The sequence below is a fragment of the Poecile atricapillus genome, chromosome 1 (genome assembly GCF_030490865.1).
Source record: "Poecile atricapillus isolate bPoeAtr1 chromosome 1, bPoeAtr1.hap1, whole genome shotgun sequence".
NCBI lineage: Eukaryota > Metazoa > Chordata > Aves > Passeriformes > Paridae > Poecile > Poecile atricapillus.
Window position 1 is genome coordinate 141,214,759 of NC_081249.1, and position 58,524 is coordinate 141,273,282.

Consider the following 58,524-nt stretch of genomic DNA (forward strand, 5'->3'; position numbering starts at 1 on the left):
AAGTCATTAACAATGTTACTAAAGGAAAATCGCATTCAGCCTTTGGGGGAAACTAAAGCTTGCACCGGGCAAACACATGATATTTTACGTCCACCTAAAAGATTAAGCTTTCATCATAAAAAGGAAAAGGCAAAGAAAATGAGAAAATAATATTTTCCCATTTAAAAAAAAAAAAAAGAAAAAGAAAAAGAAAAAAAAAGTAGTTTGAAATCTCTTATCAATGCAAATTGTACCCATGAAAACATTGTTTTCGGCTCAGTGGGGCTTTTTTGATGTATTTCTTCACCTTGGACACTTTCAGTGCTCATGGTTTTGATAAAGTAATTTGGCTGCTTTGAAACTACCCCACAGAATGGTCATTGTTGTCACTTGTATTAGTCCTTTTATTACTTGTACTAATGGAAGATGTAGAGACTGTACGATCACCCAAGTGCTAATCAAATGCAAAACACAAAAAAAAAGTGGTTGACTTAAACACACTGTGATTAAGCAGGAGACCCTGGCAGACTACAGGGTTCAGGAACAACAACAAAACAATAAAAGGTAGCCAGCCACTAAACAGCAGAATTAGCTTTACAATCATGACATTCAAAGCAATAATGAAAAGGTGGCTGCCTATTATTTACTTATAGCTTAGGTCTTAAAATATTTTTTTCCAGAAGCCCAGGCTTTCTGTAACATCTTAGCCAGAGGACAAGAAAGCAATATTTTTAAAATGAAAGCCAAGAAACCCATGTAATCAGAAGCTTTAAAGAAATTACCAAGTGTCATGATGGTAGGCAACACTGTAGTTCCCTACCACTTTTTTTCTTCAGATTCTGTTTTTGATGTAAAATTGAAGGCTCTTCCCCCCTTACATTCTTCAATGATATGGCTAAGTGCAGTATGTTGCCCTTTAAGTGAATGGTCTTTTTACAAAGCAATTTGATTATCTTCAATCATGCTATTATCAACAGCTGAGATTAAGAAAAAGAAAAAATAAAAAAATCAAAGGTCTACGATTATATCCAGTTTTCTTCTCCTTACAGACCAGAAGGTCTGGACAGTCTTTTTACTTTTTGTTTATTATTAGCTCCCAGTCACAATAACTTTTAGACTTTAATGCATCAAAACAACATGAAATGGTTTGGACTTCAACAGAACAAGCAACAAGTTACTCGGAATAAAATTTTTTTTATTTCTCTCCAAGACTTCAAAACCACATGAAAATATTTACTTGATGTAGATTAACTTAGTAACTTCAATTAAAATTTTGATTGCGAGTTAAATTTGATCTACATGTCTAACTTGGAAGAGAGAATCCTGAGATTTATAGATCATGTTCTCATGATGTAGAGCCTGTAACATAATATGCCAGTGCAGCAGTGAATGGCGGAGGCTCTGCATGGGAAAATCTGCTGGAACTACTTGCTTTGGAGCTCTCTGCTCTGGCCAAGCATTTGTGTTGACTTATTTTACAAAATATCCTGCTAAGGATAACATCAGCCAGTGGGGAACTGTTGCACAGATTGTCTGTAACATACCCTGTTAGTGTTTCTGGGAGAGCAGCACTCCTGCCCTCCCAATAAAACGAAACAGTAATAAATGATGTGTGCAGGAGGCATTCCATATGGCTGCCTTAAAGCTGGACTGGAAGAGCTGCCTGACAAGAGCCATCCTCTCGTAATGCAGAGAACATCATGAGAGCCTACCCCAGCCTTCCCAAGGGAAGCAGGGAGTAGCTGCAACTCCCGGGTAAGAAGAGTGGCTAAGAGTCCATGTACAGTCAGAGTCAACTGCAAGACTTGGGCTGAAGTGACAACAACCTCTCTCAAATAATGTCCCCTGCTCAGGAACTCTGCCTTCAGGTATTGCCACTGATAAACAACTGGTTATGGATGGACTTTCTAAGAAGTATTTACATCTAATCTATTCAGTATTATACCAGGAAATTAAATATAAAATTGCTGATGACAAAATTCACCGGTGACATCAAGATTAGCAAACGAGGGAAGAGAAGGAGTTATGCTATCTGATCTGAGAGCTTGATGTCAGAAACATAGGCCTATTCCCAGAAAGGGATTTTGCAGGCAGTGCCATGCATGGCACTGTGAGCGCAGGCCATTCCCAAGGAGTGATGGAACACCACAGCTCTGGAAAGGGTAAAAGGACAGTTTCATGGGGAACTTGTAGTGTCCTGACACGACAACATACTGTGGTGATCCTGAAAGCATGGCTGTAAAGATACTTGTATATAAATAAATACGTATATTTTTGGTTAAGTGGATCCTATCTTGCCAGGGCAGTTCAGACAGCAGTGTTTTAAAACGGATGTCGAAAAACTGAGTGGGGTTCACAGGAAAGGCAGGAAAACAATAAAAGGACTGATAAACATATCTTTTGTTGAGAGATTTAAAGAGAAAAATGCATTAACTAACTCAGAAGGAGATATTTTGAATTGACTAGATAACAGCATAGATAATATCTTCCCAGGAAGAAAATATCAAGAATGTATCTAAGCATAAAGAAAAGCATAAAAAGAACCACTGGCTAGAAGGTGGATGCTGCCAAATTCATACAGATAATCCAAGCCCATGTTTATAATGAGGAGAAGACAAAGGGAAAGACAAATTAATTATCTCTTGATTTCTGAAGATCAGAACTCAGTGTCTTTCTTAAAGACAACTTCATAGTTAAGCACAAGTTATTTGGCTCAAGCCAGGGTAGCTGCTTGTGATATACAGAAGTGCACATTCCTATGGACTGCCAAAACATGTGACTGGTGCCTAGAAACAAACCACTGAGTTCTGAAGTGCTTGTGAGCAGAGACATTCCTCGCTTTCCAGTCTTTGGGCCAGCTACAGAGAGACCATTTCATATGGAAAAGCAGTTCTGGTTATTCATTAAAAACATACCAGTCCAAATTCTCAGATCCTAGTGTTTGAAAAAGGCTTTGTATGTGCCTCCTCTAGTCCAAAAGATTTCAGGACTCTTCTTGGGCAAGTGATTTAATTTTGGTGTTTCTGGCTACAGTCTGACTGCTCACTCCTGCTGCCACCCCTGTAGCCTGAGGCATGAGCACCAATCTGGGTAAAAGGCTATCACATGCATGGACCAATACTACGATAACTAAGCAGCTTCGTCCTTTTTTTGGTGGATTATTTTTAACCCAGTTCAGCTTTCTTCTTCAGCTCATGGCCTATAAACAACCTTGTCAGCACAGCCAGGACTGGGTGGCCACGGCAGCACCCACCCACCACAGAGCAGGAAATCCTGACACCACTGCCTTGGAGGTGTAGATGCCAAGGCTGATTCCCTGGCTCATTGCTGCCAAGGGAAAGGTCTGGCTTTCCTTCTCTCCCCTGGCAGCATGGTCCCACCATCATCTTCTTTTGCTGATGTTGGCAATTGCTGGGTTAGGTGTGCAGCTCAGAGGGACAGCCCAAGGGACAGTGACTACTGGAGTGGCTCTAGCTACTCCTGTTGCATCATGGCATCACTACCATCAGACCATACCCTCAACTGCTTGCACAGGGCTACAGCATTCCCAGGAAGGGCTCCATACACTATTCTAAACCCCAGGCAGATTCATCCCTCCCTCCCCACTGTCCCTAACAGTGCCTTTTCCTGCTCCTTTGTTAGCACTAGAGCTGCTGTGGCCATGGCACAGGCAGGCTCAGCCCTTCAGGCAGTGGCACAACTGCCAAGCCTGGAGAAGAGAGCAAAGAGTAGAAGGTTGCACCCAGAAATTTCTTGTTTACCAGTTGAACACAGCAATATTCATCAGCCTCCTTGGAGAATTGTTCATAGGCTTAATCCAGTGAAACCCGTAACTTCAAGGAGAGCACTGCATTGCTAATTAATTCATATTCTTCTACCAATAGTAGTGGAAGACTCATATAGCATGATGAGGAAAAACACCCAGCACTGCTGGGTGAAGGTCATCACCGCTTCTATTGTACAGCAGAAATAAAAACACAAGCTGCAGCTCTGCACAGTTACTTGCTCTTCAAAGAGCTCTTCCCCCGTACCTCATTCAGAGCCTGTCCCACCCTGCTACAGTAATTTGTAACTATGGGCTTCTGGCCGAGTTTCCTTCTCAGTCATGTAATTTCCTTTTCTTTTGTGGGCCATTTTCAGATTTTCAAAGGGAAAAGTTTGTGTTCTGCTTCACTATCCAATAACCTATGAATGTGGAAAAGTCCCTGATTTTGGTGTGGCTTATTAACAGAATTTTTAAGGCTAAAAGATGTTTAACAGCTAGCGACACACTGACTGAGAGCATCAGCACAGTGGTCCTGCAAATTTAAATCTTTTCTGTGTACTGGAGAAATTTTGCCTGGGTAATAGCAGTAGGATTTTCCTTTCTGCTTGCAACTGATTGACCTTTCCTGGAGGAAGATGAAGTTGGGCCCCAAGGAACTAGTTTCTCAGAGCTTGGGAAGCAGATGCCTCTTGGTATTGATGTGGTTATGTATCATGTTGACAACCTTAAATGAGAGAATACTCAGTAATACAAGGCTGCTGTGTGCTATAGCTTGCAGAAGAACCCAAACACTTTTCTACCTTTCTAGGCACACTGTTGAAGACAGCCAGGTATCCCCCACCACCCCACCTCCAGCACAAGTCCTGACTTCCACCCTCTGTGCAGTATTGTGCCCGAGACACTGGGTGTTTTTAGATAAGCTCATTCCACAAAATACATCCAGACTCTTCAGGTGCAGGGGTCAGATTTTGCAGCTGACAGATGTACCTGCATGTTACCAGCATTTGGAGCTCTGAAGACCATTTAAGTGTGGTTTTTGACAAGCTTGATTCAGTTTTACCCACTTCAGCAAGCACTATTTTTTATACCATTAGCTAAAAGTTCAGTGTCAGTAGAAGAAACTTTTTGCCTGCAGGAGAATATCCAGCATTTCATGGAGGAACAGATTTGACAGTATAATACTGTAAAGTCAACACCTAATTAGAAAGTCACTCTGTCAACACCTAATCAGACAGTCATTCTGAACTGATGTTGTCATTTTTAAAGTTTTATTCTGAGAGCTTGTCAGACAGAGGAGAATTGCTATGGGTGGTGGAGTGGGGGCTCAATGTACTGATTAAAATAAATTAATCCTATGTCGTCTTAATAAGTGAGGAGGAAGTTTATTGAAGAAGGGAAGCCTTTCCAAGACCCAAATGTATCATTTTTACAGAGAGAGTACAAATTTGCACTTCCTTCCACAATTTGTTTCTAGATAGAAAAGATACAAAATCTTCTTCATGGGGATTTAATTTCCTGATGGGATGGGTTCACTTTGGCTGGACACCAGGTGTCCACCAGAGCGGTTCTGTCACTCCCCTCCTCAATCAAACAGTGGAGAGAAAATACAACTACTAAAAGCTTATGGGTTGAAATAAGACAAGGAAAGATGACTCACCAATTACCATCAAGGGGAAAACTGACCCAGCTTGGGAAAATTAGCATATTACCAATCAAATCAGAGAAGCACAATGGGAAATAAAAACTAAATATTAAAAAACCTTCTCCCACCCCTCCCTTCTTCTGGGCTGAATTTTACTCCTGAGTTCTCTAACTCCTCCCCTCCAGCCATGCAGGGGGACAGGGAATGGGGGCTGCAATCAGTTCATCACACATTTTCTCTTACACTTCTTCCTCCTTAGGGGGAGTACTCCTCACATTCTCCCCTTGCTCCTGTGTGTGTGGGGTCCCTCTCACAGGCTCCAGTTCTTCACAAACTGCTCTTGTGCAGGTGCCCTGCAGGGTCTCAAGTCAAGCAAACCTGCTCCAGTGTGGGTTCTTCTCTCCACACGTCTTGCCAGGAGCCTGTTTCCAGCGTGGGCTTCCCAAAGGGTCACAGCTTGATTTGAGCTCCAACCCGTTCTGGTGTGGGGTCCTTCAGACACAAAAGTAGTTATCTGCTACACCATGGACCACCTTGGGCTGAAGGGGCAAACCTTGCCTCACCCTGGTATTCTCCACAGGCTCCCAGGGAATCTCTGCTGCAGCACCTGGAGCACCTCCTCCCTTCCTTCTTCAGCTGAGCACGGTGTCTGGAGCGCTGTTTCTCTCATCTACTCTCACTCCTCTCTCTGGCTCCAATTGCTCTTGTAGTTTTTCCTTCCCTTTTTAAATGTGTTATCACAGGGGTGTTCCCACCTGATGGGCTTGGCCTTGGCTAGCAGCGAGTCTGGCTTGGATCTGGCTGGAGCTGTCAGACATAGGGGAAGTTTCTGGCAGCCTCTCACAGGGGACACCCCTGTAGCCTCCCCACTATCCAAACCTTGCCACACAAACCAAACACACCTGACTATTAAACATATAAATGCGACTGGCACACATTAAAACAAGGCAACTCCCTCTCAATAAATTAGCGTGCCTGTGTTTACAGGAAGACATAATAGCTGTTATTTATATTGCACTTACATATTTAATTTTCTTTACAATTAAAAGCTTTATGCCTCCCTTTGAGCCTCCTCTTGCAGCCTTTGACTACAATAGCTACAACTAAACTATTACTCCAAATTAGCCTGGCATTCAGTGTGCATTTATATTACTCACATGATTTTTATTGTTTTTTTAATTATTATTTTTCCTCTTGATTCTTTCATCAATCATATTTACAAACCCATTGTTGCGCTTACTGCCAGTTGAGTGTTCTCACACACTTCAGCACACAGACAGAAACTGCAAACTAGGGCAGTTCTATTAGGATCTCTAATATTTCTGAGGAGTCTGAAGGTGCTGACAGCTTATGGTCTTTCCAAGGCAAGTGCAAGTGCCTCAAAGTCCATCTATCTGCAATTACTGGAAGGGGTAAAATGACACCGCACGCTTTTCCTCTGAGAAGGAATCCTCTCCCCAGAGGTTAGAAATGGGGAACAAAAAGCAAACTACAGCTGGAGATCTGATGATTGATACTCATTTGAACTTACGAATAATTATTTGTGCCACACAGGCTGCTTTTGTGGAGAGAGCTTATTTTGAACCCAAGTTGATTACCTTCCTTGTTGTTTTGCCCGACAGTTTAAATTAAGTGGCACATCAAGACCTAACCCTGAAGTTCTGCCACCCCACAATGCTCAGCGAGACCAGTGGAAGCAGCTCAAGGATGGCAGAAGCAGGCCTCTATTTTGCTTGGGGTATATACTTTTTTACTTTTTGTCCTCAGTCAGTTTTTCTCTTCTTCACACCGACTTTCTATAATAGGCGCTTCAGGGTTGAGAGTATCAAGTGAGAATTTATTTCTCAGGACTGCAGAAAACGGTGTTTCTCAGGGCTACAGAAAAAGGGAAGTAGTTCCAAGAATCCAAGTTGGCACATTGTCACCACAGCCCTGTTTGCATACAAGTTCATTGTCAACCGAAGGAACTGGAAAATTATGGCTATTTATCCATTCCTCTCTTTACCCCCCGTTGTGCCTCTTTTGGCAAAGGAGCTGAAGAGTTTGCATTGTTTCAAATTTAATGCTCGCAGATGGTTTTATTTAGAATTTGTTTTATTGGTGAGACATGCTTCCTCTGTTTATTAAATTGTGCCTACTTTTTGTCATCCGTCATGTTGCCCGCAATTTCTGCACGGAGCTCGAGGGTAGGGTTTGCTGTTACTGTTGCTGTCGGGTGGGTTACTTTTTGTGGGGAGTACTCTGAAATATGATCGAGCTCCGAGGAAACACCACGGCTTCCCATTCGCTTTTTCCCGCGGAAGAGCATGAGGCTCCCGACGGGCGGGTACAGGCGAGGGCTGCTGCCGGGGGGACAGCCGCCCGCCCCGGGGCACCTCCGTCCCTGGCCCCGGCCGGCGGGGGAGCCCCGGGGCCCGGCCGGGGGTCACGTCTGGCCGCCGTGTCCCTGAGGCGGGCGGCCCCGAGGGCGCGGGCGGGCGGCCGGGTCCCGCTCGGCGGGGCGCCGCGGCGGCTGCCGGGCGGCGGCAGGTGGTGGCCGCGGCAGCGCCCGGGGGGAGCCCGGCGGCTCCGCCGGGACGGGCCCCCTGGGTCGGCGGCTCCCCCCGCGCGGTGCCCGCGGGCCGGCCGGGCGGGTTTTGTCCTCCAGGGCCCCCCCGAGCCCCCGGCCGGCCGCGGGCGCCGATCGCCGGCGGCTCCGCGCGGAACTCGCAGTCTCCGGAGCAGGAGGTGGGAACCGCGGGCGGTTTGGGCTTGCTCGGCTTCTTCTGCGTTTGCTTTTTAGTGGTTCGGGGTTTTTTTCGCCCCTTGCTGTATGCGGCTTTTGGTTTGTTTTTTTATTTTTTTTTTTCCCCTCCTCTTTTCCCACCGCGGGTATTTGGAAGGACAGCGGGAATGCCGCGGCCCCGGGAGAGCCTCAGCGGGCCGGGCCGGGCCGGGCGGCCCGGCGGCGCCTCCCCCCGGTTCGGGGGGTCCCCGGGCTCGGCCCCCGAACGCCCCTCTCTTCCGTTCTCCATGTCATTTCCTGTGCTAATAAGATGGTGGTCACGGCCGGGAGGGAGGGAGCCGCCGCTGCCGCCTCCGCCGAGCCCGGCCCGGCCCCGGGACCCGTCCTCGCCTGGGACTAGCCAGCGGGGCCGGCGGGGTGGGAGGGCGCAGCCAGCCGGGCTCCCCCCGCCCCTCCCGGGCGGAGCGGGCCCCCCGACGCCGAGGCGGGCTCCCCGCGCCCGCAGTGCCGAGGTGAGTCAGCCTCGCTGGTAGCCAAGGTGGCCACGAAAATGGCTGCGGAGCGCGGGGGGGTGGGGGGGAGGTGGGGGAGAACCCGTCCCAGCCCGGGGGGCAGGTCCGGCCAAGGGGGTGCCCGCGGCGGGCGGGGCGGCGGCGAAGACCCGCGGCCACAGGTATCGCCCCCTTCCCCGCCCGCCCCGCTTTTCCCCCCTCGGGGCGGGCTGCGCGGGGCCCGGCCCGTCCCCGCCGCTCCCGCCGCGCCGCTCCCGCCCGCGCCGCGGCTGCGCCCGCCCGGCCCCCCCGCCCCGCCCGCGGCCGCCTGCCCGGCCCGCGACTGACGCGGCCGGCGGCCAATGGGCGGCGGGGGCGGGCGGGCGCGCGCCACATTGGAACGCGGGGGCGGGGCCGCGCGGGGCGATCCCGGGCGGCGGCGGCACCCGCGGGACGCGGGATCCTGGGGAACACGGGGTCCTGGGGGACACGGCAACCCGCGGGACACGGGATCCCGGGGAACACGGGGTCCTGGGGGACACGGCAACCCGCGGGACACGGGATCCCGGGGAACACGGGGTCCTGGGGGACACGGCAACCCGCGGGACACGGGATCCCGGGGAACACGGGGTCCTGGGGGACACGGCAACCCGCGGGACACGGGGTCCCGGGGAACACGGGGTCCTGGGGGACACGGCAACCCGCGGGACACGGAATCCCGGGGAACACGGGGTCCTGGGGGACACGGGGTCCTGGGGGACACGGCAACGCGCGGGACACGGCATCCCGGGGGACACGGGGTCCTGGGGGACACGGCAACCCGCGGGACACGGCATCCCGGGGGACACGGCAACCCGCGGGACACGGGGTCCCGGGGAACACGGGGTCCTGGGGGAACACGGTCACCCCAGGGAATCCCAGGGAACACAGCACCCCGCGGGACAGGGGCACCTCGCCTGTGGCATCTCCCGTGTACGGCGCCAGGGCAGAGCTGCCTGTGTGCTGCTCAGCCGTGATGCTCTTAGCTGGTGCAGAAAAACTCCAGATGCACTTTCTTGGGCCTTCTTCCCTCTGTGTGTTTGGGTTGTTTTTTTAAGTTACAAAATTTCTCAAGTTTCTTTGCAAGTGGTCCTATATCGCTTATACTTCGGAGGGGAATGGAAGATGCCTCCAGAGTCTCCTTTCAGATCCCTGAAAAAAAAAAAGCTGACCTGTGGGCAAAACTTTTGGCTCAGTGTTGCTTCCTCTTTTTCCTGTGATTAATGCCTCTCATTAGTGGGAGGAGAACTGGCAGAACCAGCTTAAAAAATACCAGCCTAACTGTAAGATAGGATTGTTTTCCAGCACTGCAGGTGTGTGCAGCAGTTTGTTGAGCAGCAAAGGAGCCCCAGCCCGAAATATCCAGCAGCCCCTTGGATCCGGTCCTGCCGGCAAGTTTTAACTCCCTGTGAGACTGGCGGAGCACAGGCTTGATGCCTGGGTTGGGCTTCACATCCCCTAAATTTCCGTTTGTCTAATGACCAAGATTATAAGCAGTGAAAGTGGAAAGGGAAATGAGTCTCCTGACTTTCTAATGAATTGTGTTTAAACTCCACAGCAAGCAGCCTGATGAGGATGGTGTGCTTTTACTTTTCAAGTGCAAGCTGCAGTCAGAAACAAAAGTATTGAGATGATGAGTGTTTGCTTCTTGCAAGGGGTGCTTTTGGACCAAAGGTGCTCCTGCTCTAGAAGGAATAGTTTAGCACAGGGCTGAGTGTCTGAGTCTTGAAATACATGCAGCCTGCAAAGAGTTCAAGTGTTGGTGTGGCCAAGGACTGTGTTAGCAAAGGAGGGCTTGGCTGCTGGAACCACTCACCAGGGAGAATTTGAGGTAGCCATGGGAGATGCCGAAGTTTGTCCTGGCTCTTGCCTAAATGCTGAATTGACTGATCTCACTGCAGCATGGAGTAGCAGGACCAGGGCAGGTCATGGTTCCCTTCTGCCCAGGAGTCATGTCAAAGGCTGCTGCTCCTTCCAGCTCTTTGTGGAGCATGAAGCAGGTCCCGAAGCTCCTGACTCAGTGCTGGCTTTGGTGTGGGCTCTGGTTTTAGGGTACTAGCCTGTTGTTCCTCTAGCATCTTTGTGGACCATGCATGAAGCATGGTGCTTTCTGGCAGAGTTTATGGGGGATTCTCACTGGGACCCTTACTGGTGACTGATAGCAACTACTTGCACTTTTTTCACAAGGGGAAGATCATTATGAGGGTAATACCTGATTTTAAATAATGACGACAAAAGCAAGGGCTTTCACACTGGATTTTTTATGAACTGATGCAAGGTCCATCTTCGTGGGATGGGGGCAGCTTGTTGCTCGTATTCCTTGCTAGAAAGTGATGGAACTGCTTGAAATTGTAAGGGTTGAACATTGCACAAGGAGCCTGAAGCAGGAGGGCTCCTGCACTGCAGCAGGCTGGCTTTGCAGTGAGGGGAAGTTGCCACTCTGAGTCAGGAATCAAAGTGTGTATATTAATGAGAAATACAACAAACCCAGGCAAGAGAGGTATTTGGTCTTTTTATAGAGAATACCGTGTACACTTTATCCTTCTGGCTTTTTCATTTAATATTCTTTTTTTCTTTTCGTAACTTCTTTCTCGTGCTGGTTAATTCACAAGTGGCATTGTGGGGTTTTAAGTTGGTTTTTCTTTTTCCCCATGTCCATTTATGCAAGAGAAGTATATGCTGTTACCTAACTCTTTATTCTTAAAGATGCTGTTAGCAAGGTCTGTCCCTTGGTGCTACTAAACCATTTCCAGGGCTCTTAAAATGCTGGCTAATATTTATGACATTTTGGTGTATTTGAATATTTCAAATCATTACTGCCAATCTGGTGGTGTTACATGGATGTGAAAATTTGCATGGAGAAACTAAATGTAGTCTCAAAGACAAAATGGTTTGGGTTTTTTGTTGTTGTGTTTTTTTGGTTTTTTTTGTGTGTGGGTTTTTTTGTTTGTTTTTGTTTTTATAATGAAATAATAATACTCTAGGGTAACTTGGGAACCTTCAGAAGGAAGAAATAAGCTGCTAAAACTTGATCTGAAGGTACAAGGCTGGGTAGCAGTGAGAAGTAATGACTGTTTGTTGAGGGTTAGGAAAGGGAAGCTCCTGCTCTCCCTAGCAGACACCTGTCTTCTAGAACCAAGACACTGTTGTTCCCAGTGGACTAAGTGCAGGTGGGAGCTTCTGATGCCTCCTCTGCACTAGGAATAGGTGTATCTGAGACCTGTGGTTTTCCTAAGTGATGCCAAAACAAGCAAATATCACTTCTGTTCTTCAGTTTGCATTGTATCTTTCTGGCATTTTAGAGAAATCTGGAGTCAGCATCAGGGTTTGCTTGATGTATCCACTTGCATCAGTGCTGAGTTGTCTGATCTGTTCTCTCACGTGAGCACAGACCCTTCAGACCCTGGGGCTGAGAGCTGCTTGAGCCACAGGTGTAGCTGGTGAAGGGGAGTCAGCACAGGCAGAATCTGCTGGCACTGAGCAAGGGGCAGAATTCCTGCTGGCCTGCGACTGGGCTGCCCTGCTGGGGGATGCTGGCTTTGCTGATTCACGTTTCACCCCTTGTCATGCTTGTGGCTTTTCTCATTGTAAGCTCATCTGTACAGAGCTCCTGCCTGAGGCTCTCTTGTAGTGGGTGAAGTTTCTTGGACCAGAGCTCTTGTGCAGCTGCACACAGTTTTAGTTCCTCCTCTTGCACTGACCCCTCTGCGGTAGTGGAGTGAAGAAGGCTTTTATTTCACAGGGTTTTCTCTTCTCCCTGTGACCTCTTCTCTGCTACCAAAGGTGTTTTTAAATAAAGCCTCTAGAGAAATATTCCTTCTAAAGCTACACAGTAAAATGTGGCTTTTCAGGAATTCCTGCTAGTTAAACTTGTCTGTACAAGTGGATTCCAGTAGCAAGTCCTACCACCCTAAGAAAAGCAGAGGGCAAGGTGAGAGGTTCGTGTCGTCCTGTATGGCAGCTTCAGAAAGAAGATGAGGGAAAAGTGCTTTGGAAAGGGAAGGATTTTGCAGGCCAAAGAGCAATGGAAAACAGAGCGGTCCTGTGACATCTTTGAAAGGTAGAGGCAGCTCAGGTGGATGAAGAAACCTGGTGGGGAGGGCAACACAAGTATCCCATGCTGAAGAAGTTTTTCTTTTTAATGCCCACCACATGAGGGGCAATACTGATAGAAAAGACTGTGAGAATTGAGAGCAAAAAAACAGATGAAGGAGAAAATTTTGACTTGGCAACTAGAATCACATTTTCCATGTGGTTTTTTAGAAGTTTGGTTGCTGTCCTCTGCACATAGGCTTTGAAGTTCAGCTAGAGTTGAAGGTGGTACTAGCACAGGCATTTTTCCAACTTTCATCCCGAGCTCTTCACTTAAGTGCAAGAACTTACATTTCTGCGGAGACAGTCAAGCAATTAAAAATATTGACATTTAAACCTTTGCTCTTGTTTCTTGGTCATGGCTCCGTTTGTGGGAGCAGGATAACTTGTATCCTTCAGAGCTGTTGCTGAAGGGCTCTTCTGTCTGCAAGGCTGGGAGGCACTACTCTGGCAGTACTGGGGCTCAGAACAGTTCCTCTGCAGTCAGAAGGTAAAAACATTATAGCTGTAATTTAAGGTTTAAGCTGCAGAAACTGGCAGCCTCCAGCAGTCAATCAGTAATGCGTACTGCAGAACTCTTTCAGTGCAGTCCCTCACTCATGGACAGCCGTCAGTAAGGGGCCCATCAGAAGGGTCTGTCATAAGCCAAGTTGTCCAATTTGAGCATGCTCTGATAAATGGTTTCCTTTCTCTGCCTCCTTTCTTCTCTCTTCCTTAGGCTTTGGCTTTTCAGCAAGGCTAGTTTTCCTTCGCCTGTAGTGACTTGTCCTGGAGGAGGGACTGCTGTTCTACAGTCTTGGCATCAAGCCCTGCTGTGGCTGCCACTCCCAGCACCCACCTTGCTGCCTGTGCTGCTGGCAGCTGGGGCTGCCTTCTGCCCGTGGAAGCCTGGCTGTGGGTAGTGGGGGACATGTGTAAGGACACAGTGGTAACAGTTCATGGGAGGTGATGTGGGGGATTAACTTGCGTGGCAGCTCTAGGGTTGCTGTAATTAGCTCCCCTGAGAGCCGGCAGTGCTCCTGCCTTGCGCAGCGGGGAGCTGAGGCACTGAGCATCCTGTGCTGGTCCCCAAGCCAGGTCATCTCTGTGGGCTGCAGGGCATGGGCTCCAGGCACCTGACTATGGATCAGGGACACTCAGCTCCAGTGGTTCCCCACCTGACACCTTTCAGAGTGTTGAAGGCTGCTAATTGGAGCTGATAGTGGGCTATCAGTCATTTGCAGGCTGATAATCAATATGAAATATTTTCCAGTACATTCCCTTTTTAGTACAATGAAACTTTATTTTGAAAGTGTATTGTATAAATGCATCATTATATGCTGGGTGGAGTTAAAAGTAGCCCTTCAACTGCAGACTCTAAACTAAGTATTCACAGCATCTTTGAAAAATGTCGTGTCTGACCCAGTATGTTCCTCTTTATACTTTTCATTTGTAGAAACCTTGACTTCCAAATGTTTGTGTATATCAAGGGGATTTGCTGTTGTTTGGGTTTTTAAATTTCTTTTCTTCTGATGCTGCTTGAGTATTTAATGTGGTCTGCTGCTTTCTTTGACTTGGAGACTCCTTACTTGGAAGCACTTAGGAGAATGCTAAATATGCCACAGTTTGCAGAGTCCAGTCCTTTTATCAATTCAGGGGAAATTAACGAAAACACTTGGAAACTGACTGAAGGAAAAATCAATACTGATGACACAGAAGCATACTTTTAGAAGCAATAAAATATTTTCTGTAGTTGTCAAGTTTCACACCTAGGCTTGCCGGTTATCTTTTCCGAGATCAAATTAGTTCAATCAGCTTTTGAAGACTAGAAGCCTTTAAATTACTAGTTTTCTCTTCCCTTTGTGATTATAAAGACAACATTATTATGTATGGTATGTTTGTAAGTCGCTTTCTTCCTTGAAAATTCTACCTCAGGTAGTGAAGGGCTGCTGTGTGGGTGTAGAAGTGCCTAACTCTCAGCACAAAGTCCCACCAGCTAATGCTGCATTGCTGTTGCAAAGGTGGTACCTCCAGAACAGCAGATCCACTGATTGCATCTCCTGGATGCGCCGAGAGCATGGATGTGTTACCATTCTCTCTGCTGGGTTTTTTTTTTTAACCAGGTCTCATTCCTAGTCAGGTGTTGAGATGTTGCTTTTGAATTGTTCTGGGATAGTTGGTGAATGTTTGTAGTCCCTTAGTGACTTGTACACGTGAAGTCCCTCTGCTTTTTGGGCTGGAATTGAATCAGTTCTTAGGCTTTTTCCATGCTTCTGCTAATCAGTGTTTTAAAAATGTCCGTAGTGTAAAGGACCAGGTATTTCTGTGCAACACAGTACCTTTATATAGAAAACACACTTAAGGTTGAATGTATAGACCAGAAGTGCTTGGCCCCTGCTGGAAATTTTTTTCTAGTTAGCTGTGTTAAGATATACGGGGTCGGAGCACCCCTGTCTCTGTATGGAAGGGAATGTGCAGATCAAATTGTGGTGGTGGTGAATTCAGCACACGGATATCTGGTTTCTTGGCAGATCTGACACTGGGAGTATCTGGACTGCTGCCTGCCCCAAGGAAAAGGGGGTCGGTGTGACCCATGCTCAACCACTACTCATCCAGGCCATGTAACATGAGTCCCTAACCTGTAGACAGATTTACCAGCTCTGAATAATGTCTGTTGTGCTGTGAGATCTTATCTTCCTAATGGCCTGCAAGAGGGTACAGATGAGGAGAAATAAATACTGCTCTTGCTTTTGCTTCCTCTGCATTTTGTGGAACAGTTGATGTGTTCTCATCTTGCCTGCTGTGTTTGTTAGTGCTTTTAAAGGACTGAGCTAGTTTGTCAGAATTTTGGGAACAAGTGAAAGTAAGATCTGCTCTTACCTTCTCATTTTCTCCCACATACTCCTTCCCTTTTTGCTGAACAAGTAAAAAGAAAGGAGCTGCCTGCTGTGTCCTGAAGTCCAAGTAGAGTGAAACCACTGTAAAAAGCATAGAGGAGCTGTCCTGTACCATCCTTCCACAGAAACAGGCACCAACTAGATAAATGGTGCCAAAGCAGGATTTTAGCTTTATTTTACATCTGTCCTCATAGGTCCCAATGGCATAGGGATCCCCCTGCACCTGAAACTGCCTGCCTAGAGGTTTGGTTTTTCAAATTTTACGTTTGATTCCCGAAGCTTTTGAGTTGGGTGGTGGGAAGGGGCATTGTTCAATAACCAGGTGCCTCCTGGAAGTCCGAGGTCTCTTGGAGGAGTGGAAGTTTCTCATCAGCCTTTGGGATAAAGAATTTAACAGCAAATTTTTATTTTTTTTTTTCTTAAAAAAAAATCACTGGTATATGTAAGGGCAGACCAGCACTTGTTTCTTGCTGTGGAGTGTGTTGTTTTGTGCAGGAAAAGAGAGCTCTGGCAAAATGTACTGAGTTTTCCGAGTTGTTGGGGCAGTTTGGTTTTAGTGCGTAGCTCGGCCATGGCTCACAGATGTGTGTGCAAGTCTGTCCATCCATTTGGTCTTCTGACACCACTAAACATTCACCAGCAGAAGAAAAAGTCAGCATACTGCAGGTAATCTTCCTTTTTAAAGAGAGGAAAAGCTGGAACTTCTGGAAAAGTGTTGAGTGAAAGGCCGTCTTGTTAGAAGATGGATATGCTTTCAGAGGGCTAATTTTGACACTAAGGAAATGTATGTAGAGCTGATTGCTGGCTAGGTGCCAGTGACTGAAGGGCACCAGAGGCTGAAATGCCAGGCGGTGCTGGTAGTGCTGGCACTTCAGCCCATGATGGTTGGTTTGCATGAATTATCTATCTGCCTTCCAGCTAATTTTATCCTGTTGATTTTTCATGAATCATTTCCCATCTCTGTGGGTTAGAAATTAAAGTGGAAGTTTGCTAGCCAGAATAGCCACATCTGCTATTTAGAAACTAATGTCTGGGGTTTGTTTCCTGCCCACCCCCATGCTTTCCCTTCCCTTCCCTTTCCCTTTTTACCACCATCATTGTTGAAATACATGAATCACTAGTGTTGCTCACCCACAAAAATTTTTAGGCTGACCAGGCTGCACAGGTGCAGGGGTCTTCTGGGTGCATGTGACCTCAGTGTGGGCAGAGGGGGTGGCAGGGTCCCAGTGATGCTGGCAGGGCATCTTGAATTTCCTGCACGTGATTTATAAAACATTAAAGGCAGTCCAGTGTCTTTTCCCTCTCCTAACACCACAGAAGAGCAGGAGAGTGACAGTGGCCCAGCCTGTCGTGTGCCTACCAAACACTACCTCTCTCTGTCTTTTTTGTCTGTCCGTGAATGAGAGTAAAAGGTCATTTGGGCAGTAAATTCACATCTCTGCTTCCCTTTGTTGAGCTGTGTGCCCTTGACTGCCATTGCAGCTGACAGCAGGGCCAGCAGCAAGGGATGGGTAAGTTAATTATCTGAAGTTGATGCTACAAGTCGGGACCCAGGGACCCACATGGGAATTGCGTAGCGTGGGGTCCTGTTGGTGAGCAGTTTTGTTGGCAGCTGTGCTGAGGAAAAGACCACATCCCCTTTAAATATAGTGAGCACTAGATGAATGAAGAGGAGGTGTCCAGCTTGCTCATGTGAACTTTTAATCAGTCTTGGTGGATCACAGAAAATGCAGGAGACTGAATGAGTGATTGTGTTCGGACAGTTTTGAAAATTGCTAAGTGGATGGCCCAGGAAAATATATGCTGGGTAACATGACACCAATCCTGAGTAAATATAAAGTTACTCGTGCCTGAAAATTGGTGTCATGGAAAGTGTTTTGTACTTCTTAAAAAGGTCTGATTTTGTTCTTTGAGAAGCTTACTTTTGGTTTAAAGAGAGGGCTCTAAGTGTGATATATATTTACATCTAAAAGGCAGCTAACTCAGTGTGTGAGAACCCAATTAATATCCAATGCCAGAGAATATCAATAAAATAGATGTGGCTTAGGAAGTGAAGGTAGTGATTGATACAGAATCAGCATGGAATAAATAAACTGAAGTGACAGTATAAACAGTAAGGGGGATGAAGGATACTCTAAGCTAAAGGACGGTACTAGCACACTAATAAATCAACTGTTTGAGGATTAACTTTAAGATGAATGTAGAAAACATCTTTTCAGCATCAAAAGATCACGGTTCTGGCATTGCCACCTTAGACGAGGGGAGCATATAATCCAGCTATTTTAAGCTAGAGCTTGATCATTTTACAGAAGAGTCTCTGCAACGTGATATGTGGAGGCTGTGTTTTCAAAGAAGTAGACTTGATGACCCTTCTCTTCAGATAAGGGGAAGGGAGAAGCCTCTTCTGCTTGACACTTACTCAGTGATGCAGAAGACATGACTCATCACTGGCAAAATGTGTAGATGAAACATGTTTGGTGAATTGTAGCTGTTGATAGGCGCAGGACAGTGTAATGCAGTTTGTTTGGTGAATGAGGTTATTGAAGCCTCATTTTCACACAGACAAGTGTATATTTATGAACCTGGAAAGGCATGTCCTGAACGTGGTCTGTGAAGGGAGGCTGTGTGCTGAGCAGTCCCATGTGAGAACATGGGGGTCAGAATGGGCAGGCGGCTCTGGGGAGCTTTCTGTGCCAGGTCCTAGCTGGAAAAGACAGTCATGATTTTGGACACAAACAGGGTGGTAATGAATCAGGGTGAAGTGGTCATTTTGTGTCTGTAAACTTTTTATTTACTTCAGATTCAGTCTTACATCAGTGTGTCTTTCTAGTGCCAGCATCCTGAAGTAATACAGAGAAAACTGGAAGAGCTACACAGAAGAATGATACAAATTGTTGGAAAGCTGAGAAGATACTTCATGGGTACATATCCAGGGTTCTGCTATGTATGTGGTTTTATTCTGTGCTTATCAGTACTGCTATCCAAACACCTTTCAGTAGTGCCTTAAGGAAGAGGGCTAACAGCTGCCACTGTACTCTTATTCTATCCTTAGGGAGAAAAATGGTGAAATAACATCTAGTTTTAGTACTGGGGTTTTGTGTCTGTTTGTTTTAACTTTATAAATGTAGGTATATATTTATGTTGAAGCCAAAGGCAGAGAAGTGCAACTGGCAGTTCTGACCAAAGATGGTGAAGTTTATTACAGCTATTAACCTGGGAAGCAATTCTTTCCAGTTGCTTAAAGTAGTATCTTAGCATGCTGGGTATTTCAGCCTTTCCCACTAGATTCCAGAGCCCCTTGAAGGAACTGCTGCCTGGTGCCCAGAACTAAACAGAATCCCGTATGACTTGCCTGTTATGGGGATTAACAGTTGAGATGAACTCATGAAATACTGGTTTCTCTTCCTCTTGCTAGTCTCAGATGGAGGTTTTGTGCTGTTTGTAGGCTAAAAGGAAAGGAGTGGGATGTACACGGTGTCAGTCACATTGTCCTAATTCTCATTTCTACCTTTAAACTGTTACTCTGTGAGATCAGTGCAATTTTGCTGAGTACAGCAAAAAATGAGAAATTTCCATGTATTTTAAAAATGCAAGTCACTTATGTATTCTTTTAGTAAAGAAAGTAAGTACCTGCTTGGTTCTGTGGCATGTTGCACTATTTCAGAGGCTTTCAGGCTGTATGGGAGCTTTACATTGTCATCATCCTGCTTCTTTGAGTTCTTGTTCAGCACTTAACATGGAGAGGTTGAATTGAGTAATACCTGCTTTGCATAGGCTGTGCTGATCCATGACAGTGCATGGGCCAGCGCATGGATCCTTTTCCTACTCCCTGAGATCAATAAAGGGCAAATGCTCTGAGACCACAACAAAGAATTTTGTAACAAATCTTGTAAAGTTATCCGTATGTTTCATCTTCACTAGAAGCCATCATAAAACAAACTTTGGACTGGTTCAGGGGTTATTTCAGAGGTTTTCTGTCTTCTTCCCCCTCTGAAACGTGTCTGTCATGAAGCAGATCATGGAGGGTTTTGATGACATGTTTTGCCAGTGAACCATGTAAGAGTGACAGTGTGAACTCATCTCACATCCATTTGAGACTACAGGAGGAGTTCCAGGTTGGCAAACTGGAACTTCCCTGTTCCCAACTTGCCTGCAGTGACAATGGCAGTAGGAATTTGGTGTTGTGGCGCCCCGTCCTGTTTGTCATGTCAGTTGCTGGTCTTGGGCAAGTTAAAACCACTGGAAACTCTCAGCCCTCTCTTCTGTAAAACAGGTTTAAGTCTTGTGGTTTTGAAGCTCGCTGTCCAAGTTTCTTCAGAAAGCTGCAGAAAAACTGGTGATGTTTTCAGGTATCTTTCTTGTAGTCCTGACCTTCTTCAGTGTTTTCAGAATTTGAAACTCAGATAAAATATTTCATACTTCTGGTGAATTTATGGCTCCTGAGTGTAGTGGGGTAATTGACAATGAGTTAAACAAGTCCTGGTCACAGCCCATGGCTGCTCAAATCCTACATCATGCATGACATATAATTTTCACTTTAAATTAAGTTTGAATTTGTGAGTGCTTCAGCTCATTGCCCCTTGCTCTTTGGCCATCAGAGAAGAGCCCTGGCCTTGGAGCAGGCTGGGAAGCATGTCATGGGATTTTGCCCTGCAGCCACCAGCCTTTGCTGTGCCGGGACACTGATCCACTGCACCTCTGGATGGAAGACAGCCTCACCCACAAAAATGCTGTACTTTTGTGGGTAAAGTGCTGTGGCAACTGTCTAGGCAAAAGCAATTTTCCCAGTGGAGCATCAGCTTACATCTGACTGTGAACAGTGGTCCTCCTCTGAGCAAACTGGTTCTCCCTCTTACTTTGTGGGATCTTTGATCTTTCAGAGTTTGTGCTGGCTGTAAGCATGAGCCTGCATAGCCAGCTGGTACTTCATAAAGTGACCTGAAGTGGTTGGCATGGCCGAGGACCTCGGGAAGGGCATTCACCCCAGGGAGAACGGTCAGCCTGGGTCTTCCATGGCTGTATGGGACAGAGCTCAGAGCCTTGAATGCTTCGCTTTATTCCCTGTTCTCAGTTTGTCAGTAGCTGACTGTTCTGGATTACTATTTCTGGTAATAATATGCAAAAGCGTACGAACTCATGTCCATCTTTCACCATGGGCCTGCACTTTAAAATGTGGTGCAAGCTAAGCCCGATCTGCTTAAAAGAAGAGGGGATGACCTCCAGAAGGCCAGCAGTGAGAAACTGAGTGAAGGAGCTGTGTGCTGAAGAGGGGATGGATTCCTGTATGGCTGTTTCACATGAAAGAATGTCCCAGTCTGGGAAACCTGCCAGTAAAATGTAAAATTAAAGCTCTGTTTTGGAGGCTGATCCATGCAGATAAGAGCCCGTGACTGTTAACTAGTAACTACATGAGGGGCAGTGATAAAGGCAGCATACTTGAGGACAGGAATTCGCAGGTTTGTTCATGCTTAACCCCCTTTGGAGTTTTTTTTCCTGCATTAGAGATTAACAGCTCAGATGTTCTTGTGTTTTCTACTTCCCCGATTTTGAGCAATATGGCAAAGCCACTGGAGGTCTTAACGTGTCATGCAGAAATGTGACAAGTCCTTGCCTGCTTTGTAAAGGAAACAGGAGGGGTTATGTGAACCCAGGGATGATCCAGGGATGTCTACTGGGATTTGTAGCAGTCACACTGGTGTCCTGGGTTTGATGAATACCACGATGCACAGCTGCCTTTGCTCTCCAAAGCACTTGATGTGTGCAAACAGCACCTGGGTCATCACAGCGTCCCTCTCACCAAGGGACTGCCCTTGCTGACATGCTGCTAGGACACTGCAGTAGGCTGTGTCCCCACATTGGGAGGGCACAGGGACATGCACAGGTGAGGCCAGGAACCCCCTGGGAATACCCTCAGCAGTAACCAAGGAGCCTGCTGTGCTTATGCTTACATGGTGCTTCTCCACATCATCTGAAATCTTCAGAGGCTCTTCATATTTAGGTGCTAGAACAAACACAATTATAAAAACTGCCAAGAAAACCCCACAACAATGAAGTGGAGGGATTGGAAACTGCAGAATATGATCTAGACTCTTGTAGCTGTGGAAAGCTAAAGGAGGAGGAGAAATGGCAAGAAGGAGAAACTAATGAGCAGTGAAATTACAAAAAAATTAAACACCACTTCGAATACAACAGAAGCTAAGAGTCCTAAAAGCACAGTCATTAGCTGAGGTCTGGAATTGGAGAAATGTTATATGTTTCTTTCTTGGAAGAAAAGCTTGAAGGTGGTACCAGTTACAGCAGCAGTGTAATACTCTCTGTTGTAGCAGTAGCCTAGGAAATTAGCAAATAGCAGCTACTACAGCAGTACATTTTCAGGTTTGCTATTCTGGCTTACTTGCGTCCAGGGATTTTAAAAGGCCTGGCTGAGCGGCGCTCTCTGGGCTCTAAGTGCTAATTTAAAAATAATTAAAAAAAAAAAAAAACAACAAGCATGCATAATGAGTTAGACTTAAAATAATGTTGTCTGTTACTCATAAGTGAGCAGGCCAGTTTCAAGTTTAACTGGGCAAATTAAACTAGGCTACCCACAGTCTGATGTTCACTTCCAGTAAAATAATGTAATAGCTGATAGGGATCAGACTGGTCATGATTTTAGGGGGTAATAATTGCAATAGTCAGTCTGTACAGGTATTTTTTTTAGTCATTCTTTTCTAACATAGTATGATTTTCTGGTATTGCTTTAATTTTACTTGATAAAAGTAAACCTGTTGGTAAGTCTGGCACTTTTAATGCACTGAAGTTGTGCAACAAGTGATAGGAATAAATAGGTGGGGTGATTCAGAGTGTCACACACGCACTGTTGGAGTGAATCCAGAGGAGGCAGGGCTGTGAAGATGATCACAGGGCTAGAGCACCTCTCCTGTGAAGACAGGCTGAGAGAGTTGGGATTGTTCAGCCTGCAGAAGAGAAGGCTCCAGGGAGACCAGATTACTGCCTTTCAGTACTTGAAGGGAGCTTTTAAGAAAGCTGGGGACAGATTTTTTAGCTGGGCAATAGGACAAAGGGGAATGGCTTTAAACTGAAAGAGGGTAGGTTTAGATTAGATATTAGAAAAAAATTCTTTACTGTGAGGGTGGTGTGGCACTGGAACACAGAGAAGCTGTGGTTGCCCCATCCCTGGAGATGTTCAAGGCCATATTGGGTGGTACTTGGAGCAGCTTGGTCTAGTGGAAACTGTCTGCAGTGGGATTGGGACTGAATGATCTTTAAGGTCCCTTCCAACCCAAGCCATTCTATGATTCAATGCATAAAAGGAAACCTGACTGAATAAGGGGTCACAGTGTGACAGCAAAAGGCGCCTCATTCTTGATAGTGTAGTAGTCTCAGCTGGGAATTTTTGGGTTTTTTTGGCTCAATGCTAATCAAGAGGCAGAAATTGATCTCACTGTTAACAAGTGATAGGATGAGAGGAAACGCCTTCAGGTTGCACCAGGGTAAGTTTAGCTTGGATATTACAAAAGGGTTATCAAGCATTAGAACAAATTTTCCCAGGGAAGTAGTTGAGTCCCCAGCCTGGGAGGTATTTAAAAGACATGTAACTTTGGCACTTTGGTTCAGTGGTAGACTTGGCAATGCTAGGTTTATGGTTGGACTTGATTTTAAAGGTCATTTCCAGCCCGAATGATTCTGTGATTTAGTGATGGAATCAGCAGACTTAGATTTATGTTGGACACGATGATCTTAAAAGTCATTTGCAGTGTAAATGATCCTCTTGATTGTTGGTGTCCTGGGAGACAAAGCAAGAAGTTAATTTGGATTTGTGGGCAACATAAAAACTGGGCAACTTGTAAGTAGTGAAAAGAGGCAAGTTAGTGGTGAACTTGGGGTTGTGTGTGTACTGGGTGATGCAACAAGGAGTTGTGTGACACTCTAAAAGCAGTGGCCTACTCCCAGAGCAGGTGGGAGGCTTGGCAGGATGTGTGGTGGTGTGGGAGCTGCTGCAGGAGCAAGGGCTGTTACAGCAGCACGGTGGTTGGCTGAAAACAGGAGCCCATTTGGGCACAGTGACCAGAGAGTAAATGCAGCACTTGGACACAAACACGGAATCCTGAGCTGGGGCAGGGAGGGCGTTATCTCGGTGCAAGGTGCTGCTCCTGCCAGCGTGCTGCACAGGAATGCTGCTGATAAGTTGGAGGGAGTTCAGGGAGGACCAGGAGAGGGGAGGGCTGCATAATGTGCTATACAGGAAAACGCAGAGCTTCGTGTGTAAAGTAAATGCAGTGTTTCTTTCTTCTTTTTTTCTTTTTTTTCTTTTTTTCCCCTTTATTTAGAGTTATGCAGTAGTTTAACCAGAACTGAAGGAAGCACGGTGACCTTCCTTGGCAGGAGGTCAGGCTGTGTCATCACAGGGTTCCTCTCACTCTGTAAGATTCCATGGAGCAAGAGTGAGAAAGGGAAAGTCATTTTATGTTCAGAAACAAATGTGTGCATCTCTTGGGGGATATGGGTGTTTTAACTCCAGGTGTCCTGTCTGCCAGGCTTCCAAAACAGGTGGTTGTTCTGACTGAGAGTATCTGCCCCACAGCCAGCATCACACACCTTTCTGTGACAGTGCAGGCCCCACTGCTAACCAGCTCTGGGGCAGCACCTATCTCTTATTGTCTTTTAACATTTTCCTGCACCCCAGGCTTTCTCCCTCTTCAGGTGCTTTACTGCAGACTTTGCAGAAAATACTTTTTCTTCTCTGAGAACAGGTAGGCCCTGATAGCAGCACTGGCTGGTGCACGGGTACAGGGCTGCAGAGCTTTCCTCTTGCTTCAGAGAGCGCAGACAAGGGACTCAGCCTGCCAAAATAATGAGCCCTTCTTTGGCGTTACTATCACTTTCCTTCTGAATGGCTGTGGTAATTCTGAAAGAAAATGTGTCTTGTTTTGGACATCCTGTCAAGGCTTAAAAGTGCATCTGTTTGCATATGTCTGGTTGTACCTACGCAGAGGCTTTGCTTTCAGACCACTGTATGAGTATTAAGTAACACTCCTTGATAAAGGCTTGATAAAGGTCTTTCAGGCTGCACACTGGCATGTGAGAAGTTCGATTGGAAAAACAAATCATTTGTCCCCTGGCACAAAGAGGAGCCAGAGAGGTTGGGAATGGCATTCCTTCTTGCGGTAAATAGGGCAGAAATGCAGACCAGACTTCCATGGTGTTCAGGCCCATACAAGCATGTGTGGAATAAGAAAATTCCTTTCTTCAGGGGTTTGTGACATTAGAACATGAATTTTGGAATGCCCTGAGTCGAGTCATGATGGGGATGGGCTCTTCCACCAGTTTCCCTGACAGAAATGGTCTGATGAGCTGTGGAGGCCCTTCTGTCAGCACTGCAAGTATGCAGCATAAAGAGCATGTCATTGGGCAGTGGATGTGGAAGGGGCCATCACAGGGGATTTGGGGGAAGCAGATGTGAAATCTGTCTTATCTGGTGTGGTAGCTGAGAGCAGACAGTTTGTGTGCCTTATACAGGAAGTCTTAAGATGAATGTAAATGAAGAGATGAGCAGCACTCCAATTTATTCTTTTTCTCAAGCTGAGGTGCTCTTTTGCTTAGTGACCCTTCCAAAAATGTAAATTAAATCCATTCCAAATTATTATCACTTGACATATTTATATTTGCTCTTCAGCACCACCCCATGATGGGAGGGGAAGTGTTATTGTTTTGGAGCTTGCTGTCCTTAACCATCATTAAGTGATTGATAATTCTGTGATTCTGTGAAGTGCCTCCTGGCTCTTGTGTTGAGCAGAGGGAGAGTCATTTTCACTATGGCAGCCTTGTGTGCCAGAAGGGTGGTGGTGGCTCAGCTCTATCTGCTGCAAAGGAAGATCGCGAGCATGATTTGTGCAGTCTTGGTGAAGTCCCAGAGGGCACTGTAGACACTTACCTGTTTGTCAGAGGTGTCCAGAGCACACAGAAAGCTCTGTCTGCAAGGTGTAGGACACTGTACTCTGTTCCCAGATGGAGACTGGCATATGTAGATTTGTAGGCAGATCCTGGTTCAGTGTCCCAATCTGCATTCCTCTTTCTTGTCCTTCTGCCCCCAAAGACCTGCTCTGAGTAGTGGTGCTCCATGTTCCCAGAACACATCACACCCATCATTCTTAAATTCAATGTGCAGCTGGAAATCCCTTGTGTGTTTTTCATGGGCTCCATGAGGCATACTTCAGATTCTCCATGCCTCAGGTTGCTCTGTGGTGTCTCATGCTCTTCACCTGACCTGCAGCCGAACTGTGCAGGAAGAGGTTTCCATGTGGGCATGTGGGTGCTCTGGTGTGGGATGGCAGCTCTTGGTGCCAGAAGGGAGCCTGATCTGCTGACTTCATCCCAGCCTGGGGAGAAGGCTGTGGTTCCTGGGGGAGCAAGGTTGTAATTTCTCAGCTACTCATATTTCTCCTCCCTTCCTTCATTCTTTTTCAGAACATGAGTGAGAACTTGAAGGACTGTTTGATCCAGACCCAGGCTTCCTTAGGGGAGATGGTGACAATAAAAACAGAGGCCTGCTCTCCACACCAGGACCAGGAGTATGGACAGCCTTGGTATGTGCCCAAGCGTTGGTCTGATGTACTCTAACCCCTTCTTTCCACCTACCTCTCAGCTTAAAGGTGGTTTTGAGGAATATACCTGAGCTGCATGAAGTTACTAAAGCTCTTCCTTGTGAGGTCTGCCTTGGGTTGTTTGACAGGGGTGGTTGCCTACTCATGTGCACCTACTCTAGCTGAAGCCATTATCTGCTGTGGGCTTTAGCCTTAAGGATGTGTGATGCCAGCATTTGGCAGGTTGGGTGGCAAGTTTAGTCATTTCTCTGCTGCATCTGTGGGGCTGAAGGAGTTGGTCAGGCCCCATTGCTTCAGCTTCTCTCCATGTGCAGTCCCAGCATCTTGCTAGGTTAACATCATTCTTCTGTTGTTCCCTCCTCAGCGCTGGAAGGCCTGACTCACAGTCCATAGAGATGGAACCCAAGAAACTGAAAGGGAAACGGGATGTAATCATGACCAAGAGCTTTCAGCAAGTGGATTTCTGGTGTAAGTGTCTTGTGAATAAGGGAAAAGCACTGCTGCTTGTGTAGACTTTGGTCTTCCCTGTCAGTTTGGGGCAGGAAGCAGGGGGAAAAAAAAGCCAGGGATAAATTTGCATTCTCACCTGAAAAGATTGGCATGGTTGGTAGGGAAATTGTTGCACAAAAGCAGTTTGTCCATGGAGGGGCTAGGCAGAAGTAGGGAGGTAGGAGGAAGGCAAGCTGGAAACATGAAAACGCACACTGGAAAACACCGAGACTCTGGAAAACCCAACAACTTGAATTCAGAAACTGCAAAGGGAGCATTGGGCAGATAACAGTTCTTTCCCAGAAAGAAAACTGGTGCCATTTATGTTGGCATACCTATGAATTACCAGTTGGTAGACCTGCATCTCTGTCTGGACACAGGACAGGTGCCTGGGATGCTGTCTCTCTCCAAAGTACAGAATGAGGGCTATATGATGAGGGTATTTGTTTTCAGGGATGCTTGTTTTAGCTCCCATCTGGTGTGTGGGGAACCAAACCTTTTGACTGGAGGACTTGCTGCTAACCAGGGATGTGCAGGGAGCCCTCAGCCTCTGTCTCTGCAGGCGGTGACAGGGCCTTTCCACGAGTTCAGCCATCAGTGGAAGATATGTACAGGGCACCAGGGCTTGTGCAGGTGCAGGGGAAAGGGCAGGTAGGGCAGGTGTGGGTTGGGGCAGAGCCCTTGTTGAGAGGTGTGGCAGAACAAGGGAGCTGCCAGTGAAGATTCTGTGTGTTTGTGCAGGCTGTAGTCTGGGGAAGGGGCTCAGCTAGGCCAGGGAGAGGACAGGGAGCTGTCCCGAGTGCTGTGCATCATGTGCCTCATGTCTGCCCTACCTAACCCCTGTTTCCTTCACATCTGCAGTCTGTGAGTCCTGCCAGGAGTACTTTGTGGATGAGTGTCCAAACCATGGCCCCCCAGTGTTTGTGTCTGACACCCCGGTGCCCATTGGCATTCCTGACCGGGCAGCGCTGACCATCCCGCCTGGAATGGAGGTGGTTAAAGAGCCCAGTGGGGAGAACGACGTGCGCTGTATGAACGAGGTGATCCCCAAAGGTCACATCTTTGGGCCGTACGAGGGGCAGATCTCTAGCCAGGACAGGTCTGCAGGATTCTTCTCGTGGCTGGTGAGTGACAACTTTCCCCAACTCAGTGGCACCACAGCCATGCAGCTCAGAGCTGGGGTTGTCATGGGCTTGTGGAGCCAAGCTTTAGACATCTTCCCCCTTCTGTGGAGGTCTTCTGCTGGTCACATGGGCACTATGTCAGCATTGACCTGCCTTAAATATTAGCAGCTTAAGGGTATAGATAGATGATCTAGAGATTGCAGAGCTCTCTAATGGGCTTCGAACACTACCTCCCAGTTTGCCTGAGCAGAGAAGGTGGCCAAGAGGCCAGGAAAGAGATCCAGTCCATCAGGAACTGATCTACATACAGATTCCAGCACCAAAACTTTCTTCTCCTCACACTGCATGACTTATATGAGATTAAGAGATAGAGACATCACTGATGTCATCATATGAGATAGAGACATCACTGGATCAACATATGTTAATTATTATGAGAATTGCAATGTGGGACTTGAGTTATTACTAGGGAAGAAATTGAGAGCTGCTGATATGAAATGCCCCTCACACTCTTCTGTCTGTAAAATAAATGTGTGTCTCGGCCCTGTCCCAAAAGGGAAGTTAATCTTTTATATCCCAGGATTGTTAGTGATTTTGTCAGCTGCATCCGTATTTCTGTTACAGATATTTGTATGTAGGAAAATGCCTCTCAGTTCGGAGTAGCCTCTAAGCACTCGTCCAGGTCAGCAGCCTGTAGTACTGGGAGAGCTGAGATTCACAACAGAGTTTCACACCATGACGTAAGGCTAGAACTGAAGCAGTGATTTGAGATTTGAGATTGACATGCTGCATCCGTTCTCTTGTTCCACAGATCGTTGATAAGAACAACCGCTACAAATCCATTGATGGGACAGATGAAACCAAAGCAAACTGGATGAGGTGAGTCCAGTTCTCTTCTGCCTTCCCTTTTGGGACTCTGTCTTCCAGAGAGAGGCCATCAAATACTCCTTATTGTTTTGTGTGTTGGAAAACCAAACCAAAATGTCACCACCCATTTTGCAAATGGTGTGCTTGTACTCTTTCAGTATTTATTGTAATGAGTATCTCTGGCATCAGATTCAAAGAAAGGGTCTGAAAATAGACAAGGATGTGTATATGGAAGATCACTATTTTCTGGAATGAGGATAAATGTTAAAGATGATCCTATTTATCCACTCTTACAAGCACTGACAGATCTCACTCCATTTTTTTACTCATTTTCTTTTATGTTACGTTCAAATATTTGCAAAATGCTTTGCACTATCCCCCAAGGTAGCATTTGATTCTGTTCGGGCTTTTTTTGTCCCTACTCATTTGACAGCTACTAGAAGAGGTGCTTTTTTTTGGTTGCTTTCTGGGCTGCATTTGAGCCAGCCGTCGGTGCTGGCTGTCGTTGGCAGTGTCAGCTGTCCTGTGCGAGAAGGGCGAGCTGGGCAACTGAGGGCAGAGCTGTGTCCTTGCGCTCCCTCTGCTGGCCCCGCGCCCCAGCAGAGCAGCCGCCAGCGCGGCTCTGGGAACTGCAGGAGGAAGGGACCCTGTGGGGCCATGGGCCAGTGGTTCAGGTATTGGCATATAGCTGCAAAACGTAGCTCACTGAGGCCTGATACGTGTGGCAAGTCACCAGAACGGGGCATTGCTGCACGGTGAGGCACATCGGGCCATTCCTGCTTCTGCGGGAAACTTTGGAAGCAGTTGTTATCAAGAGGCATTTCATACAAGAGTAAAGCGGTGTGGGATTACCTGGTTTGTTGGCCTGGATGTCTAGGATTTGCAGTTGTCCCTCACTGAGGGAATAAAAAGCATGCAGTACACGTAAATGCAAGATTGACCTAACTGGTCGTATCTAGTTGCACCACTTTTGGCCATTTCATTTCACATGGATAGCAGCTGTTCTGACATTTATGTTCATAAAGTTCAGCAAAGGATTTTATTTTTCTGTAAGGTTTCCAGCTGTTACAGTTGTTCACTGCTGAATGAGATAAAATACTAGACCAGGGCTGAGTCTGGAGTCATCACTTCAAAAAGAAGCAGTGGTACAGTGAAGAGATGGGTAGGCGAACATATTTATATCTAGAAGTAAAGAATGCAAAGTTCAGAAATCTACTTAGATCTGGACCTTTGTGATCTGTATGACAGCAAAGCTGGGGCAAAACACAGTCTTGGAAAGCAAAAGTTCTATGATGAGCTTTTCTTCCGACTGCCATGAACATAAGCTTGATATCTGGATTTAAATGGGAACTAGTTGTGGTCCTAACATCAAAGAGAAGAATATTCTTGCCTAAACTTGTATTTGCCATGGTTCAGTCTCAGTATGATGGTGGTCTGGGCCACTGTATTCAGCCTTGAAAGGCATGGGGGTTATGGCTTTGTGGAAAGGGGATGTTTGTGACCCCTCATGGGAAGGGTGCATCAAAGGGTCTATGCAGGCTGTACCAGTCTTACTGACCTTTCAGATTTTACTCTTGAAAAGTGCTTATAACCAGTAGTATTATGTAGAATCTGACTGACCGTTCAAGTGGCAATAGAAGTCCTCAAAAAGCCTTGGTTTTGTTTGTTAGCACCTTTTAGACTAAGGTGTGCTCAATATTCTGTGCTAGAACATCACCCGACACTGAGATCACACGCAGACATCACACTTGACTTCCAGGACGCTGTAGACAGCGCTCTTTTTGTTTTTCAGATGCTGCTCTTTGCTATCACTCAAAGATGGAGTGCTTTGCAAAGCAGATCTACTCACCTTCTGGGTAGGTGGGTATGGCAGGGGGAGGGCAGCTTGGGCTGACTCCTCTCTCTTCTTGTAGATTTGGCTATTGTTTTTGTTGCTTGAATACCACACCTGAGTCGATTTTCATGTTGCCTGAGGACAATACGTACACTGCAGCACTTGCTGGTTTAATTTCAAGTGCCTGTTTACCCAAGGCAGTGGGTGACAGGGAGGAAGGAGTAACAAGTGCAGCAGATGTCATGGCAATGGTAACATCCTCTTGCCCTTTCCCTCATCAGTTAGTCAGTCAAGACAAACTCCTGATGCTGGGGGTGTGTTCTCCTAAAGTGGCTGCTGGCACATGCACCCTTCATCCCTGCCCAGAGTAAAGCCCTGCTGTTTGCAATACTTCATGAAACTCCATGACTTCAACATATGCAAACATCTTCCTCTGTTTTTATTTTTCTGGGAGCCGATAACCATGGATTGCAGCAAACAAAATTAATGCTTTTTTGGACATAAACTGTAAATGGCTGCTGATGGCAGTTCTTGGGCTTCTGAAGGGTTGTAGAAGACCATCCATTTTCCTGGAAGCTTCTGAGTAAATTCTCTTACTTAGTTGTTGGTGTCTAAAAATAATGGATCTGACAAAAAACTGGAAGTAATTCAGAAAGCCTTCTGTGTATGTATCACTTGGCCCAGAATGAGATGGAGGATAGAAATTGGTGGTTCCTAACTGAACTGTTGAAGAGTAGTGCCTTATGTTTGGGGTTTCCAGCATATTTTGAGCTTTTAGTCTGTAGCCCTTCTTACATGTGAGTACCTGAATTCTTAGGCTTTTGGCACAGTACAAATCCATCCTTTTGCCTTAGCCAATGTGAAAAGGCTGAAGCAAGACTTTCTCACTGCTTTCTCCTTTGCCTTCCTTTCTGCCTCCTTTCCTCTCCAAACATAGTGACAGAGATTATGGGGAGCCAGACTGTCCTGTAAATCTTCCTGTATCTCCTTATAATGGAGGCATTTCTGATTTGATTTTCATACAATAATAGAGCTTTGAAGGAAGCTCTGGTCAAGTGTTCCAATAGCCTGCTTAAAGCAGGACCAACTTTGACTAGTAAATATTTTAAGTACTGCTGTTTTGAGTTTACAGGACCTTTTAAAAAGCATTTAAAAAATGGTCAGGGTTATGACTGCCCTTGTGTTCAGGGTGAGTACATGCCACCAGCCTATGAGTGTCATTCTGTTAAACGTTATAAACTGATTTCTCCTACCTTGCAGGAAGTGGAGCAAATGTTCTCATCTATTACAGAGCCAAATTTATGCAGAGCAAAGGGATCCTAAATTAATGTGGGACTGTGATCCTAGAAAAAAAAAAAAGCCAAACCAAAAACTACTGCAAGGCCCTGGGAAAAATTACATGCTTGTTTTTCAGAGGCCAAGAAAAGTGGAGTTGACTGATATTTTTGTGGGGCAATCACTAAGTGCCCACTGTTCAATGTGTCTTGCACTTTCAGATTGACCTGGGCTGAGGTGTGAATTCACGACCTCACAGCTGGGGCTGTTCTGGAGCTTGCTAAAACCCTCATGGCATCACCAGAGAGGTACTTGTAAATATCAGTGACTGCCTCTCGAGACATACCGGATGCTAGAGGAGAAGATCCCTTGGATAGTAACAGTGTCCGCATTTTTATAAGGAGGAGGTTGATGTGCCTACCAGAAATCTAACGTTAATTGAATTTGTGATTAAAACTGGCCCACAGCTCATTATTCAATGTGTGGCAAGGTTGCCATTGGAATATATAAGTTAGATTGTTTTGACCCAAGTAGTGCTGGAGCGTATGAGTGGAAACACTGAAATCTGAATATCCAGGCCTATCATAGGCTGTCCTAAGTGCACTTAATGGGATATCCTGTCTGGGAAGAGCAAACAGGGCTCCAATTCCCCATCGGCGCCGCTTTGCTGGTGACAGCAGCTGTGAGTTTGGCAGAGAAGAGGGAGCACCAGGTTTTGTGACCCCATGGCTCCAGAGAGTGCTGTTCTGTTCTGCAAGTTCACCCCTACCCAGAGCACTTTGCAGAATACTGTTACTCTTTTTTTGCCAGAGCAGCTTGTCAGTGGAGGTTTGTTGCCACCTTATGGAGGCACTGATGATACTGTGCAGTCATGCGTGCCTGACGGGGAGATACACCAAGCCCAATTTTGCTGAATGCAATAAAAGTCAAACTGTAAATGTTCCCTTGCTCATTGTTTTGTGTAGCTTTTTCCCTTCTCGTGTTTAGCAGGGAGAACTTCTTTTTCTTTTAAGTTTGGTGAGTTTTTTTGTTGGGGATTTTTGATATTCAGGGTAACAGATGCTTTGCTGGCTCTCCATCATTTCATTACCACCTTCTCTAAACGCTCTTTCTTTTTCTCTATAAAAGAAGCTTAACCAAGACAGTATCTCAAGCATTCGTTTGTGTTTGTTCCCATGAAATGCATCTGTGCATTTAGGTCCCAGCTCTTCCTGATGTGGCCTGGATTTGAGCAGCATCTCCTACTGGTTTTCCAGCTTTAACCAAGCTGACACTTGCCCTGGTGGCAGGCAGCAGTGTCAGTGAAACTGATTAAACAGCAGTGTTAACAGCACCAGGAAGGAACTAGAATGACATGGGTCAGCGCCTTTTTGTAGGTTCAGACAGTCTGTTTTCTCCTTCCTTATTGAATAGATCTACTGCCTCTTTTTTTCCCAATAATAGAACATAGTTAGGACTAGTGTTTTGTTTATTTTTATAGTTTTCTTTGACTGTGGCTGAAGAAATTAACACACACCCCCTTTGGACAAAACTGCTTGTTCTCAGGATGGCTGCCTCTTTTTCTCAATGGGATGAGGGTACAAGTTGTTTATTTGAAGCAGCAGAAACTGAGTGCAGGCTCATGTCTGTGGCAGTGATGGAAAGCTTTGCCAGGAAAAACAAGTGTGCGGCCTCATCCCTTTTGAGAACAATGGGAAATGGCAGCCATTTCTGGGTGAAACAAGAGCTTGCTGTGAAGCAGACAAATGGTGTATGTAGAGTACCACAATGCTGAAAAAAGAGATCTTTCCTTAGGGAAAGTGAGTTACAGATATTGCCCACCAGTCTAGTCAAAACCTACCTACCCTAAAAAAATCCAATTTGATGAAGCCTTTCCATGACATCCTGCAAGCTGTAACAGAAAGGGTGGTGTAAAAGTTTCTACTGCATGTTGTGCCAGGTAGAACAATAAGATATGCCTCTAAATTTCCTCTAAGTTTCGAGCAGTGTCACATTAGAGGCTAATTTATCACTGTGATTGTGAGTTCTCACGTTTTTTTCTGTGCACAAACTGTGGCAAGTGATGTGAGGGTGAACTGAAAATCTCATATGTAAGTCAGGGTATCAGATGATGTACAAAATTTAATTTTAACTTTAAAGCTGAGAAAGCTGCTTCACACTGGTGTTGCTTGGTGTTTGTTTTTTTTTTTCTGAAGCTTGAAAATTGCCTTCTAAAAACAAAACAGCTGCCTTTCCTGGTGAGAGGTTGTTGTGGGCTGGGGGAGCTGGATCCCACTAAACTCCTCTGCCCCAGTACTGCACTGGCCAAGTGGTTGGATGCAGGGGGTTGCTTTGCGCTGATTTCCTTTTACCCAATTATGCTTTGTGGGATGTTCAACCCAAGGAACATGGCTGAACGAAAGAGGAAGCCCAAGTTTTCCAAGGAGGAACTGGACATTCTGGTCACTGAGGTGACCCGAAATGAAGCCATGCTGTTTGGGAGGGAGACGATGCGTCTGTCCCATGCTGACAGGGACAAGATCTGGGAAGGCATAGCCAGGCAGATCACATCAGTCAGCCAGGTCCCCAGGTCTGTAAAAGACATTAAGCACAGATGGGACGACATGAAGAGAAGGACCAAGGACAAACTGGCATTCATGCAGAGGTCCCTCTCCAGCCCCGGCAGCACGGGGCGACCTTCGGCCATCGTCCTGACCACCCATGAGAGAGCCATCGAGTCGGCACTGCATTCATCACACCAGAGGCACGGCTGCCAGAGAGCGGATCTGGACGTGGTTGACAGCCCATCAACGAGCTGTAAGTACCACTGCCCTAACACCTCTTTGTCTTATGCTTACATATCTCCCTTTGACACCAGAAGAGCATTGTGTGTTGTGTGACATGGTTGGGTTGCCTGTCAAGACAGGTCCTTCTGCTGTGGTTGGTTTCTGCTCTGGTGGTTGTGGAGTGTTGAGATGGATTGTTTCCAAGTTAAGATCATCTTTATCTGTTTATCTAGTTATTTTCTGTACTGTTGTCTGAGGATAGATAATGGGTTATAAGTATGAATTACTCCTACAGGCGAGGGAGAATCTGTAGTTGAAGTATGACTGCCTCCAGTCTGTGGAAAAAATGCTTGTAAAGGATTAGGAGATCTTCACCCTGATAAAACAGCAGTGCTACCAAACTGAGAGGCATCTGTCTGTCACCAGTGGATTACTTCCAAGAGAGCTTTGGGGGTCTCAGTGATCACTGGTGTTCGTTGCTGAGGTTGGGCCACTAACAATTTCTCAGTAGTGGTCTGAAGGATCAGCATGAACACTGTAAAAAAGGTAGACAGTAATAACTCCTTCTTCACTGGTTTTAAAGAAACTGCTGGCCCTGCTTTTGAAGTTGATCTTACACCACAATTCTCAGACACCCTCCAGTGCAAAACCACATGCTGCTTTGTGCAGGTTTATTCCATAGTTTTATACACATAGTTTTCTTTTGTGGGGGTGCAGCTTCTTATTGGTGAGCTTTTAGAGATACAAAGGAGAGAAGGAGGCGATAACTTCTTGGGAAGTGAGTCAGCTAACACCTCATGGGTGGCGCAGTCCTACCACACTAGGTCTAATCTCATGTCTGAAGTTGTTAGGGGGAGAGCAAGGACAAAATCTTCCAGAACTGACAAGGTGGGACGTGGTCATTCTTTGCATCTATCTTGGAAGCCAGTTGCACTATTTCAGAGGTAAAAAGAATACAGGTTATGCAAGGAAATAGTGGGCAGCTGCACTAGGTGAAACCTTGTCTCTTCTTACTCTTCACATGCATGTACCTGTGAACTGGCACATCACTAGATATTTATCAGACTAATGAGAATTTTCCCATGGCATTTTGCTTTAGTTTTGATTTTGCATCAAGTGTATTTGCCTGATTAACATAGGGTCCTGTTGCTGCTATAGCTGACTGCCTGGTTGTCTTAGTGATGCCAAGCCATGTAGTGGCTTTGCAGAACACACTTTGGGAGCAGCAGATACAATATCTCTGCTCTTCTCAATGCAGAGGATGTGAGAAATGATGGGAGAGCAGGATTTTTCCATGAGAAGTCTGTGTTCCTCTAGAATATTTATGCTAGCTACCTATGGGTTTGAGAGAGGGAGAGAAGTCATTGCTACAGTCTGAAATGGATTCATATTCTAGTAATGAACAGTGCTCTGTACAGAATACCACAGTAGCTTGGGTTCAGCCTCTCTCAGATTTCTCATGGCTAAGCTTGTCACCCAGATGCTAACATTGCAGCTTTTGCATGTTGAATTACGCATCAGAAGCTACAGGCTTGTCTGAGCTGGCAGACTGGGGGGAGGGGAAAACCCTTTTTCCATGTTCTTTGAGATATCCTGAAACAGAAGCCAGCATTGAGAGGGATTTCACATTAATAATTCATGCTTCCTCTTCTGTTTAAGCTGATGAAGATGAAGAGATGCCAGGCACTTCTCAGGAACACCACTTCGCTTCGCTGCAGAGGGCTGGTGCAGGTGTCAGTCCGTTCTCCAGACCCTCCCTCCTTCACCCTTCTTCCTCATCAGAGCCCTCGGGAGCTGCCAGCCAAAGGCAGGAACTGCACTGTCCATCCCCACGCACCACCTCGGCCTGCAGACCCCCGCACCCCCGCACCAGGAGCCCGCCCCTCTCCAGCTTCGATCGCCAGCTTCTCCATTGCCATGCACAGCAAGCAGACCTGTTCAGGCAGTTCTGCCAGGAGCTGGTGGCCATCCATAGGGACATGGCAGATAGCATGCATGCCGTCAGCCAGAGCGTGGCTGACCTCACCAGCCAGGTCAGCCAGATGTGTCAGACGCTGACAGAAATACGTGATGGGGTCCGGGCTTTCCATAGGATACAAGATCCCAGTGTCATGCCAGGGTCCTGTCTGCAAGCAGCTTGCTCTAAACAGCCCCCCGAGCCCAGTGCAGAGTCTAACCAAAACTCTCTAAAATGGACAGCTCCTGCACGGGCCACCAGGTCACGAAAAAGAAAACATCAGTTTTAGTCTGCATTTTACAAAGTAAAGAAGGATGGCACTTCCTGAGCTGCTGCATGTTCACATGGCCTCCCCATGTGTATCACTATTCCATGGGGAGGGTCAACAGCTGACCCAACCCATCCACCCCCCTGCTGGCTAACAGAGCAGTATGAGTATGGCAACTAATTTTAGGACCGGCCCTCTGCAATGGCAAAGAAGAATCTCAAATTCTGTAGAGCTTGGAATGTAGGATATCTTTGGGTTCATAGAGATTAAGAGTTTTCACTGTCTTCCCCATGCTTTAAATGCTGTATAAACTAGGAAATGCAATACAAATCGTTATCTGTATCTCTTCCCATGCCTGTGAAATATTTTTACTGAAGCAGCATGCTACAGAGATCCTTTTGCAATCAACTCACAAATTTATCCTACTACTGCATTCCCATAATCTTCCTGAATATTCGTATATGCAGTATGTGCAAAAATACAGCCTTATGTCTCTAAAAACTCTTATTGATCATGGCTTTTTTCTCTCATTCAGCAATAGTGGGCTGTCTGGGGCTTACTGTGACTTACACACAGCTTTGGGGAGAAGAGTGTAAAAGCAGGGCTTGTGCAGGGAAGGGAAGAAGGCACAGTTCTGAGGACAGCTCTGAGCACCATGGAGTTTTAGACTGCTCAAAAGAGTTGCAAAAAGCATAGGCATGGATCCTGCAGTGTCACATGCGCTTGTGTTAAAGAGTTCAGCTTCTGTTTGCTCCAGTCTGAAACCCCTACCTTTCACAATTGCAGTTAAAATACAATCATTTCGCCATGTGACAACATTTATAGATAATTGTATCATATTTTCTTGCATGTTGTCAAATCTTCAGTTTCAAGCCACCTCACCCCTTCAAAATGTGGGAGACTGAACAGAAATGAGAAAAGACGTAAGGCCTTCTTCTGACCTCAAGCCAGTTTGGTTTGGTTTTGCTGTAATTCTGTCATCTTCAGTACAATTACTTCGCACTTAGTTTTATTTAGGGTGGGATCTGTGCTGTGTTCTCCTCTCATGAAGAGTTTACAGTCTAAATTCACAGCTACATAGGTTAAAATCTTAGGCATGTTGGTTTTATACTGCTTTCTTTCCCCATATAGATGCAAGAAAGAACTGCATTACAGCATTTGAATTGCTCTAGAGCTGTGTGAGTTTCCCGTGTACAACACTGATTCTGGAACTAGGCTTTAATAGTGTCACTTCAGGTGGTGATAATGTATGTGGTAGCTCTTTTATAATATGTCTGTTTTCTCCTTAATTTGCACCTCTGCATCTAGCATGCTGCCCGCATCTCTGGAAAAACCCAGACCATTATCCTGATAAGCTTCAGCAGCGAAAAGGGTCAAGGTGTTAATCACATAGCACTCCGTGCTCTCCAGGCTGTCCTGTTGTGTTTGGAGGTTGGTTGCAGGAAACTATTCCAGTTAATATGAATGAGAATCATCCTGCCATGGCTGGGCTACAGACTTGGCAAAAAAGTTACAGAAACTTCCATGGAATTCAACATAGGCAGCGCAGTGTAGCAGAAGGATGGCTTGTTTTGTGTGGTCTTCAAGGGTCATCTTTAACCTGTCTGGCCTCTTCTTTGCAAGTATAGTGCACTAGCTTCTTTCCTGAAAAGTTTGTATTTCTGCTGTGTCAGGCATTCCTGACATGCTTTTCCTTTTTTTTTTTTTTTGAAGATGTTCTGTAATTCTAATTAAAGTAATTTATTTTTAGTGGTGCAATAAAAGATTGCTCAAGGAAGTAGTGGTCTGGCAAGGAAAAAAGCCTCATTTCTGAGGAATGACCCAACTGGTTTCATGCAGAGGACATTCCTTTTAGTGCTTGTGCCAGACCAGGGCAGAACTTGCTTGCCTTCCACTGAGGATGTTCTTTTACTCCTGTTGAAATATTTGTATTCTGCAAAAGTCACAGTCTTCAGATGAAGGGGAGATTGGGAAATCTGTCAAAAGTAGATCTAATTTATGAATCAGAGAGAGCTGAAAAAAGGGTGGTATATGTTAAAGGCTTTCTAAGTCAATACAGTGCTGCTGCTATATATTAATATTAGTATTTTATATTTTTATAATATTTGGTCTCTACTGATGTCCTCCCATGCATATGATTAGCTCCTTTGATGTTGTCCAGGGGGATCCCTTCTGGAAGCCTTCAGGTCTGCAGAGGAGGAGACTCCTGCAGGTGCTGGGCAGTGGAGGGAGTTAGCATCATTGGTGCCATCAATTTGCCCACACAGATATATTTAGAGAGAGAATCCTGGTGCCGGATGCACAGCTCTGAATGCAAATCCCCAAAGGCTGGGCACTGGTCAGGAGAAAGGACCTTTTACTATAAACTGCCTGATGTCTCCCCTAGTTTCCTCTGTGGACTATTACAGATTGGCCCAAATCTGGGGACATATCTCCAGCCTGTGTAGACCCCTCGGTGGAGTGGCTTTTCTGTATTGGCTCGCAAAGGATACTTCTTCCTGCACCTATCATGCTAACTGGCTGTTGAAGTAAGTGTCTGTGTCAAAGCAAACTGCTGTGCTCAACCCCAGTATCTCCATGTCCTGTACATGCTGAAAAAATTCTCTCTTTAAAAGTATTTTTGTTAAGAATGCAATAAATATATAACACTTTTAACACAGCTGCTGTTGAGTCGTTTGTTTCTCTACAAATTTTGCCTGAGCTGGTAAGAAGCCTGTCACAGATGTGGGTCTCCGGGAGACACTTGGCATCAGCACACTGAGGCAGGGTTTACAGGTATGGCATCCCATGGCATCAGCCTGGGCTGCTGCTTGCTCTCTTGCATGGGATCTCCTGCCCTGGCTCTGTGCCCAAAGTTGGTTTGGGAAAGGCCTTTTCACTGCAGTGCTCTACCCTGGCAGGCTGTCAGTGGAGCACCCCCGAGGCCAGCCGGAGGGTGAGCTGTGGAGTGGGCAGCAAGCAGCCATGAGGCAAGTCCAGGGCAATAGTGGAGGGGAGAAGGGGAGAAGCCTGAGCCTCTCTCCAGCTGCAGAGGTCTCCTCCCTCTTCACCGTCTCTTGTGGATCCTCACCAGAGGCTCTGTTCCCCTCCTGGGGAGGGATGATCCCACCTGCAGAAAAATACCTTGACATTTTTCTGGGCACGCTCACTTAGCCATCCCAAAACTTGGAAATTTGGTGTCGTGAGTGGGCTGGGGCTTAGGAAAAATGAAACAGTGATTTTTATTTGCTGCTAGCTAGAGAGTCTGTGGGAAAGGTGGTCCTGCAGAGCAAGGAGCTGTGCCCCTGACAGCTGTGGGGTTGATCCCAGCCCCAGTAGCTGCAGATGGGTCACAAGTGGTCTCCATTGGTGCGATGTCTGGTCCTGAGTAGCCTGGTCAGGATCTGTGGTGTTCTGGAGTCTGGCCTGTTCCAAGGACTAGACAGGACATGAAATGGTGGATTCGTGGCTGGTGGCAATGCCTCTCTGCAGGACCAGGTGCAGCTGAGGGTGTCTGGGTCTGCCACAGGAGCAGTATGACCCTGCTCCTCCTCTGGGGATCACAGTCCCTTGGAAACCTGCTCTGCAAGCAGGGCCTTGCCTATCAGTGTGCTGTGCTTGGGTCAGCATAACCATGCCTGTCCTGGGTGACCAAACCCACACAGCCTCCTTGCTTCAATCCAAATGGAGTATTTGGCATTGGGAAGGGGACTGGACACTGTGCAGCCTTCACAGGAAGGGTTGGGTTATTCAGGATGTGAGTAGTTTGGCCTTGGGATGGATATCAGGGAAGGCAGATCATGCAGTCTCCTCAGCAGGTAGTTTGTGCCCCTGATTCATCAAGCTGGCTGCCCTTTTGTGGAATGACTTTCTCCATCCTTGGAAAGCATCTGCCTCTCAGCTGTGGTGTGCAGCAGCACTAAGTGTCTCAGAGCAACAGTTGGGATGGGGGGTTTATGCAGTCCTTTGTAACCTGTGTCTTTCATGCCTCTGCGGAAACTCGAGCCTGGGGCTGGGCAGCACTGATTCAAAACAGTTTCTTTTGTGTGGATGATCTCATCCCATCTACCTTAACTCAGGGAAGTATCACAGATGGAAGCTTCCTCACTAGAATCATAAACCACTTGCTAGCTGGGCATAGCTGTGAAGAAACGTGTTTGTGACTGGATTATCCCAGAACTCTCTGTTGGGGGCTCCTGATGAGACTGGCTGTGCCAATGGCTGCAGGAGGCTTGATGAGCAGCCAGGCAGCACTTGCTGCAGTGTTGCAGCAGTGCTGCAGCTCATGACCTCCAGCCTGCATTCTCATCCCAGTTCCCTGCTACTCCAGGAGGTGGCCAGAGCCACAGGATGTGGGCAGCAGAGCTGAAGGATACTCGAGCAGAAATGTGGAGAGCTGTAGAGGCAGAAGGAGAGCAGTGAACAGAAAAAGCTCATGCTCATGCTGAACAAAATACTTCACAATAAAAGTGAGCCCTGGTGGGAATAGTTAACTTCCTATTCAAAGTTGTATTTTCTACATTTCACAGTCAAATGCAGTTTGCTGAAAATGCACTAGACCATCCTGCCACTGCTGCATCAATTCCTTGGTGCCACTGGCTGCAGATGTACAGGTCATGTACGTCATATTAAGGATCTCTGAGTGACTTTAGGTTGGTAAATCTTCACAGGGGCAGCCTGATCTGTTGTGGGCAGTAGAATGCACAGCAGAGTCTCTCCTTAGCTGGTGCAAGGAAGCATCCTGACATTTTGCTTGTACTGGAGAGAGCATCTTCTAGGAACTCCTGTGCTGCAAGACATCAGACTAACCACAGCACATTGGTGTGTCTCAAGGGTTCTGAACTCATGGCTGCCTGGAGGCCTGATACACCTTTTGAGGGGTGATCACTAGCACCCAAAAGCAGCAGCCTGGCAGCTGTGTGCTATTGCAAGACCTCCTTCCCACCACACTGGTCCAGGTCTCTCTTCCTTCTCAAATACAAAAACTGGTACTTTAAAAGTTCCTTTGTTTTGTGAGCAGAAGTAAATAAGGGTTAATAAAAGCCAATTTTGGTAGTACCAGTCTGCTGTTTAAATAATTGCTGAAGATGGCAGAGAATCCTGGGTGGCACACATCAGGAAAAATACAACTGCTCGCAGGCACATGCACAGTTGCTTAACATTAAAACCAGAATTGCTTGAGCCTCAGGCAGTCGAGACACTGCCACTGCAGACTTGTTTTCTGTGTTTTGTGGGAAGTTTCACCAAGTTTGTGACCTTATTTGTGTGAGTTAGTGGGATCACGTGCAGATGGGCTTGTGTCTTTATCTGTGCATTCACACGGCTAGAGAAGGTAGAATATTCAAAAAATTTGAGAGATTTCTTAAGCCAAAGAAATACCTGTATATCCATTAGGGAGCTTGGGCAAGGACTAATGACAGCAGATGTCAGAGGAGCCATGTGCTCCCCTGCAGCCTCCTTGCCTTTGCTGAGGTTGCTGCAGCAGGGAGTGCTGAACAACAAGGCAAATGGTGTAAGAGAAAAATAAGTTTTGACTGTGAGGGTCTGCACATGCTGTGACAGGGCCTCCTTCCTGGGTAGGTGTTGTAAGCTCTCGCTGGTGGCAGCTGGATCCAGTGTTACCAAGCCTTTTTCATGTCCTCTAGCAGGAACGTGAGGAGTGTGAGAGCAAACAACATGACCCTAGCAATAGATCTCTGTCTTAGCAAATTGCACAGAGGGCCAGTTGCTTGGAGTAGGAGTAAATAAGTTTCTGCTGAACTAAAATGTAGCTGTTTTAAATCAGGAAAATAAATCCCATGCCCTGAAAGTGATCTTTTTATCAGCACTGCCAGGAGATCCCCACAATGTGCTGCTGGGGTTTCCACTTGCAGAGCTGAATTAGTTTTTTATGTCATACCCTGCTGAACTCTGAAGTGCAAAACCTTCCAATATTGTCCTGTCCTTGGACAAGCAGCACATACTCCCATGCCCATTAGGTATCCGTGTTTCTGTTGTTAGAATCCCAATTTTGCTTGTCTGAGAGGAGAGAAGCAAGAAAATCTGTGAGCAACTAAAAAAAGAAGGCAGTGTTTTGGGGAAACAGACAGGCAGAGGTACCCTGCCATATTCCAGATATTCCTGAGAACAAGGGAGGGAGCCCTGGGATGTGGAGTGATGGTGGAGAGTCCAGAAGTCCTTGTTTCCATCACTAGGCAAAGACATTTCTGACTGGGAGAGTCTGTTACCCTGGCAGACATCCCTTCAGACTGGATGTGCATTTGTGTCATCCCCTCCCCAGCAAGAAATGGCCCCACTGGCTTAGTTTTCCCTGGGTGTCCATGCTCGTTTGCACACCATTGCTTGTAACTCCATGCTTTCCAGCCTGGCTGTGTTGATGGCTCTCTCTGAAGGTCATTCTGGCTTCTTCATGGTTGTCATTATGATGCGGGGGGGGCACGGGAGAGAAGTTTGTGCTTCACACCTGCCTTGTCCCCTTGCCCTCAGGTACGTCATCATCTCCCGGGAGGAGAGGGAGCAGAACCTGATGGCCTTTCAGCATAGCGAGAGGATTTACTTCCGTGCCTGCCGTGACATCCACCCTGGGGAGAAGCTGCGGGTCTGGTACAGTGAGGATTACATGAAGCGATTGCATAGTATGTCCCAAGAAACCATCAACAGAAATTTCACAAGTGGTGAGTCCCTTCCCTTTCCATCCTCTCTCCTGATCCCCTTGGGCTGCCTCACAGTTGGGCCAAGTGTGATGGGTGAAGTAGGTTTTACACAGGCTTTGTGAGGAGAGCTGCATTTCAAGAAGCAGAGCGCCTCTGGGTGAAAGCCCCCAGCTCTGCCTGGCATAGATGGATGGGTGTGCAAGGAGAGTAAGATACCCTCAGTCATGGAGATCATGAAAGAAAGATTTGTGCTGTGATGTGTCATGTCATGTGTTGTGCCATGTTGTGTGTGTGTGCTGCAAGGGCCTGATGCAATGCCCAGGGATCACAGAGCACCACTGTCATGAGACTTTCTGGCCTGAAGATTGCCAAGACGATGATCCTACAAGACAGCATTAGGTTTTTCCTCTGAACATGCTGCTCTCTCTGGCTCCTGTGAGCAGCCTGTTTGAGGGAGCTCTGGCTGGTTTTGAGTCCATATGAATGAGATTTCCTTGGTGTGTTTGTATGTCCATTTTCCTCGTTTAATTTATCTCCTCTTTCTTCAGAAAGATAATTTGGGATCAGCGCGACATCATCTCCTTAGTCTCACAACCTTAGAATGTGTGTACAACGTACAGGAGGCTTTGTACTTGTCAGACTGATTCTTCCTTGGATAAAAATTTTTATCTTGTCTAAAGAGTAGCAATGTTGAAACAAACCCAGCAGTCCTTTGGGCCCACGTATTGTCAGCAATATAGGAAGCTTTAGAGGAAAGCAAAAATTCTTAATGCATCTGTTCATCTGTACAATGCTGATACCTGAAGTTAATTAGGAACATTTCTTTCCAGGCTAGATGCAGAATGGCAGGGCCTCAGAGGGGCAGCCACACTAAATATAACTTTGTAATTATGATTCCTGAGTATATTATTACACAGCTGCTGTTGCTGCCTTGACTTGGTAAAAGGTGTCTCCTCTTCAGTCATGGGGTGGACAAGATGTCCTGAAAAAACTGGTTATCTATCACCTTAGAGTTGTTACGCACTCGCAGTGTTGCATCTTGGTGGCTGTACTTGGGCAATTCCCACTTCTGAATTAACATTGGTATGAATTTGCTTTTTTATGTGAATGAGCACCAGTGAGTGATTAGGTACAGGCCACATTGATTTTGCTGGAATAACATGCATACATCAGTCGTCCAGATGGCTTAGTGCTTTCTGAAAGTACAGCAAGAGACAGTCTGTGCCCTTGGAGCAGCTGTTCTACAGGGGCACCAAGGCAATGAGCTATTGCCCTGCCTTGAAGACATGCCTTTAGTCCTGTTTTGTCATGGTGTCGTGGTTTGTGGGAGCTGGAATGGTAACTCAACAGCCTGCTCTGTGCTACAAGTGTGGCAAAGATCCACCTCAGGACTCTCCAGAACCTGCCACAGCCTAATAATGCACCCTCGGGTAGAAACTCACGTGGCTAGGCAGACCATTCCAGGAACCCCCTGACATCTTGGTGAGCTCATCCTGCTGCAAGCTGGGCTCAGCCTGCCTTCACAAAAGAGGCACAGAGATGTTGTTAAGACAGAGCCTCACCTGGGCCATTGCTAGACTTGCCAGAGACATCGAAGCCTCAGCTGGGAGGGCACTGGGAAGTGGTCAGGAAGCAGCACAAAAAAAGAAAAATCTGTTGAGTCATCTTCTATTTAAAAGATTTCAGTTCCCTGCAGATGAGTCTGTCAAATGAAGTGGCACACTTAACGAACTCACAGAAAAATAACATTGTTCCTGGGTTTTGTTTCTGTTGATAGTTTCTGACCCGCCTCATCATTGGAGTTGAGACCAATATTATGAGGGATCGTCTTGTGATTTCTAGCTTTTCCATAGGGCTGAAGCACCCAGCTGGTTGGGGGAAAAATCACCGAGAAGGAAGAAGTGGTTCTCTAAATCCCTACTGCTCACAGTAGTTGCTGTGGTCCGTAACAGGGGAAATACTAAGAGAGAGGCTGAAAGCTTTGTCCATAGAAATTCTCATCAATGTGTTGAAAATGAGATCTGTTGTTATGGATTCACTAAATAAGTGGCTGGGTTTCCCAGCCAGCATCCAAACCCAGTGCAAAATCCCATCCATTCAGGCCAGTCCTTTTTACAGTGCCTTACTCTAACTGTTTCGAGTCTTGCATCTTTTCTGCATTCTTAGCATTGCTCTCCTTAGAGAGGGAATGGTAGCTTTTGCTCCATAACTCTTTTGAAAGCATGAATACGCTTTAAGCAAACAAAACCAAAAATCAGCATAAAGCAGCGTCTTGTTTGGGAAGCCATCAATGCTTGAAGTTATTTACAAGATAGAAGAGTGATGGAAATTGAGCCAAACCTATCGTCTTTTGAATTTCCAGGTAAGGAAATCTGGCTATTCCCTTTATTTTAAGCAATTAATAATTTGTATGAGGTTGCTTTTAATTTTTTTTTTTTCGATTACTGAATGGTCATGCTCTCAGACTCCACCAGGACAAGCTAGATGTCCCATCCTTGGAGGGCATTCACCCATGGTAGCTCAGTTGACAATGTGTACCTTAGGTTTTAAGTGTGCAAGTTGTTTTTACTCCTTTACCTTTGCATTTCTGGAGCAGCCTCCAGACTGAACGAGAGTAAAGGGGCTTGCAGACTTTGTGCCATGGTGTGCACAGACACTGGGGTTGTCATGAAATGGTGTAAATCTCTCGCTGCACTGCTGTACACTTGATACCTTTTACCAAGTCAAAACAGGCACAGGACTTCCAGACAGCCAAAATGACACTTAGGCTCTGGGTATAGTTTCCACCATGATCAGTCATTTACCACATAGTCCTCTTCCAACACAGGTTGGTTATACCTTTAGGTTAAACAAGCTGCCTGTAGCTTCTCTTCTCTTTGAAGTGTGTGGGTTCTACTCTGCTGTGGTTACCCAGGACTGTCTCTGTTTTTGCAGACATGCCCATTAGCGGGGCTTCTCCTCTTGCAAGCCTCGGTTTCCACTGAGTTGTGTCAGTTCCCTGGCTTGTAACATAACATGCAGACCTGCAGGGATTCAGTCTGCCTTTTTGTTCTTTTTTGTTTGAGTTTTAGATTGAGGGATGTTGCTCGGTTCCCAGTGATAATCCCCACCCCTCATTTTCCATTCTAGGAGACAAAACATTACAGAACGAAAAGTCAGAAAAGAATGTAGAAAGTCAAGAGGATGCAAGGGGAGCACTCCAATTCACTACCTTAAAGCAGGGGAAGAGCCCCTACAAGCGCAGCTGTGACGAGGGGGAATCCCACCCCCAAACAAAGAAAAAAAAAATTGACCTCATCTTCAAAGATGTCCTGGAGGCTTCTTTGGAATCTGCCAAGTTTGAAGAGACACAGTTAGCAACAAGTACACCACTTTCCCTCAGAAGAGCATCTAAATACCAGGCTGAAGACATCTTTGAGCAGTGTGGCAGTGCCATGCAACACGGCTCCCTGAACCTCAGCAGAAATCAAAGCGAGAGGGAATGGAAGGTCCCTCACAGTTCCTCTTTCATCTCAGCCAAGGAGATGAGCATCCTTGAAGATGAGGAAGAAGAGCACCTGTCACTTAAAGCAGACAGCCCAACAGAGTTGTCACTGGCCTCTGCACAAGGCAACTCCCATGAAATTCCCACCACGTCCTTCTGCCCCAACTGTATCCGGCTGAAGAAGAAAATCCGGGAGCTGCAGGCTGAGTTAGACATGCTGAGATCTGGGAAGTTACCTGAGGCACCCGTGTTACCGCCCCAGGTACCCGAGCTCCAAGAGTTCTCAGACCCCACAGGTAAGCCTTGCCGAGTTAGAGCATTCTCCAAACCCTGCCTAAGGAGAGTAGTGAGGTGCCTGTGTGCTGTGTACCCATCTAAAGCATTTTGCTCTGAGTATTCAGGTGAACCTGTTGTTCCATGGAAGGTTCTTTGTCAGGTTTTGTGACTGGGTGGGCCAAGAGCTGATGCTGTGGGTACAGTGGAAAACACTGTCTGGGAAAGACTCTGTATGACAATTTGCTCTATTTGTTGCCATTGTAATTGATAATGCACTGCCAATAAAAAAGACATTCCATTGCAGACAGTTTGTTTGCTGTATTTTTGATGCATTCTCTTTCAGCGGAAGCCCCTCCACAATGCCTCACATGCTACCAAGAAAGTATGAATGACTCTGTGGTAATGCTGAAATGTGCTCTCTTTGTGTATGAAATTATGTCCTGCTGTGTCCCTTGTTGGAAATCTCTCTCTGTTTCCTCCACTGCCTTAACACAACCTCGTGTCCCTTTCTGAAGATACATTTCATTTCCTCCAGGAATATGCTGTCAAGCAGCCAAGAGCCTTCAGTAAAGGAATATTTGGGTCACACAGTATATTGTTCAAGTGGCCAGGATGCAGTGTCCTTTTTTGCTGTTCATTGTGGCATGCTGGAGACAAAGTTCTTATGCAGAAATACTGATTTCTTTCCCTTTCAAAGTTGTGATTCAAATTCTATCCATAATGCATGATGGGAAGGAGAAGAGAGGTTGTGGCCAGCTCTTTGGGCAGTGCTCTACTGTCACCAGTAGGATGCTTCTCTAGCTCAGCAGCTTTGTAAATACCATATTTTTTTCCTATTTTTATTTTTTTCTTACAGCTTCAGAAAGCATCATCTCAGTTCCCACCATCATGGAGGACGATGACCAAGAGGTGGATTCTGCTGATGAATCAGTTTCCAATGACATGATTGCTGCTACAGATGAGCCTTCCAAGATGTCTTCTGCGACAGGCCGGAGGATACGGCGGTTCAAGCAAGAGTGGCTTAAAAAGTTTTGGTTTCTGCGGTACTCCCCGACACTGAATGAGATGTGGTGCCACGTCTGTAGGCAGTACACAGTGCAATCTTCTCGGACTTCAGCCTTCATCATTGGCTCTAAGCAGTTCAAGATACACACGATAAAGCTTCACAGCCAGAGCAACCTCCACAAGAAGTGCCTGCAGCTTTACAAGCTCAGGATGCACCCAGAGAAGACAGAAGAGATGTGCAGAAATATGACCCTGCTCTTCAATACAGCCTACCACCTGGCCCTGGAGGGCAGGCCCTACTACGACTTTCGGCCTCTGGCAGAACTACTGAGAAAGTGTGAACTCAAGGTGGTGGATCAGTACATGAATGAGGGAGACTGCCAGATCTTAATTCACCATATTGCCCGGGCGCTCCGAGAGGACCTGGTTGAGCGCATCCGGCAGTCTCCCTTCCTCAGCATCATTCTGGATGGGCAGAGCGACGACTTGCTTGCAGATACAGTTGCCGTCTACGTGCAGTACACGAGCAGCGATGGGCCTCCAGCAACTGAATTCCTGTCTCTTCAGGAACTCGGCTTTTCTACAACAGACAGTTACCTCCAAGCATTGGACCGGGCTTTTTCCAGCCTGGGAATACGATTGCAGGATGAGAAGCCAACTATTGGCTTGGGAGTTGATGGTGCTAACATTACCGCCAGCCTGAGAGCCAACTTGTTTATGACAATCAGAAAGACCTTGCCCTGGCTTCTCTGCCTTCCCTTTATGGTGCATAGGCCCCACTTGGAAATTTTGGATGCCATTAGTGGGAAGGAATTACCATGTCTGGAGGAGCTAGAAAACAATTTGAAGCAACTGCTCAGTTTCTATCGTTATTCTCCCCGACTCATGTGCGAGTTAAGGGTCACTGCTGCCACTCTGTGTGAGGAGACCGAGTTCCTGGGGGACATTCGAGCAGTGAAGTGGATCATTGGGGAGCAGAACGTGCTCAATGCTCTCATCAAGGATTATCTTGAGGTTGTGGCCCATCTCAAAGATGTCAGTGGCCAGACCCAAAGGGCAGATGCTTCTGCCATTGCCTTGGCCCTCCTGCAGTTCCTGATGGACTACCAGTCAATTAAACTCATCTACTTCCTGCTGGATGTGATTGCTGTGCTTTCGCGCCTTGCCTACGTCTTCCAAGGGGAGTACCTTCTTGTGTCGCAGGTGGACGATAAAATAGAGGAGGCCATCCAGGAGATCAGCCGGCTAGCAGACTCCCCTGGGGAGTACTTGCAGGAGTTTGAGGAAAACTTCCGTGAAAGCTTTAATGGCATTGCTGTGAAAAACCTACGGGTGGCTGAAGCCAAATTCCAGTCGATCAGAGAAAAGATCTGCCAGAAGACCCAGGTGATCCTAGCCCAAAGGTTCGATTCCCGCAGCCGGACATTTGTGAAGGCCTGTCAGGTATTTGATCTTGCAGCTTGGCCCAGAAGCACTGATGAGCTCATGAGCTATGGGAAGGAGGATATGGTACAAATATTTGAACACCTGGAGACAGTCCCATCGTTTTCCAGAGAGGTTTGCAGAGAGGGGATGGACACCCGAGGGAGTCTGCTGATGGAGTGGCGAGAACTCAAGGTGGATTATTATACCAAAAATGGTTTTAAAGACTTGCTCAGTCACATTTGTAAATACAAACAGAGATTTCCCCTCCTAAATAAAATAGTTCAGATCCTCAAAGTCCTTCCCACCTCTTCGGCCTGCTGTGAGAAGGGGCGCACCGCCCTGCAGAGAGTGCGCAAGAACAACCGCTCTCGGCTCACGCTGGAGCAGCTGAGTGACCTGTTGACGATTGCTGTCAATGGGCCGCCCATTGCCAACTTTGATTGCAAAAGGGCACTCGATAGCTGGTTCGAGGAGAAGTCAGGCAATAGTTACGCGCTCTCGGCCGAAATGCTGAGCAGGATGTCATCTCTTGAGCAGAAGCCGATGTTGCAGACCATGGACCATGGCTCTGAGTTTTACCCTGATATTTAGGAAGGAATGCCTCAGATCAGATAATTTTTTTAATCTATACTCTAAACTTTGATATATTATATAAAATATATATATTATCTATATTAAGGAAAAACCCACACTGAAAATTTAAAAGTTAAGACGATGTGCGTCTGATAGAAGCTAAGCAGAATTTTAAAGATTGAGACAATGTTTAGACATTTACTGGTGTCTCCAACCATGGCAGCTGCAATGTAGGTGGCAACATTTCATTCTTTAGAAGCATGTGCTGGGGCCATACTCTACATGTTCAAACCTAACAACCTATAAGCTAGACAACGGGTCTTTGTCAGCCTCATCCTCCCAGCAGTTTCCTTTGTATGTGTGTTGTCAGTTTGCTGGGTTGTTTTCTGTTTTGTTTTGTTTCATTTTGGGGTTGCTTGTTTGTTTGTTTGTTTGTTTTCCCCTCAATCTCTGCCTCTCTTTCAATTGTTCAGCCCAGTTATTGAGCCATTTGAGCCTTTTGTTGGCAACCATCAGATTTCTGATTTCTGACAAAGTATCCGTGTGTTTATGTCGCCCCCAGCTCAACCCAGTTCTCTTCAGTTGAGTAGAAGCTTTCTTCACTCAAAAGATTACTGACAGGAGAGAAGAGCTGGGGACATGATTTTGGGTTTTCATTCTGATTTAGAAACCAATGCCTCCACTAAACTGTGATACCCCTTTCTCAGTTCTCCCTACCTTTGGGCTGTAGAGTAATACTTGGCTTTCAGCTCCTTTTATGATAACCGCAGTACCAGTCTATCATACGTATGTTATAACATGATGTCATGTGCAGACTATAAAATAGTAAAATAGAGAAGGCAGGGGGAAATTTTTGCATTTATATTTTTATATTGTATGAGATAAATATATATATATATATACAACTATTCATTCAAAACCAGGGCTGCTGTGGAAGCTAGACAGCCAATGAATCGAGAGCCACCTCTTGGCAGAGATTCAAAGGCTTAAAAAATTATATTCTAATTTACATTATTTATACTATGTCTTTATAATCCTAGATTGTTGTGGGGTTTTTGTTTTGTTTTGTTTTGTTTTGTTTGGAATGACTGAAAGAAAAACCTGCTGCAGTTTGGTGGCAGGAGCTATCAATGCAAGATTATCTTGGATTATATTCATGTGTGATGTCCTACAAAGGTTCACTTACTCTCTTGTGACCAAGGTAACATGTTCCACAGCACAGCAGACTGATGACAGCAGGAAGAAGGGATGCTCTGCTTCTTCCTGCAAAATATTTCTTCCTTTCTTGAAGGAATGCCGTGTCCAGCTGAAATGTGAATAGGGGGACTTGCACCTTCCATCACAAAGAGATTGTTTTGTGGGCTTGGGGCTCTTCTTTGTTTTATTCTTTTAAAGTAAACAATCTCCAGGCATCCACACAATATCACTTCAGGTTAGAAAAGAGAAAAAAAAAATCCACAAAAAAACCCCAACCAACCAAAAAAAACCAAAACACCAGACAAACAAAAAAGGTGCAAAAACTCCACAGATGCTAGTGCCTTGCCCTGCTGATGTGGCATGGACAGCACCAACCTGACCAGACCATCGTGGGAGTGAGACATGTTGTCCAAAAGATGTCCAAGCCAACATGTTCTCATTTCCTAGAGGGATGAGCTTTGTGCCAAGCTGTGTTGTTTGGAAACATGATGGTGGTATCAGCAACACTGAACCTTTCCTTTCTCCTATTACCCCCCTGCCCTTGGTCTTGGTGCTAAGATATCTCTAGAACCATTGCTGCTAGTTGATAGCTTTTCATTTATATAAATATATATATATATATATATAATATTATTTTATTTTTTAAACTTTTTTGTTTGTTTTCAATGGAGATGTAGCATGTTTGGAACCGATCTCTCTCTGAGTCACTTTCACTGCCAGGGTTCACACACTGTCTTCCCCGGGAAAACACACACTTCTACCTAGGTCTCACTCACCTCCTGCTAATCCCTTTGCCTTCAGCAGAACTTCACAGCCAGCACTGGCAGAGGTGTGCAGCCCAGCCACTATGGGCTGGTTCAGCTTTCAGACCCCACAGGAACAGCTAGTCTGGTGTTGGTCAGGGTTTTGGAAGTGTTTGCCTCTGTCCCTGTGGGACTGAGGAGGGACTGAGCCCACCCAGAGCATGAGTGGTGGCCTGTCCTTGTGTCCTGACGCCACCCCTTTGCTGTAAAACGGGGCCTTTCAGGTGGTCCAAGCAGCGCAGAATGGACCCTGTGAATGTAGCAGCGAGGGCTGGTCAGCAGCCTCTGTAGCACTTACCCCTTGCCCTACCTCTGACAGCACGTGCAGCCTGAGGCTGGCTCGGGCAGGAGAGGGCACCTGCACCAGAGGCACCCATCTGTTGCCAAACTGCCACCAGGGGTGCAGGCGCTGGGTGCTCTTCCTTGTGCTCCTCATGGAAATGTCACCAGCTAGGTCAGGGCATCACACAGTTGCAACACAGAGGCATTGATATGACACACCTAGTGAGCATGAAAAATGGTTTTGTTTTCATGTTTTCCTGCATTTCCTTATAAACGATGTGATCAAATTGATCCATTCCTCCAGAGGAGTAAAAGTTAAGCTGGAAACCCTCTGCCAGCCGTGCAGCCTTGGGTGGTTGTTTGCTTTACTTTGTAAAGTAGGGACTTCTCTACACGAGGTGCTCATAGCTCTCCAGGCATGGTGAATTGGCTCTGCTCAGGGTGCTGCCACAAAGCTCTGGAGCTGCTGCCTGCCAGGGAGATGGCAGGCTCCCTTCCTTTTTAAAACCTGAGGAGGTATAAAAAGATAAAAACTGCTGCTCCATTACTTTCTGACTGGAGATGGGCAAGGTGAACATAGATCATAGACTCCATAGAAATCCATAGCTCTTCGTGGGTGGAGAGGAAAAATCACCTGCCTTTCTGTTTGCAGCAGCAAAAGCTCCTTGGCACAGAGGCCAATCAAAGTGCCTGGCCCACATGGAGGGAAGGAACATTTGGGGACAGTCTCCAGACACCTTTGGAGAGAGGAATGCTTGGCCAGGGCTTGTGCTGAGCAGCCCAGGAGGCCTGTTTACAACTCCTGATCTAAGCCTCCTAACTTTTGCCACTGCAGATAAAATGGCAAGGTAAGAGTTGCCAGAGGCCTGTTCAGAAATTACTCTTCCAATTTGTCACTCCTTCCTTTTGGTTCACTTGCAAAACCTGCTTTCCTCAGTGACACCTTTCACTGGCAGCTCTTACTTCTAATGGTGCAGTGAAATGTTCAGCATGTGGTGATTTTCTCTGCCAGCTGACGCAAGCAGAGCACTTGTTCCTTTAGCAAATAACTTTGCTTGCAAACAGTGATTCTCTGCCACTGGATGTTGTGGATACCTGTAATGGGAAAGGTCAGAGACCCCTTACATTGGTGATGGGGATAAACAAGAGCTTGGCAGAGCAGCTGGCCTGGCTCAGCCCATACCAGCTTCTCCAACACAATTCCCTGTTACCTGCACGTCAGAAAATAAACCTGGCCTTTTTCCTAGGGTAATGCAGGTGCTTTGCAAGCTTTCCCTCCAGGTTAACCTGCCTATCTCAGATCTGTAGCTCTTGTTTTCGTGGATAGTCTGTGGATGGAAACATGACTGCCAGCATAGACAAGACAGGGAGGAGGGAGGAAAATCAATGCAAAGCACCCCTGGCTTCCCAGGGCTCCTGAGCCTTCCCCAGAAGCAGGTGCATTTCTGTTTGTCTGGGCCCAGGCTTGTGGCAGTGAGGCCAGGAGGGAGCAGCAGCAGGCATGGGGAGGGCTTAGCAGGGTGCTGAGGGAGGCCTCCATGGCTCCAAGATTGCTGTGCATCGGGTTTAATCAATGCCTTTCCTGCTGTGCTGAGAGAGCAAGAGGACTTGTTTTGAACGTGTTGCTCACAGCATCTTGAACTGGTTAGGCTGCAAAGACAGAGGGATCAGTTTTTCTTGAATGAGCTCTTTATTGTCTCCTTCCCCTGCATCTTAGCTATGGCATCTGACTGTGAATAATGCACACTCCTCCAGACCCTTGGGTTTGTATTTCTAGCCCGTGGGACTTTTGGTTGCCAATTTCCCTTCCCCACTTTTTGCTCAGGCTCCTTGCCTCTTTTACCCTGCTGTGAAGCAGAAATCTGTGAAGCACATTTAGACGTGTCCTTCTGCAGGGCTCACCCGTGTCCACAGGGGTCCGGGCCCTCCAGCCACGAGGCCAACCTCAGCAGGGATAATCCTCACAAGAGACCAAAGCTCTTCCCATACCAGCAAAAGCACACGGAAGTTACAGGGGCTGCCAGGGGACACGGTGGGCAGCGTCCTCATGTGGTGTCTGCCTTGGGTCTTGAGCCAACTGCAGCAGTGTGCCCCGTGCTGGTCACGCTTTTGCTGGTATGACTGTTCAGACATGATTCAGGCTCGGTCCATCTCTTTCTCACAGCACAATCTCAACCAGATGGCCCGCGGGGTCTTTGGAGTCCTCCTCCTTTCTTATCTCATGAGGATTGCTGTTTGTTTGACCAGTGCCCAGACAGCTGGCTTGCAAATAAGCAGCAACAGCCTCTGCTTTTGCAGATTCCCCTCTCAGCCCTGTCAAAAGAGGTATTAAAAGCAGAGAAATGGTACGTTAATCCCCCAGCCATTGTATCCAATGCAGTAATGCCTATGCAATTCCTGTCTCCCTTGGAGACACGTATGATGTGTGTGCATGTAAGCTAGTGTATGTATACAGTACATATGCATATGGTCTATATATTGTATATACGCACATCCCAGTACATATACACACAGTACAAAAGATTAAAATCACATGCTTATATATCTATAAATGAAATCCTATATATTTATATATTTCTATGTTTTCGATAGATATAAAGATATAATATAGAGATAGACTCAACCACCCTTGTGTAAGGCTGGCCCTGTGTTTTAGCACAAGGCATATAACACTGAAGACTTTGGACTTTGGGATGGTTTTAGCCATACACTGAGGCCTACATTTACATGTATAGCACTCTATGGAGAGGGGCTTGGCTGTGTTTAGGGCAAGGGGTTTCCTTGCTGGCATGTTAACCAAGTGATAAATAAGCTTTGTTTAATAGTGGAATGTCTTGGTAGGGGAAAATGCTTGAGTGTCCTTCTCCTGAGGAAGCCTCTTGCTGAGGTCCCGTGTGTTCACACTTGGACAGACACATATCCCACCCTCATATGCACTTTTGTGTTCTGCATGGGTGTGGTCGGCAACTGCTGGCATCGGTGCTGTGGAAGCATGGCTTTTTGCTGTTCCACCTGGCACTCCTCAGCAGTCACCGGCACACTGCCAGGGAGACCCTGCGCTGGCCAGCGTTCACGTGGCACCAGCGAGAGCGTGGGTGCGCTTGCGGGCATCAGTCAGCGACACAGCCGTGGCGCTGGGATGAAGGCAGCAGGAGGGCCAAGGCGGTTTTGAGTGGAGAAAGGGTTACGGCCACACAGCTGCAGTTGGCAGGGATACTGAATGGAGCTGGAACAGTGCAAATGAGAAGGAACTGTGAAGTCGGGGCGATGAGAGTGCGTAATCCCAATTGGGAAGGCGCATTCAGCTCTGTTGGGTCAGGCTGGACGCTGTCTGCTGCAGGAGCCACTCTGCTCCCTCAGGTCTCGCAGCCGCTCCTCAGCCCGTGAGCAGCCTGCCTGGCCAGGGTTCCAGGGAGGCTTTCTGGAGGAAATGGAATGATGTGATTGTATGGAAGACATGGTCGGTGCTGCATGTGTGCCTTTGGGCCCCAGCACACAGCGTTCAGACCTTGCCAGGCTGAAGCACCAAAGGGTGCAGCCCTCTTACCCTGCCCGTGCAGAGACACCTGCTTTCCCATGACCAGCATTTCTGTGCTGGGATGGGGGTGGATCTGGGCAGTGAATCAACCCTCCCTGATTATCTGCTGATGCCTGTGGGATGGACAGCTGTCTCATCCCTCCATCCCTCCCCTCACACAGCCACTCGTAGGACACTGGCCCTGCTGTATCCTGAAGCCTTTGGCTGGCACCTGAGGGAACCCGAGAGGTGCCTCTGGCCGGCCTGGCAGCAGGTGGTCAGTCAGCAAGCTGCTCCCCCCAGGGGTTGGTGGGAAAGCATGGAGGTTTGCCTTTGCAGCTCCGCGCCACGCCTGGCAACCAATGCACTCCTTGCCGTTTGTTTTATTTGTTGGCTTTGGTCGGGAGGAGGGTGAGTTGTAATTCCGACATCCGAATGCTCCTTACACTGGTATTGCATGAGCAGACGCTGTGCAAGCTGCCCCCGAGCCCTGTCACACACCTCAGTGCCCTCTCCCAGGCCTCTCTCCTCCACACAACTGGTAATCCACCTCAGCCGCCCCTGCCCGGCGGCGGCTCCCCGCTCTGCCGCAGCCCCTCAGCCGCGCAGCACCGGCGGGGAGCTCTCGGCACCTGTTCCTCACAAACCTCAGAGACAGTTTTCTCGCTCCAGCCCCCTCCTTCCGATGCCACTGACACCCGCGTGAGCCCAGCCCGCGGCCTCGCCTCCCACCCGCCCTGCTGGTGGTGCTGCCGCCCGGCGAGGGGCTCCCATGCACTGCACCTCATGTCGAATAAGCTCGCTGGGCCGCGCGGGGGAACCATGTCTCATATGCTGTAATGTCCCAAATGCTACAGGAGGGCTACGGAGTTTTCTGCCAGTCGTGGCATCCTCATAGACTCACCTGACAGTTAGCAAAAATGCATTTCTACTTCCAGAAAACGAGGGTTTGTCTCTAACCTCTCCGTATCCACATCCAAGCACAGCCCTGCTGAACTGTTTCAAGCAATGTCTCACCCACCCACTCACCCATCACACACACATATGAAATGAGAGGAAAAATATCTAGACGTCTATTACTATATATGTATTAATATGTTAATATCACTCTTTTGGAGACATTAAAATGTTATTACTTTACAGACTATGCTTTATAGTACCTGTGTGAAAGGACCTAGGACACTGGATACGAATAGAGCTATGTTGATATATCATAGTATGTACACGAGAACTTTCCTTTTGTCATATTATCCTTGTAATGTAAAATGATTGTTAATAAAAAAAAAAAAGCATTTAAATTTATCAAGTTGGGTTGTTAATTCTTTAAATTGTTCTTGGAGGTTAATGTCATATTGCCAGATGACAGATGTCTATCTAAGCTGATGCACTTTCTTTTCCCTCAGCCCAGGACTATGAAGAGTAAATTCAGTGCTGATTAATCCAGAAGGGTTAGTTGCAGCCCCCTGAGGTGCTGGTAGTTCTCCCTCCTGAGTGACTGGCTCCCTGACATAGTGAGTGTCACTGCAGCCTCTTGAAGTCCTCCCCTTGGCAAGCAGGTCCAGCGTGTCCTGTGCTGGAGCTGCCCGCTTTTCCCAGGAGCTGGGTTATCCCCTGCCAAGGCTGCAGCAGGCAGCCCAGGAGCTGGCACCTCCCAGCAGCCCAGGGCTGCTCTGGGTCAGCACTGGCAGCTATTCAGCACATGCTATTTTTGGGTAGGGATGCAGAGTGGGTGCCCTTGAGGCTCTGCGTTCCCGTTCTAGTCAGGTACAGTGACATTATCGTTAGCTTTGCTGTGGTAGGCTGGGCTTGTAATGTGGACTGACAAAGCTTTACATATGTGCCTGGTTTGGTCTGAAGGATGGAGAGACTTTTCCTGAGCTCTAAATGCTCTAAATCCAGGGAAAGCTGGGCTTTTTCTTTCCTTAAAAGAACAGGCTGACTTCAGTCTTCTTTTTTGGCACTGGGCTTGCAGTTAAGTAACCCAAGGTGCAACTTTTAAAACAGTTCAATGTGTTAAGAGTATTTTTGTACATGGAGGGTCTTATATCTGCTAAATCATTGTGGGCAAGAGAGCAAACATCTGAAATAAGTACATGTGTCCACGGATTAGCCCTGGGCTGTGGGTTGTTTGCTGACCAAACAGCTGAAAGCATTGCCTCCACAGGCTGAGTCTGGCTGCTGCTGTGGATACACCTCGCAGCAAAGGCACCACAGGAACTATGGATCATCCTTTCTTCACTGAGGCTCAGGTTTGCCTGGCAGTGCAAGCAGGAACAACCTTGCAAAGTTTAGTCCATCCCTGGGTGACAGCTACAGCCAGAGAGAAACACAGGCAGAAAACAAAGCCCTTCCAGCACAAACAGTTGCTCACTCAGCTGTAAATGTGTCCATGTGGCAGTGGAGGGAAGCAGAAAACAAGAAGCAAGCTGTGCAGCTGACAGTGTGGATCCTGGGTGTGGAACTGCATACTGTGAGTGTTGATACTGAGCTTCAGTTTCTAGGGATGGAAGCATCAACAGGACTGGCTCTTTAATCGG

General features: G+C 46.8%; 1 protein-coding gene across 4 annotated transcripts; it reads left to right on the forward strand.

Moving 5' to 3' along the window:
* The first annotated feature begins 7,895 nt into the window (after positions 1 to 7,895).
* PRDM11 (PR/SET domain 11) lies at positions 7,896 to 57,293 on the forward strand. Of its 4 annotated transcripts, none has more exons than XM_058830155.1 (8): positions 7,896 to 8,114; positions 26,078 to 26,196; positions 26,579 to 26,682; positions 27,565 to 27,827; positions 28,639 to 28,706; positions 43,259 to 43,446; positions 46,555 to 47,205; positions 48,042 to 57,293. In XM_058830155.1, exons 2-8 carry the CDS (start codon positions 26,081 to 26,083, stop codon positions 50,204 to 50,206), a joined length of 3,555 nt encoding a protein of 1,184 aa, XP_058686138.1. In that variant the 5' UTR covers positions 7,896 to 8,114; positions 26,078 to 26,080; the 3' UTR covers positions 50,207 to 57,293. The 4 variants fall into 4 exon arrangements, with proteins under 4 accessions (XP_058686138.1, XP_058686128.1, XP_058686146.1 ...); XM_058830145.1 differs by lacking the exon at positions 7,896 to 8,114 and adding an exon at positions 8,125 to 8,624 and having other exon boundaries at positions 48,042 to 57,292; XM_058830163.1 differs by lacking the exons at positions 7,896 to 8,114; positions 46,555 to 47,205 and adding an exon at positions 8,127 to 8,624 and having other exon boundaries at positions 48,042 to 57,292.
* The last annotated feature ends 1,231 nt before the right edge of the window (positions 57,294 to 58,524 follow it).

Excerpts from the sequence above, each read along its gene's own strand:
- PRDM11 (XM_058830145.1), top strand. The coding sequence starts at position 8,280 with ATGCCGCGGCCCCGGGAGAGCCTCAGCGGGCCGGGCCGGGCCGGGCGG. Across the intron at positions 8,625-26,077 it reads CCCGCGCCCGCAGTGCCGAG|AACATGAGTGAGAACTTGAA; the intron begins GTGAGTCAGCCT and ends ATTCTTTTTCAG. Across the intron at positions 26,683-27,564 it reads TCAGCAAGTGGATTTCTGGT|TCTGTGAGTCCTGCCAGGAG; the intron begins GTAAGTGTCTTG and ends TCACATCTGCAG.